The 62,470-nt window shown below is 37.5% G+C and overlaps 5 protein-coding genes, 1 long non-coding RNA gene and 1 pseudogene across 10 annotated transcripts; 5 read left to right on the top strand and 2 right to left on the bottom strand.

Moving 5' to 3' along the window:
- Positions 1–5,340: 5,340 nt before the first annotated feature.
- Positions 5,341–11,418, top strand: LOC122090101. Of its 3 annotated transcripts, none has more exons than XM_042659941.1 (4): positions 5,341–5,686; positions 7,528–7,720; positions 7,848–7,952; positions 10,512–11,418. In XM_042659941.1, exons 2-4 carry the CDS (start codon positions 7,582–7,584, stop codon positions 11,249–11,251), a joined length of 984 nt encoding a protein of 327 aa, XP_042515875.1. In that variant the 5' UTR covers positions 5,341–5,686; positions 7,528–7,581; the 3' UTR covers positions 11,252–11,418. The 3 variants fall into 3 exon arrangements, with proteins under 3 accessions (XP_042515875.1, XP_042515873.1, XP_042515876.1); XM_042659939.1 differs by having other exon boundaries at positions 5,343–5,686; positions 7,528–7,765; XM_042659942.1 differs by lacking the exon at positions 5,341–5,686 and having other exon boundaries at positions 7,582–7,715.
- A 1,937-nt stretch (positions 11,419–13,355) lies between these two features.
- Positions 13,356–14,935, top strand: LOC122090119. The gene is made up of 2 exons (XR_006143414.1): positions 13,356–13,793; positions 14,567–14,935. It is a non-coding gene; the product is annotated as an uncharacterized LOC122090119 (long non-coding RNA).
- Positions 14,936–16,616: 1,681 nt separating this feature from the next.
- LOC122090118 (scarecrow-like protein 23) lies at positions 16,617–18,473 on the bottom strand. Its single transcript, XM_042659961.1, has one exon. The coding sequence runs from the start codon at positions 18,329–18,331 to the stop codon at positions 17,015–17,017; it is 1,317 nt and encodes a 438-aa protein (XP_042515895.1). The 5' UTR covers positions 18,332–18,473; the 3' UTR covers positions 16,617–17,014.
- Positions 18,474–19,572: 1,099 nt separating this feature from the next.
- Positions 19,573–20,234, bottom strand: LOC122089639 (annotated as a pseudogene).
- A 7,216-nt stretch (positions 20,235–27,450) lies between these two features.
- Positions 27,451–41,501, top strand: LOC122089289 (lecithin-cholesterol acyltransferase-like 4). Its single transcript, XM_042658890.1, has 11 exons — positions 27,451–27,978; positions 28,890–28,981; positions 29,264–29,382; positions 32,897–33,032; positions 33,187–33,238; positions 34,704–34,804; positions 37,274–37,456; positions 37,847–38,004; positions 38,582–38,636; positions 39,541–39,594; positions 40,748–41,501. The coding sequence occupies exons 1-11, from the start codon at positions 27,741–27,743 to the stop codon at positions 41,159–41,161; spliced, it is 1,602 nt and encodes a 533-aa protein (XP_042514824.1). The 5' UTR covers positions 27,451–27,740; the 3' UTR covers positions 41,162–41,501.
- An 873-nt stretch (positions 41,502–42,374) lies between these two features.
- Positions 42,375–52,267, top strand: LOC122088068 (ATP synthase mitochondrial F1 complex assembly factor 1). Of its 3 annotated transcripts, none has more exons than XM_042657207.1 (5): positions 42,375–42,572; positions 46,828–47,142; positions 49,655–49,734; positions 49,820–49,878; positions 51,743–52,267. In XM_042657207.1, the coding sequence occupies exons 2-5, from the start codon at positions 46,837–46,839 to the stop codon at positions 52,045–52,047; spliced, it is 750 nt and encodes a 249-aa protein (XP_042513141.1). In that variant the 5' UTR covers positions 42,375–42,572; positions 46,828–46,836; the 3' UTR covers positions 52,048–52,267. The 3 variants fall into 3 exon arrangements, with proteins under 3 accessions (XP_042513141.1, XP_042513140.1, XP_042513139.1); XM_042657206.1 differs by having other exon boundaries at positions 42,376–42,584; XM_042657205.1 differs by lacking the exon at positions 42,375–42,572 and adding an exon at positions 46,674–46,735.
- A 2,094-nt stretch (positions 52,268–54,361) lies between these two features.
- Positions 54,362–55,022, top strand: LOC122088298 (60S ribosomal protein L27-3-like). Its single transcript, XM_042657507.1, has one exon. It carries the CDS (start codon positions 54,437–54,439, stop codon positions 54,842–54,844), a length of 408 nt encoding a protein of 135 aa, XP_042513441.1. The 5' UTR covers positions 54,362–54,436; the 3' UTR covers positions 54,845–55,022.
- The last annotated feature ends 7,448 nt before the right edge of the window (positions 55,023–62,470 follow it).

The following is a 62,470-nucleotide window of genomic DNA, read 5'->3' as shown; positions in this document are numbered from 1 at the left end:
AAAAAAAAAAAAAAAAAAAAAAAAATTGATAATTATTGCATCAGACATGATAGGATTGTTCCTAAGACACCTCAGCACAATGGTGTAGCGAAAATGATGAATCACACTATTGTAGACAGAATTAGATGTATACTCTTAACTTGTTTGATTTACAGGCACACTGTCCGTCTAGAGTATTAGTTTGGTTGTTGGCCAACCCTTGGTTATTACTCTTATTGGGCCCTGTTCTCTCTATTCCACCATGATTGTTAATGTTCTATTCATAATCTTTATCACTGACCGGTCTGTATCCGTCTAGTGTTGTTGATGTCGGGCTCCGTGGATCGTCCGTAGCCTCTCAAGTGCTCATGTTTTTCATGGATTTCTCCATGAAACTGTTGATCCCTTTCACTTTGCTCATCCTGAGTGACGAGTAAAATTTGAGCTTACAACATTCCTTGGTAATCGCTTGGGGACATAAGGGGCCTGTCAGGGCCACTTAAAATCACCTGTCATGGGATGAAAGCCATTGCACAGTATAACGTTAGTTTTCTTGCTTTATGCAATACAAATTGTTAAGAGACCTCTCAATACAAATTGCCCTAAATGAGTTTTCCCATTTTGTAAAACTATCATTAGTTAATTATCTATTTCTCTCTTATAGTATATTAGTTTTCTTAGATTAGGAACGTCTTCCTTTTTCTCTCAGAATTCCTTTTTAATTTCATTTATTTATTTATTTTAAACCTAACTTTCGCTTCTCCCACATAAGATCTCTCTTGCGATTCTTTTATATTTTATATTTGAGAAAAAGAATCCAACTAGTTTGATGTAGCAAAAGGCCGCACTGCCACCCCTTAACGTGCACGGAATATTCTTCTGCACACTCTGCCATTGGTCCATTGACTTGGTGTTTTCTATGCTATACCAGTAGGGTCCTCTCGCTCTTTATATTTTATATAAATTGATTGTGGGTAATTGTCAACAGAACAACAGAATGTGAAGTTTTTTAAATATCACAAAGATAAAATATGAGTCGACCATTTTTATGATTGTTTTGATCTAAACCGTCTATTCTTATACAACATGGGGAGAATGCATATATAATAATTTTTAGAGTATTTATACATACAAATGGATATACACATAATGCATGCCAATACAATGAGAGTTATTTGATTGATTTAGATTTTGAAATTTGATGTGACTAATTTAGATTGTGTCCTTTCTATCCAACGGTTGAGATGAATACATGGTCAATCCACAAAACTAAATGCCTTGGGTTGTTGGAAAAATAACAAACCCTTGAGACACTAATAATTCAACATCTATTAATCATAAAATCAACAACTCTTTTTTAAGGGCAAGTGTTCACTAGGAGAAGTGTGGTTTCTACAGTGTTATAAGAGAACATAAGGAAGTAGGGGTGTGAATTTCAGGCTCGCACCGTTCAACCCGATTGAGCCTGACCGATTAAAGCCCGGCTCAGCCCAATTAATAAACATGCCGGGCTTGAGCTCGGCCCATTTATTGAACGTGTGTTCACGGTGCAACCCTCAAGCCCGTTGGGTGCCAAACTTGAACCGACTCCCTTAAGCCCAACCTAGCCCGACCCCCTTTATTACTAATTGAAAGCCCCCATTTTGCTCATACTATGTCACTACCCATAAACTATAGTTACTAAACTACTAACAGTAAAAAGGTAAAATGTACAAATCTAAACTATTTTGAGTTATGACAAAAATAGTGGCTCATCATAATTTTAGAGGTGGATTATTGAACGTGTGTTCACGGTGCAACCCTCAAGCCCGTTGGGTGCCAAACTTGAACCGACTCCCTTAAGCCCAACCTAGCCCGACCCCCTTTATTACTAATTGAAATCCCCCATTTTGCTCATACTATGTCACTACCCATAAACTATAGTTACTAAACTACTAACAGTAAAAAAGTAAAATCTACAAATCTAAACTATTTTGAGTTATGACAAAAATAGTGGCTCATCATAATTTTAGAGGTGGAGAACGGATATATTATGTGGATATCCACAACTTTGAGACTCTATACCGTAATTTCAAGTTGTCCAGAAGATGATTTTAGAATATCAAATCATCTTAATAGAATTACAGAAAAACCAAACAATCTTTTATCTCAATTTTGAGATTTATGGCATCATTTTTATTGTATTCCCTTTTAAGCCCATTTAAGAGTCCAATTTTAAAGAGAATCATTTAAAGCCTATTTACCTGTTTAAATTAAACATGCTTGTAGCCCTATTAAGACCTGTTTATGACAGTTTGATTAGAGTCCGAGGTCGATTGATTCTATTATCAACCATACCATGCCCGTTTACAATGTAATCTAAAAATTGGTCAAGCACTATTAAGCTCGACCCCTTGACAACCCTACGAGGAAGCATCTACAGAGACATCATTTTTAGTTTCATGAGAGATAGGCCGGTCATTTTACCTCCCCATCTATTAGGATGTAGGGGTCACATTCTTCTCATAAAAACCATTTTCCCTTTTTAAAATGATCGTTTCCTTCTCTTTCTTCTTCTCCTTCTTCTTCTTCTTTTTTTTTTTCCAATTTAAAATTTATGTTCCCATACATTGCATGTGTTAAGCTAATAAAAAAATTAAAAAGAAAAAATGGTTCCAACTTCCAAGTTCCAACTGGTGGGTGCAGATTCTAATATATAATCAGAAACAGGTCATAACGGCTAAGGGCCATCAAATGCCAATAATAACCGTCAACGTCCAGCATTACTAGATATATATTATATTTAAGGACTTAAGAATTGTTCAATTTATAATTTTATGCTCTAATGATATATTAATTATATGTTAATATTTAGTATACTCACAAGTTAAAACCAGAGTGGTTAGATATATAATATTATAAAAATTGATTATTGGCTGGTTTAGGTCAACATTCCATGTGATTGCCTATGTGTGGCCATGTAGGAATGCCCATTTTGGTTTTAATATCCATCTTTGGTTGCTTACAAAGAGAGGAAAAACAAACAAAAAATAAAAAATCCATATTTGTGTGGTAGTGATTGGGGAATGTTTGGTGGTTAGGGTGCACATCCTCTACAATGAACGGTGAAGTGCGATGAACATCGAAAGATTAAGAACATTTGGTTACACGTCCCAAAGGGCTCGCAATCACCCGATACTCACTACACTGATGCAGCGGCTGGAGACTATTTTCACACGTGGCGGTTATGGCCAACTGGCAAATGACAATGGAAATGGTTAGGTTTGGACTTGGGCTGAGCTTATCATTGTTAGTAGGCCTACCAGAAGCCATATTGGTAGAAGAGGGGCCCAGGTTCTCACTCCTAAGATTGACCATATCCAGCTTTGAGGCTGGCAATTTTCATGCAGAAGGCCCACCAAAGTTTCGAAAGGAAAAAGTAGTTAAAAGTCACTTATACTTTCAATCCAATATGGAAACTCATTAAACATTAGACTGAAACTCATTCATATACCAAGCGGGTCCCACATTAGCCATTGGGCAGTGGACTATACTACAAGATTTCGCTTTGGAGCATTAGCCCATTTATCTGACGGGCCCATGGTTTTAGATATTGGTATCGGTCTTTATTGGCCGTATCAGACGGTTTTGCCCTCATAGATACCAATATTGTATCATTTTTACATTTTACTCTCTATTTGCACTGTATCAGTGGATTGTATCGGTATTAGTATCTGTGGATACTGATACATATCAGCCGATATGGCCAATACCAAAAACCCAGTGGGTCCTCTCGGATGAATAGTTCTTTTATAAAAAAAGGAAAATTGGTAAAATGACCATATAACCCATATACGGGATGCAAAGTGAAAAGGGAAAGCTCTTCCATCTTTCACAATGGTCCATCCCATCGCATTCCCTATTTTGGTTAGTTGGTCCCACTCACAATGCCCTTTTAAAGTTCCAAAAGCCACAAATCTGATTTAGAAAGTAATCTTCCAATGTACGTTTCTATAATTAGGATTTACATTGTTAAACCATGTACCTTTTGACACCAATGGTCAAATTAACGGTTCTAAAGCTTTGAGAGCCCCTTGATGATTTTATTAATTGGGAGAGTGTTTCCACGAGTGCAGTGCGCGTGCAGAAGGGCTAATAGGATTGCATGAGAAAGTACCAATGGAGATTTTTATTTTATGGGGACAGGTTAGTCATTTCTTCTCTATGTTTTTAGGTGTAGGGGTCACACTCCCTTACTAAAACTTTTTTTTAATTTTAGGACAAAAGAACATGTCCCCCTTGTGTGGCTCTACTCTCAGACATAGTTGAAAGCACAAAAGACCACCCTATCCCTCACCTAAATGTCTACACGACCTCCAATTGGCCTGTTCACTGATATAGTGGCGGCCGCGCAAGTGGGCAGGCTTCCCTTGCCTTTTTTTTATTTAGTGGGCACACACTCAGACTGTGTTTGGGAGTCATTCGAAAAAAATTTTCTATATTATTTTCATTTTACAGGAATAAGAAAATAGAATCTTCCGTTTGTTGTCCACGATCTGTTTTTCCCTTCTTTTTTTTTTTTTTTTCCCTTTACGAATCGGGTAAAAAAAAGTCAGAAATGAGAGATGTTGGAACATGGTAACTATGTTCCAACATTTGAGTTTCGTTCCAAAATTGAATTTTGACACATAAACAAAAAATTCTGATTTTGGCACGAAAAGTCATTTCTAGAACAAAATGACTACCAAAAGCAGCCTCAATCAATTCAAACTTCAAAATAAATAAATGGATTTTCTATAAAAAAAAAAAATTACATGATTATCACTTTTGAGTTTTCTTTTACAAAATTACCCACTTAAAGTTTAAGATAAAAATAATACCCAAAATTGAGTTTGGGTTTACAAAACTATCTATGACCACTCTTTCCCAGTGGTCGAGGTGATTTACAATCAATCTGATTTACAACCAACCTGCGGTAGAGCTGATCTATAACCATCATTGCGTTAACACTCGTTATATAGGGTGGTCGTAGATCTTTTTTTTTTTTTACTGGGCACATTGGCACACCCGTTGATATACAACCTAAAATAGTGATTCTTCATCTTCCACATATAATAATCATGTATTTTTTTATAACTAAAATTTTGGGTTGGTAGTTTTGTAAATCCAAACTTAATTTTAGGTATTTTTGTTACCTTAAACTTTAAGTAGGTAGTTTGTAAAGAAAAATTTAATTTTGGATATTTTTATTACCTGGAATTTTTTATGACTGAAACCAGGAGTGAGTAATTATGTAATTTTTTCAAAAAAAAATTGGTGAAGAAAAGAGAAATTTAGTGAGAGAAAGAGAGGAGACACAGAACAAAACCAACAGAGAGAGAACGGGAAACGGAAACAGATTCACAGGAGCAACGAGAGAAAATCAAAGCAGACTCGTTTTTCCTTTAGGGGGTTGGGGTGGGGAGAGATTCACACGTGGAATGCTTACGTGGCTTACGGGTACTGAACGAGCCTTTGATGCCGCCAAATCAATTGGACCTCTTCAAGGATTTTGGTTTTTCTTCAACCAAAGCGAACGAGAGGGAAGCAAACAAGTCCGTCCCTCTTAAGGGCTCAGAAACCTACTTTCTCCTTTCCCTTTGCCTGCCCTTCTCTCTTTTTGGTTTCAGAGAAAGATAGAAGAGTGAGTGAGAATCGAAGCCCTAGAGCAGGACATCAGTTGAATGAGGTCTGTTGAACATTTTCTTTTCATTGTTTCTACCTTTTTTTTATGATCTATGGTTGTTCTTTATATTGATATTGTTTTCCATTCATAGATTTGACTGATATTTGGGTTCAGTACCTTTTTTTTTTTTGGATGAATGGGTTCAGTACTTTGTTTGATGTTCTGTGGAGTTTTCTTTTGACCCACTTGTTTTACTAATTGATTGATGCATAACTTTTGGCCCTTCGCTTAATTTTTTTTCTTGTTAAGTTTTTCTTCCTTCTGATGGCAAATGAATGGATGATCAATATGCGTTGTGTTATTGGTTGATGGAATATCACTGGTTGCAGTTATTAGGACTGATGATGAGGCTGACTGGTGGAAAATGGAATTTTTTTCCCCCTTGCGTTTCAAAGCTTTTGTGAAAGTACCAGGGTAGAGAATGACGGAAACTGCAGAAAATTATTGTTGGGGGGGGGGGGGGTTGTTGGAATGTTTAACTATTGAAAATTTGACATTATCAAATGACTTCACTGAATAGATATTTGAGTGATGGAACCTTCAATTTTTCATGCTCATATGACTTGTTTCCTGGGTTTTGCGGATCTGTCCATTGACGCGTGTGTCAACTAATCCAAAGTACTTAGGATAGTGAAGAACCCACCAATTAGGTTAGTTACTTTGTTTATGATTCGGGAGATGTTGAAGAGACATGCCTGGATTTGGAGAGTGCAGGGTTTTGGATCTAAGAAATGAGGTATGAGACTGATGGGCTGTTATGCACTAGACTTTTTTGGTTGTAGTGTTTGCAGAGATTTTTGAGGTGAGGAGTTGGAATGAGATATTCAGAGATGGAGTTTGGGGAGATGCTGGTATGGAGTAGTTAAAGCATCAGAAGTCAGTCATTAGGAATATCTCGAGGAAATAGTTGTCGCTAGACTTGCCATGGCCTCTCTTGGTGATCGTACCTAAAAGCTTGAGCAGAAAAGGAATTGAGGGAGTTGTAGTTGTCCATCAACCAGAATTAGAGAAACCCTTTTGATTTTACCATGTACCATAAATCATAACCATTTGCTTTTTGGCTACAGGAAATTTCACACCTTAATCAGGCTATAGATGTGCATCCCAAGGTCCTACCTTAGGCCTGGTCTGTGCTAGAAAAATTTAAGCCCTAGATCGGCCGCAAGATTTTTCTGCTGTACGCTGCACTCCTAGCTGAAATATCATTTTCTTCTTTCCGGTCTCTTTCAAACTAGCAGTGTCGGATACATGACAAAAATATGAGGCTTGTTCTGAACCATTGTTTTTATTGCCTTCAATCATGCTTCTAAATGTCGACAATTTGGGCCAAGATACCAAATATTTCTGTTGCTGGAGGAGAAAAATTGAAAGATTTTTTTTCTTTTGGTTGAAATCCACCTTAGTCTAAAATTGAAGGAAATTGAGATATGGCCAATTTTGAAACCAAAGTCACTGATACGCTGATTCCTATTCTGACAAAATCTGGTCTGAGATCAAAGTTAAGTCATTTTCTAAAGTAAAAAAAATGCATTCATGGTTTATATGGTTGAATCCTTTCCTGTTAGCTTAATAATTTCTCACTAACTTTAAATTTGTTTTGCTGTTTTGTTTTAATGCAAAATTGTTTCTTGATTCCTTATTCTTGTTCACATACGATGATTCTTAAGGTAGAGAAATGAAGTTACTCATACTTTCTACTTAGGAAGTCTTTAATTTCAAAAATATTATAACCTAAATTGCTTTTAATAAAGGAAAAAAGTATAATATACTGTCTTTTAGTTTTCTTCAATATCACTGTGCTGTTCTGCAGTTAGCAATGAATTTTTCCTGCATTGTTGATGCAGGCCATACTGAGATGCTTCAAAGTTATACCTTCCAACATCTTGCACAGGCTTAAAATGAAACCAAGAACCAAGGAGATTCCCAGAGGTCAACAGTTGACGAATCTCCAGGGAGGAGGAACAAATTGGGTCCTTATTGTTGGTGGGGCCTTGTTGAGTACATTGTCCATTCGGCTTGGGTACAAGCTTAGGCAAGGTCCCGATACAAAACAACCGGACAATTCTTGCAATGGATTGAAAGGTCTAATATGTATTGTAGATTGATATCAAATTTTGTCCTAGACCGATAACCATTAATAATGTTCAAACTTATGGCATTTCAGGAAATGTAAAACCTACTGACAAGAGAAGGTCCAGGGCTTGCAAAATGCATTCAAGTGTATATTCTTTCACACAAGATGAGGATGGCTGTTACAATTGCATTTCAGGTGCACCACTTTGTAATTCAAATTAGCCTTAAAGGGATCACTGATGATTTGTATTTTTAATTTTCACTAAATTTATGTGGTGCTTGGTTACATTATACATTACAGATGGTTGCATCAGAAATAAATAACCGTGACTAATCTGAATGTACCTCTGTTAAGTTATAATGTCTACTGTGGTTATGTATCACGAATTTTTCACTCTCTACTGTAAAGTTTGAGGAAACAATTTGTCATTTGCACATGAATAAGGGGATTAGGGCCACACTGTGAGGTATAAACCTATCAAGCTTATATGCAAGTAAAGATTCTATCTTTTTAATTGGATTCCATGGCATTAGAAGCTAGAATATTTTGGATCATTGGTTATGCCTTCACAGTTCACATACCTATACCTATACGTATATCTATATCTATATCTGTATCTGTATCTATACCCTACAATTTAGCAAAAGGGATGATCTAACCTCCTTTATGTTTCTTCCACATTCCTCCCCCCCCCCCTCCCCAACTGTTTTCTCCTTACAAGTAGCACCTATTTCATCCTTACAAACATGATAAATGGAGGAATTCATCCTCTTTTGTCACCTGTTGTCTCCCACATTTTTTCAACCAGCATGATAAATGAGGGATCCATTCCACGATTCTCATTTTTGTTATCAATACAATTTATTTGTTGGCAGAAAGTTTTTACTTTTGATTCTGGTTTAGCATTTTTCGGGAGTAAGAAAAGAACCATTTTTAATGTTTGAAAAGTTGTGCTTAGTTTACCAAATAGAAAGGATATATTGGGCTAAAATTTGTTAATCCAATCTAGTTAACCTAAAGTAGGTTCAGATGCAAACCACAGGTAAGGATCGCAGGACAATCAAGGAAGGAGTCCTGCTGTATCAGAACATAGAAAAAGCGGCAGTGAACTGTCAATAGAACTTGAGATCAATGGAATGAATCTACTGCTAATCCAGTAATAGGGGGATATGAACTTGGCCTGTGAGAATGGCTTCACCACCAATCCCAACCTATTGCTTCACCAGAATAGGGATGAAGCTGCAGCACCACAGTCCAAGGATATATTGATCCAAAGAGGGGAAAACCGAATTTCGCAATAACTTAATAAGTAGGGGAGGTTTATAGACCCTTTCCTTTATTTATAACTTGCATAATAATCACAAAAATGGAAACCCCTATGTATGGTGGGAGGAATCCCTTACAACTGAAGTCTTTCTGAAATCCTTTTCTCAGATCTCAATTCTTTTGGTCGATAATTCAATTCTGGAACTGCTACTTACTAGTAGCTGCAGATTCTGCTGGATCTCCATATTCTGTTATCAGATTTGGCCCAAATTCTGCAGGTTATTCTGTTAGTACAGTAGGCGATTTGCCTCCTAGAAGCTGGCTTCTAAAATCCCATAAGCAGAAGCCCTATGAGCTCCCCCTAAGCCTGCACTTGGGCACCATGTGGACAGGAATCCAGTCATAACTGTTGGGTTCTTTTTCGTAGTTCTCTACTAATATTGACTGAAAGAAGTGTCCTTATGTTAGTATGTCTTTTTTTGAGTCATCCTTCTGAATGCCTTTGTTAGTATGTTGTATTTAGATGGCTAGGAATCTAGGATCATGGCTATACATGATGATGCATATAAACTTTAGCCTGAGGTGTGAGTGCTGTTTGATTTGATACATACCCTGTAATGGATGATATCATTGTATTGGTCTAATCCTTAAAAGTAGGAAGATATTGTTCATCAGCAATTTTGGACATATAAATCCGTGGACATCAAATGACAAGACTATGGTGTCAGTGTAAGTTATAAAACTATCGGACCTAATGCTTTCAACCATAGGGTTACATATCTTTCATAGTTTAACATCTCAAGATAGGAAGTTGCGAAGTTCATTGTATTTGATTCTTACAGTCCAGGGGGTTTAAAAATACGAAAGGCTTTTCAGTGGATGTTTTATATCTGGAACAAAAGATGTTAAATGGGAATGTTTCATCTGGTGTGCTGTGCTTTCCCTGTGGAGCCCCAATCTATTCTATCGATGCCTGTGATTTTGTACTAATCCAATACATGCAAAAGGTACCACCAGGTCTATTTCATCAAACCTCTAATCAGAGTTCCACATGTACATTTAGTCAATTGAAATTATGAAGTCTATGATAGACATTTAAGGTTTGAAATTTCGATGAAACAAAACCTGAAAAATGTACACGACCTACTACAGAGATCCACACAATTAGTGCATCATCTGTTTCTGGTGATACAGATGATACAAGGAGTACTTGGCCATTTAGAATTTGGGGAGCTATATTCCAAATTGGGTTCCTCCCAGAAAAACTAATATCTGTAAAGCCTCTCTCCTAGAAAACTATATTTGGTCTTGTGGCAAATAGGTTTTTAGATGATGAAAAAGTGATCTTTACCACCTGAGGATGTGAAAGACTTCCTTTCTTTTTCTTTTTTTTTTTCATATTTGTTTACAATCATGCATTGTTTTTATTAGTCCTATGCTGCTGCTGGTTGTTGAAGTAATGATTTGTCTTTGTTTGTGTTGAAATAGGAAGTTCAGAAGGCACAGCTGAAGTTAAGCATCCAGCCACTGGTCCGAGTCTCAAGGAGGCTAATTTATCGCTCCCTTTAGTCACGATTACAGCTCCAGGGTCAAACAGAGAAAATGGTGTGATTTGGACACCTTCTCCTGATCGTCTTGAGCCACCTCGAAAGCCATTCCACCACTCAAATTGCTCAGACTCTCCCTGTGGGTCAGAATCCAGCTCCGACATCTTTGGCAAGCGGGAAGTGATTCACAAGTTGTGGCAGCAGTTGAAGAGAAGGGATGAGATGATATTGGAGATGCAGGATCAGATCACAGCATTGCAGAATTCGCTCAATGTTCAGCGGACTCATTCTGCTAATTTGCAGTCACAGCTGGATGCTGCAAATCAGGACCTATTTGATTCTGAGAGGGAAGTCCAGAGGCTGAGGAAGGTCGTAGCAGATTACTGTGTAGAAGTGGGGCCCTCCAAGAAGCCCACAGTAACCGGGGACTGGTCAGCAGGAGGAAGAAATGGCCATAGTAATGGGTTTCCAAATGGGGAGAGTGACTTGGACATGATGAGCAATGGGAGAGGAGATGGGGAGAGGATTGAGATGCTGAAGAGGGAAGTGGGAGAGTTAAAGGAAGTAATTGAAGGAAAGGAGTACCTGCTGCAGAACTATAAGGAACAGAAGGCAGAGCTATCTGGTAAGGTCAAGGAACTGCAGCATAGATTGGCCTCTCAGGTACCCAGTATTTTGTAGGGAACTCAGTTTTTGTGTTTTGTTAGGTTTTTCATATGTTTTTTTGAAATTGTGAGTAGCTGGGCTTCCTTGATTTCCTTATTTGGTAAAATTTTCATGCTTGTATACCTTGTGTTTGTGTGTGTGTGTGTGTGAATGAGAAGAGAAACAGCATAGTTGGTTTGCCACTTAATAGAGTTGATGCAGTTGCACTTCCATGGCTGAACAGGCTTGACCCAGTGTGGAGGGTTCAGACCGAGAAGAACCAGGTCCGAACCTGGCTTATGGTCCAGTAGGGGTAGATAGGAGTTATTTTTGTGAACTTTTTAACAACTTTTTTTTAGTTTTATGCCTGTTGTTAGCTTAGGAATTCCTTTGTTTGAATCTATTTTATGATTGAAGAGTCTATATATGGAAATACATGTAATCATCGAGCAGTTAGTTGAATGAATGAAAATTTTAATTGAGTTATATGTTCATTGTTGTGGAGTTGACAAAATGGTCCAACTGCTGATTTCTTCCTCTCCTTCCCATAGATTCTGATCCTCCCCACTCAGGTGTGCTCTCTCTCTTTTCTTTTTTTCTTTTCTTCTTCTTTGCTTAGTTCTTCTTTTCCTTCCTATGCCTTCTTGATCACATTCAAGGAGTGGTCGGTAGTTTCCATACATCATTTAAAAGTTGATCTGAGCCTTCTTGAGAGAATCAAATCTGGTTTTCATGCGTTCTTGAAAGAGGTTGAAGATGAACTAAATATTGGGATTATCCAAATAAGGACAGATTTTGTTTCTTGCCCAAAGAGGTCCGAAACTGTTTAGAAATTTACGAAATTACCATTGCTTCCTATTTGGACTTGAATCACTTTGCTGGGAAACGGAGACTCATCTTGATTGATAGACTGGTAATGTAACCTAGTAGCCATACCCTTGGTTGAATCAAATGTCACTAAACCCTTTAAAATTTAGCATAGGGATTGGCAATGCATCGGGTCACTGTATCACACTCATTTCATTGATCAAACTTGGATCTAGTGAGTTCATTATATAATTTAAAATTTAATCTAATTTGTAATTTTTCTTTTTAAAAAGACAATTACTTTATATTACTGCAGGTGTTGTTGAATACTCGGTTTAATGGGAAATTTGTAATTTGAACCATGCAGAAACTTGATTGGTGAGATGGGTGTATTGTCTTCCATCACATTGACGTGTTAGAGATTAACCATTAATCTCTGGTTGGTTAGTGGAAAAAAATTGCAAATTGCAATTGCATGTGCATGAAACTAACCGTGATTCACTCATGGCCGTGTTACTTTTGTTTAAGGGTGTTAATAGGTTTGGTTTTGGTTTAAATGGTTTGGTTCACATATATTTGGGATGAAACTAAAATTGCACCATTTACTAAACGGTTGCACTTTTTGAAATCGCAACCATTTAGTAAATGGTTTCAGTTTCCATGGTTTTTAAACGGTTTCGGTTTCATGGTTTTACGATTTCGATTTATTCCATACGATTGTTAGCAATAGGTTTACTAGTTTATTCACTTGTTTACTAAAATTTACTTTTGGTGATAAACGATTCAATCTTGAGAATGTGAAATGCAAACCATTATGTTTTGTTAAAATAACTAAGCAAAAATAAATATTTTGATAGAAAATAATCTCAAACACATCTAACAAGTCAGTAAGTAAAGCATACAACAAGGATTTTCTTCTCCTTCTCCCCCCTAAAAAAATAGTATTATAATATTAAAAATATATATATTTAATATGCCATGGTATAAGTAAAAATTATATTTTTATCAGTATACATTTTACTCAGTGCATTGGATTAATTTAATCGGTATTTCAAACAATGAGCAAGCTACTTCTAGAATTACATGTAGTCTTGTAGTACTCAATCTTTGAATCAAATGAGATACTAATGAACATGAGGTTTCAGTGTAAACAGCTCAATTCGGTTTCAATTTCAAATTCACATCCTTACTTTTGTTCACCGTTTTGGGCATTATGTTTCCAGTGTCTACGGTTCAACATTAACCTATGGTTAAATTACACTAATGGTGCCTAACATTTTGAAAAACTATATTTTGAAATATTATGTTGGGATAACCTTTTTGACATTTTCATCTTCAAAAACACCACATCACCACCTCCTTCAATGGAATAAACATGATCTTCAGCCGGAGAGGGTTACGTTCAGCTGTCTATATCTCCCTCTCCATCCCCATCCCGCCTCTGCATTTCTCTCCCTGCCCTCTCAACCCTCGTCCCCACCTCCACCCCTGCCCCCGGTATCTTCCGTCTCCAATTCTCAAAGTTTCCTAGTAAGGACACCCATGAAAAAAGGTTGTACAGACCTATAGTACTCAGAGACCTCTTTCCAGTCGTAGCTTCTTCAGTGAAGCAGCTTATGGATAAACTAAAGAGATGATAGCCATGGAAACTGATTGGATGGTTTTCTGGGATCTGCAAGAGTGGGATTGCGGATCTCGCTGCAATTATAAGTTTGGTCTATTGTGATCTAGAGTCGCGGGTTCAAGGAAACAGCCTATTTGTAAAGTGGGGGTAAGACTGCATGCATTATGACCCTCTTCAAACTCCGTTCAGCTCCGTTTGTTTCGGTCTAGAAAATTTTCCATGTAAACTTTTACAGTAAAATTAGATTTTCCACTCTATGTTTTTTAATTTGGAAAATCTCCTTGAAGTAAAATTTTACCAAAACCTTGCCATTTTCCGGAAAATAACCTCACAAATTTTACCTGTAAAATGGGCATAAAACAGTCCTGGAAAACAATTATTTTCATCCTCGACGAAATTGACTCGCTCAATCTGTTTCATCGATCTGATTGTCTGCGTTAGAAGAAGCTCAATCTGTTTCATCGATCTGCAAGAGAAGAAGTTCGATCTGCAGCTCAATCTGCTTGATCTGCTGGATTTGAAACGAAAGTTTTTTTTTTTTTTTTTTTTTTTTTTTTTTTTTTTTTTTTTTTTAAACAGTTTTAGAGCTCTGCTCGATATATTCGATCTACAGCTCAATTTGCTTGATCTGAAACAATTTTTCTTTTTACTGTTTTAGAGCTCTACTTGATCTGTTCAACCTACAACTCAATCACCGTTTTTAGTGATTTCAACACTTTTCTACCAAAAAAAAAAAGATTTCAACACTTATAATAGCCTAATTGCTCGAGAATTTTGAACACATTTGCCTCTGCATATAGCATGACCAATTTTTCTACCTCAAAATTTTGAGATTTGTTTTTGGACTTAAATAACCTAGAGTCAATTGGGTTCCTGTTCTCATTTCTTTTTCTTGTGATTTCATTGTTCTTTTTTTCTAGTTCAAAATTTTGTAGTTACATGAAGCTCAATAGTAGTTGACATGCTCAGCAGCTGCTTGACGAAATGGGTGAGAGAGATCTTGAATGGGTTTATAAATGAATTATGTGCTTTTATAAAGTAGTTTAAAGACAAAGAAGGATATATTGATTTGGTCAGCAATAACTCATGGTATTGCTAGCCAGTGGATTCAGAAACTCATCTCGATGAGGCTCTTTCTCTCTCCCCCTTGTGGGAGTGTGCGTGCGTCTATGTATGTTTGTTATTACTGACTGTGAAGTACCTTTATACTTATGGGCTTGTGTCTTTGACTCTTTCTGTGTTGCCTTGACTCTTAACTTCTTAAGTATAGTGAGCCCATCTTCATTTTACTTTCTTTTACATAGTATTTTTCCTCTTGCAAACAAACGCTAGAAAATATTACGATACCATATTTTCCCTCATGCAAGCAAACGTTGAAATGTATTTTAGGAAGTAAAATTTTTCACATATAAAATTTTATGTCAAAACAAACAGGGCCTGTAGTGACAAAAGCCTCATACATTGTATATGCACTCTCTAGACCCTGCACTGACAAGAGCCTGGCAGATCTCGGTGTAATTTTAAGATTGTTCTATTGTGACATAGAGTTGCGGGTTCAAGAAAATAACCTAATTGCAAAATAGGGGTAAGACTGCATGCAATATGACCTCCCTACAATGACAAAAACCTCAGACACGTAGTGAAAAGAACCTTTGATTGAAAGAGGATCCAATGCAAGTACTGCAGTCCCCAACTATACTTCTGGTGCTAGATTCACTTCGAGCATACAAGACAACAAGAAAAGAAACTTTTAATTTTTTTTTTCTTAAACTTATAAATTATGGGCCACAGGTATTATCGTGAGGAACTTGCCTAGAGTTGGCGAAATGACAAGAACCAACAACCATCGCCACTGATTAGTCAATTAGATGTTTAGCCAAGAAAACAGAAAGATTAGTCAATTAGGTTGCTTTTGGCTGTCTACTATCGTCGTTACGCATGCGGCTGTAATAAAAAGTAGTAATCCTGTAGCCCTTTTGTTATGTTTCACGTGTCTCTCATAATGACTTGAATACCCTTCAGCAGACTTGTGACCTTTTGATATTTATTATTAAAATGGTCCAGTCCATTGATGGAGGAGGACCTCATTTGTATATTGCACATGTGGAGTATTAGAATATATAAAAATATTGTTTTTTTATCCATGATTGATTTAGATACTTAAAATAATTATTATACAGAACCTCCTCTCATAAATTTTTATTATCTCATTATCTGTCCTCCTTATATTAAAATCTTTTGATTCTAAAACTAATTTCTATAACTTCAATTTGATGTGCCTTTAAAAAATACACGCAACAATTCAAAATCAATTGATAAAACTGAAGAAAACAATAACCTCTTGAAAAAATCAAATCACCATAAACAAAAGTTACATTTATGTTTATATTTGTATGTGTTTTCCATCTGAGAACTGTTGAGCTCATCCACACGGTTTAAGGGTTAAGATTTCTTATATTCACACCTTTTGATTTGAATCCCTTGCTACTCAAATGATAGAATGGTCCTAAACCCCCCCCCCATAAGAAAAAAATGCATGAACTAGATCAAGAACTATAAAATTCTGACGGTTCTCATATAGGGTATGGCTTCTCTCCTTCTCTCCTTCTCTCCAATTAGTTGAAACTATTGACAAAACAAACGAGTTGAGATCACCCATATGTGGATTGCTCAAATGATTAGGACAAATTACGAATTGTGTGGATAGACAACTGGGATCCGAATCGATCCCAATCCCAACCAATTGGTGTGTAGAACCAGAACTGAGATCCGTGGCCCCTCCTATGCACCCTATTATAAATATCTGATTATAGAACCTGTTAATCAGGATTATAAGCCCTTAATCCAACCAATCAGCGGTCAGCAGCATCCACGTATTTATTTTTATTTTTTTTCTCTTGTCTTTTCCGCGTTAAATCGAATGGCCAGGACCTATTGCCACGATGTACAAAATCTAGAGGTGAGACCGTCAGACAAGGAGACAGCGAGAATATTTTCAATTGTCTATGCATCAATCAAATCAATCAAATCAAAATTGAAAAAATTGCTACCTTCTGTCATCCATCTCCACCGCCCAATCCCGGTTACCAATACGTGGCCCCCATGCAACGATAGATCCCACCACCCCATGATCCCGATGGTACGTACGATGGAAAGATTTCCACCCCTCCAATGGTGATACAACTTCTTGATCCTCCTACCCCGTTTATCAACAAAAGTGGGACCCACTATCCATGTGCTCCACGTTGCACTGCTGCAAGAGCACAGTTGAATCGTGATCTGAATGGGTCCCTTTGATCCACTGCATTTCATTCCACAAACCAAAGTCTACCACTTCAGCTTTATCACCGTTCAAACAGGATCTCTTTTCAATCGGACGGTTGCCAAGCGGAGGCAGTGAGCAAAGGTAGATCTTTCCAACCCAACTTCAAACACCCACTCTCTTCCACTAGAGTGTACCCCTTCCAAGGGAACATACCAAGTAACATACTCGCCTGAGCAGCTGGGTTCCCACTGAGTGAAATCGGTCTGAACCCGATTCTACTCAACTCGCCCCCCCACCTCTTCACCTTCACCTCACCCGTCCTCTTCGGCCCATCAACCGCTATAATATTCCTGATCTCACACCCGAACCACTGCTGCTCCACCTGGTGCCTGTCCGAGTTATCGAAACTCAGACCATCACCCAGCGCGTCAAACAACGCCGAGTAGTAATGCAGAGCCTCCACAAACCTCTCCAAGAAGCTCCCTCCATGGCTCAGATCTTGCTCAACAATCGTAATCAATTTCGGGTTCAACATCCTAAGAAGCCTCAGCATCCCCAGATCCGACCCGGTTACGTCGTAGAGGCAATGGTGCATCCAGTGCACAACTGTCGCTTCGTGTTGCCTCGGAACGAGTCGACTCAGATCGGTGACGTTCCCAACCTTGCCTTCCAACGGTTGAAACTCGAATGGTAGACCAAGGGAGTTAGCAAAATCAGAGAGTCGTCGACCGGTGGCCTCGAGAAGCTCGATCGATGATCCAACACCAGTGATTCGCATGGAACGGATCTTCCTCGATCTCGAAGCGAGGATGTGGAACAGTCCCGGCCATTGGAGGCCCTGCATTATATCCAGATCGATAACATGGACACGATCTTCAGCTTCTAGGGCTTGGAATATAGCTTGATTCGCAGTGAAATGGGAGAATTTGATCAAAGGACTGATCAAATTGTAAGACTGAAGAGCACTACAGATCCTCTGGTTCTGAGCTAAGGTTAGGGTTTTGTGATTGAGTGGAGTGTACGTACCGAGACACGAGCTTATGATCCGAGCTTGCAGAGCTTGAGCGAAGTACGCCGCGACGCGTTCAGGTGAAGAACCGAACGGGGATGAGAGTTCAGATATCTCTGGCATAAGTTCAGTGGCTTCGTCGAGGTTATCCATGGCCACAGCCTCCGCACACTGAAGGAGTAGTCTTAGAAGCCTGAGACCATGAGATTCACCTCCAACGACGACAATTTCTTCCTCTACGGCAAGATTTTTACCTGAATTCTGTCTTTTCCGAGCTCGATCATCTTCGTTTTCACCGGATGATTCGCCGACACGAGATTCACGATCTATACGCTTGTTTCTCATCGTGGAATCGCAGGCAGAGTTGTGATTCGCATTAATGGAGGATTGAGGAAGTAAACTCTGAAGCATGATCGCAGAGAGAGAGAGAGAGAGAAAGAAGAGAAGAGAAGAGAAAAGATTAATGGCGGAGAAAAGGATTTCGTAGTATAAGGCACTTTTTGAATAAAATCTACAAATCTCCGCAAGAGAGGACAAAAAGTGCCACAGACCTGCAAACCGACTGGCCGAAGAGAGAGAGAGAGAGAGAGAGAGAGAGAGAGAGAGGTGGTTTTGCTTGGCTGTTATTACCGTTAAGTTCTCCGTTAGATCACCGTCAAGCCCGTCGTTTGGTGGCCGTCCGTTGCTGAGGCCTTATCAGCTAATAATTTAACGGCTAGCTGCGTCATTGTTGATTCTCATTGGCGTTTATCTTGGGAATATCGTTTGCCTGATTTGTCTTATTATGTTCGTTTGAGATATAAATAGACAATCGAGGTTTCTTTAATCATCGGGGACTATGGTAAAACGATGTCCCAATTGATCTGGAGCGTCTATTAAGAATTGGCTATTGTGTACCTTACGTCGTTCTCATAATTAAGACCCATTTTTGTTTGGAAGGTCCAAAGCCATATTCCACTTTCCACGTATCATAATAAATTGATTTCTTGGTGGGGCCCTTTTAAAATTAGCCAATTATTGGTGGCCCACATCACATGACAAGTGGGGACAGAAATCAGTTGTAGTGGATTCATGGATGTCCCATTCCGCGGCAGTTGGCCATAGGTCCAGCGGGGCTAGATGGCTAAATGAAAAGAGAAGGTGAACCAGTTACCGATTAAGTAGGTTTTCATCCGGTTCATGGCAAATATAATGAACCGGATGGTTCAAGCGGTTGACTTAGGTAAATATAGGTGGCCAAACCAGTTCTCTCAATTTCTTGGAAAAAATATCTCTTAAGCTGTGTTTGGTAGTCATCCAAAAAAAAAAAAAAACGTTTCTGGCATTTTTTTTTTTTTTATAGGAATAAGAAAACGGAATATTCCATTTGGTGTCCATGATTCATTTTTCCATTTTCTTTTTTAAATGAACCAGGTAAAAAAAAAAAAAAGGCTTGAAACAATAAATGTTGGATGTTTTGTTCCAAAATGAAATTTTGACACAGAAATAGAAAGTTTGGTTTTGACATGAAACATCATTTTTATAACATAATTATTACCAAACGCAATCTTAGTGCTTATAAAAAAAAGAAAAAAAAAAAGGTAATTTACAGGGTCACTTCTTAAAGAATGTCATTATTAGAGAAACACCCTTTGCATAATACCAAATTATACTCATACCCTGCCATCAGTCACTATTAAGTGAGGAGTTGAAATGACTATTGTACCCTTTTGACTAAAACACATGCCCCATAATAGCGCATGCTCCACCAGTACCTACCTCAGCTTCTGCATGAGTGGGTACATGGCATTACATGGGTTGTCAATGTAGGCAAACAACTACTCCCGATCCACCACCTTGAGAATATCCTTCTCGAAGAATCTTGATGGGTGAAGCTCCTCGTTCACTCCCATGGTTAGAACCTTTTTTGCCACTTGACTCACTATGTTCTTCACCTTTTGTTTCAAGTCCTCCAAGTCTCAAGTCTATGGCTTGGCATAGAGCAACTAGAATGTGGACAACACGAGCTTCAAGATGTCACTGCTTCGGCTGTCTTCCAGGAAGAGATAAGACCCGAGGAGTTCACATCTTGGTTGTGCTGTTCTGCTATGCTCTGGATGTGGTTGGTCACAGGGTTAGCCAAGAACTGGAGCTCTGAGCAGTAAGAGACCATGGTGATTTCAACGCCCTTGAAGCCATAATCCAAGCTAGGGTTCCGCCCACTGAACAGATTAGAGGAGAGATAATTGTTGTAGAAATCGTTGACTAGTTCGGAGAATTGCATGAACATGAGTTTTTCGATGGAAGAGATGGCCAAGGGCGTATTGTCCATGGAAAGTGAAGGATTTAGGAATGAAAATCAGGGAATCGATCTGGGGGATAGGGTCTTTTTCGATTTATGGCTGGGGAATTATTAGAGGGTTTATTAGGTAGTTCCCATTTTACAAGGGTTTTTTTATATTTAAAAAAAAAATATATATATATATATATATACCAGCTGACATCAGCATATAAGGTATATTTCATAATAACAACTACTAACAGGAGGTTTGAGCATAATTGTTACTATGCTAGGTGTATTTCTCTAATAATGGCATTCTCTATAGGGGGTGACATTGTAAATTACCTGAAAAAATAGATGTCAAACGACAAATGGGTTTTTCAGTTTACACTGATGATTGAACCGTTAAATTTTAATTAAATTTTTTGAACCATTAATTTTTAATTAAATAAGAAAGAATCCAATTGAAAACTAAGAATCAGATAGGTGAGACTTTAATTTGAGAACAAAGCTATGAGGACCACAGAGTAAGTTACCTAATCTTTCCTTGCGATTGGCCAACCTTCTTTTAATAAGTGAAAAAACAATAGAAAGATCAAATATAACAAATCAATTCACTGGTCAGCTACCAAAAGGAACCTCGAATTCTTTATCCTTTTATTTGGCTTTATTCCATGTCAGTCAAATCTGATTTTTAAACTATGGTCCAACCTTGACAAACCACACCAACCCATTTTTCTAAAGTACTTAGCAACCACAAGTGAGGTGTGGTTGGATTTTCAACCACTGACCTAAAGAACCATCCTTTTTTCTTTTTTTTTGGGTAAAAGACCTAAAGAATCATTCAAATCCATCATTTATGACAGTACATGAGGGCGTCAAATTTCAATCCAAATTGGTCAGACCGGCCATAATTACCAGTTCAACCCCAATCAAATCGAATGCTTTTCAATTCGATTCACTTTGGTCCTTTAAAAAGGAAGAAACCAAAACAAACCAAACTAATAGAAAAAAGAAAAAAAAAACAAATATTAAATTAATTTTCTAATATGTATATAAATCTAAATCATACCAAAACCAATATCAGACGAATATGAACATATTAAACACATTCAAACACATTCAATGAAAATCGAATTAAACCAAATTAGAACCAAGATTTACCTTATTGGTTTGGCTTGGCCTAGTTCAAGATAAATTCCGATACCAATATGGATTATCAAACTTTATTTTTTTTATATAAGAAGAAATAAAATATATAAATATTTATTGTCAAAATGTGTTTGAAATCTGAATCATGATTTGTGATCCACGATCAAAGTTTTCCTATTCATTGCCTTGGAGGCTATATTCTTGACTAAACTAACTAAATTGATGTTAGAATTTATACAAACTAGAGGTTTAAAAGAAAACTAAGCGGTTTCTTAAAATATAGGTATAATGATCCATGGCCATAAAGAAGCCTTATTGGTTGCCAAGTATCCGAGTTCTTCCATGTCGCTCCATATCTCGTGTACATCCCACCCTTCTATCTTAGCTTTCTTCATTCAACAGTGAAGGCCCTTGGTGTTGCTTCAATACCTTTTCCGATCATTAAATAGTTAGCATAGAGTAAGGCATAAAAATTGAAAACCTTTTTGCTTCTCAAAATACTTATGCCTTGGACCATTTAACCCTCTCTATACCAATACCACATTGGTTTCATTGATACTTTGAACCATGGGTTGAACCGATTAATTGACACCCCTATCAGTACACCTCCATAAAAGTTTCAATTAACCCAAATTGAAACAGACCGGATTAGTTGGACCGTAATTTCATCAGTGGCTACCGGGGCATAGACGGTGTGAGCGTGGTGGTGTTAATGTCTTGCCAGAGCACTTGTTACTAGAACCTTTTAGGTGTGGGATCCTATCGTAAAGGTGAGATGACTTTTCAAGGATGCATCAGTCTCAAACAAGAAGCAAGACCCCACAATAACCCAAAAAAAGTCCTAAACACCGTAATGTCCAAAAGTTTCTGCAATCAAAGCTTAGCCTTTTAACAGCCAAGTGTTCTCTTGAATGGGTCCCACCATTTGCCTTTTTTTGTCGCTGCATATTCCACCATTCACAAGTGGCCCCACATGCTCTACAAAGCTGGGATCACATATTGACATCTCCATCCAAAAATCCTAATCACAGCTGACGTGACAAGATCATATCCAAGCAAACCTTACAATTTAAGGGTGTAAATCGGTCTCAAACTAGGTAATCGGTCTGATTTTATTTTCGTTTCAAGGAGTTTAGTGTAATATTGAATCGGATTAAGTTATGTTTTGGTTTTGAAAATTAGTATTTTTATTGAACTTATTTGGTTCTGGTATGGTTTTGATTCTTATTCGGATTTTGTAATCAATTCTTATTTGGTTCTAATATCCAGCTTTAAATTTAATTTTACTATACAGAAAACAAAATACAAATGCTTATTCACTAGGTTATTCGTCTTTCCCTATAACTATAATTCTATAAGACAATTTAAGTGATTAATTATGTCATTTTTTTTTTCTTTTGTTAACCAAGGTGTCCCACAATTCTAGTGTTCGTATTAATTATGTCAAGTTTTTATTTAAGTTACATTAAGTGTTTAGTTTTTAAAAAAAATAAAAAATTATATCAAGTTATTCGGTTCGATTTCGGTTAGAATTGTCGATTCTCGACATAGATCTAGATTTGGACCGAACTAAATTATAAACACTCATTTTAGATCTAGGATGTAACCATATTGTATTCAGTTTGATTTGGTTTAGGGTATTCGGTCCGTAATTGGATTTGATTTTCAGTTTCAATTTCAATTTGACACCCTTATACAACTAATGATTTCAATTTTGGATTCTGAACTCGGATCACCCAAGTTCGACCCACTATGGCCCCGATCCTTATCGATATCAATGATATCAATGGTGACTGATACAACCACCATATCAATATCGATAACCTTGCATGATATCAGCTTTTGAAAAAATATATATATATATATATATATATATTAAATAAAAAGGAGAGTTTTTGACCAAGTGGCATATGAACTAAAAAGTGCATCAATAATGAATGATAAAACATTTTCATACAAAGTGAATCAAGACGTTATTTCATATGAAAAAGAAACTAATAGATATAGAAAGTGAAGCTACTATACCTCGACGGTCAACTCAGAAATATTTTTTTTCCAAAAAAGAAATAATCTATGTTTCATGTGGATTGATTGCATGAATGTGATGGATCCAAAGATTAGAGAAGAACAGACTAGAGAATTTATACGTGTTGGGCGAGTTAAGAGTTTTAATAGAAATTTAAACATGTTGAGCGTAGTACGGCTATTAGAAAATCGATTATGATCGGGTGATTGTTAGGCTAAACCCTTGCACCGATAACAAATGACTGCTATTTAGTCTAGGTTCAAAATTGATATATTTAATAAAGATGCCATACGATCTCACATTATTTCAATGTGGACGTGGAATTGACACCCCTAACTGTTATAATTTACCCTCCTTTTATTATATAGATAGATTTGTTTATGGAATTAAATTTTGCTGTTATGACATATCATGATGTTCTAGACAGATTCTCAAAGGGTTTAAAGGATGTTGCTAGATGATGGTGGCATAGCCCTGGTCTTCATTCACTACTTATTGGATATTTCAATACGGATCGAAATCCACCAAATGCTCTTTATTATACAGATTGAAATCCGCCCAATGCTCTTTATTTTTCAGTTTCTGGGAAATTACACCTTTTCAACATTAATTTTAGGATGATAGTTTTTATTTATTTGGTCAGGAGCATAGTTATCTATTCGGCCGAACCGAATTTTTCCGAATTTTATCAAAAATTCGGACCGAATCCGAATTAAAAATAAAATTCTTTAAAATTCGCGACTTTTTCCAAAATGAATATAAATCGGCAATAATTCGGACCGAATCCGAATTAAACCGAATTATTCGGTCCATTTAAACATTATTTAAAAAAAAAAACCAAAAAAAAAAAAACCCCAATAAGATTTTTTGACCGCTTTTTTGACCGAATCTTTAAATTAATCGTCCGAATTATTCTGAATAATTCTCCGTCCGAATAATTCTCGAATCCGAATTTGCTAACTATGGTCAGGAGTGTGAGAGCCCTTAATTTTTTATGGAAACATTTTTCACATTGAAAAGAGTGAACCATTATTTTTTCACAAGTGGGGAAGAAAAACATGAGGAACGTGTTTGTACAAGAACGACTTGACCGAACGATAAGGTTTAATATTCATAACCTCGAAGCACGGAATCTGAATACCTCTTGTGGACTCTATCTCTCATCAAGATATGAACGAGAGGCCATGAGAAGTTTGCACGAACTACTATGTATCTTGGATTCATATATCAAGACAAATCTAAAGTCCTGTGTGTCATAGTACTGTGCTATTTCTTATGAAAAATACGTGAGAAGCCGAGAGCAAGATCGGAGTTTCAGAGCCTCCACTTGCCATATCAGAGTGGCTCTGCCTCAAACTCCCTTCGCTTCCCTTTCCTTTCCTTTTTGTCTTGTGTGTCATAGATCGAATTCATGCCATATATAATTAAATTTAGATATTTTTTGATTGGATATAAATAATTTTAAATAAATATGAAATTAGATTTTCAATTATATGCTTATTTTTTGACTTGTGTGATTTTTCTCCCTCAAGGAATACAATTTACTCTTAACCTATCTTTTTAGGTTGTCTTCACTTTTTTCCTAGTTCATTCTCTAGAATCTGTCTAAACATCATGAACCCTCAAAATTATTTATTAATTATCTATTAAATCGAATAATTATTTTTCAGATGATTCGGAATTTTGGATTTGAATTTAGATATCCTTTGATTGGGTATAGATACCCCTAAAGGGATACATATGTAGATTCAAATTCAAGTTTCGACTATCCATTTACATTCCTAATTTTAAGTGGATATCTTAAAAATAGCTTTAATCTCATGTTTTCTGCTTCCACCTCTCATGGGAACTAAAGCACAGAAACCTTATTTGCTTTTATGCCTATAAAATCTAGGTGGTCTTGGGTTAAAAGTCACAAAATCCACATTTACAACAAAACCAAAATTTGAAATTCAACTGACCTTATCTTTTTATATAATCTGGTAGCTTTCCATCAAATTCTATCATTTATTTTGGATCACAAGCAATAGTTGTTATTAGTCACAGCTTCTTAATTAATCATCTACATGGGTGGAAATATTTGGGACAATAATTTTAAGTTGTGTTGAGAGAAACTAGAACACAAAAAACGGTTTCATCCAAAAGTAATCCAGAAATTAAATGGAAAAAGGACATCAACCCTAATATGATCTTAAAAAAATACCATCTGAACACGATATAATATATATTTTTTTGTGGGAACACGATATACAAATGACGATTAATAAATGAATTAATCGTGTTCAGATCAATATACAAGATGATGCAAAATGACATGAAATAACTTTAAAAATATTAATATAAGGAGAAAATTCATAAAAATATGTGCTGTTTTTTGAGTTTTTTGGATTGGTGGCTCTAATATGAAATTGATCTCTCTCTCTCTCTCTCTCTCTCTCTCTTCATTCTCGATCGATTTGTATCAATATCGGCAATAGTTGACACTAATCCAATATTGATTTTTATGATTTTTTTAATATTTTATTCTTTTTTATAGAATATTTTAATAGTTTATTACATGTCATTATTGTATTGATTGTACACCAATTCTGATCGACATCAACTAAGACCAATACTGATTACTAGATCCATGGATAATTTTCTACCTCAAGGATTGAAGGTACAGGGGTGTCAATTCGTGGCCCGATCAGACTAAATCGATCGGGACCGACCGTTTATAGACCGGATCGATCCGGACCGTTTATTAAATGTGTCGGGCTTGAACCCGGCTCGTTTATAAATGGTCGGTCTCGGTTTTGCTACTTGAACTGTTGGGCGCCCGATCGAAACCGATTGAATAACGCCCGACCAAGATCGGCCTGTTGTACACCGACTTGACCCGACCCTTTAATGATTGTAGAATACCTATTTTACCCCCCAAATTAAAGAATAAAAACTAAAAAGTAAAGACATGTTCGCATTTTAACTAATGGTTATATTTGGTATCATTTATTGATTTATTTTCATTTTTTTGGGCTTGCATGAATGGGCTAGAATATAAGTGCACATTTTAAAGAGGGCCCGTTTAAAAACTGGTTAAAACCCGTTTAACATTAAATATGTCTGTAGCCTGATTAAGGTCCGACTAAAGCCCAATTAAAGTAACCCGATTATAGCTCGAGGTCGACCGACCGAATATAAAGTGTACCATGCCCTCAATAACTAAGCCCGATTAGTTAAATGGGCGGACACGGTGTAGCTTTTGAAAGTCTTCAAGCCCGATTAAGCCTGATCGAAACCAGATCGGCCTGACCGGTTGACACCCCTACGAAGGTATAATCTTTAAAAGTCAAAGAGGGAGTTAACAAATTATAAAATTGTTGCTTGATTTTTCTTTCAATTTTATTTTTTAAAATTCACTTGTTTCTTTTGTAAAACTCATGTAAAGGCAAAATTATTAAGTAAAATTAAAGAAAAAATGTTTTCTATGGGAAAATGTGGGGATTGCGCATAAGGCCTGATGGGAGAAAAATGACCGCCTCGGCCCTACGAAAAGCAATAATATCTAGTACAACATTGCACTTGCACACACTCATAATGAGAGATGAATTGACATTATTGAATCAGGTTTTGTTTCACTTAATTAAATCAATGAAATTAAACCAAAATCAATCTAAACCAACCGATTGACAACCTTAACCGTAACAATGGAAGGAAGAGGTTGCTTGGCAGAATTCTTTCAAGTTGAAACCCATTTCAAGCTAGCAATTCTAAGTCCTAATGGGCGTGGGCGTGAAGAAGAGGCGATAAAACATAACAAAGCGCGTCATTATCTTCAGACTTCTGTCACCGACAGATCCCAATTTAATTGTTTTGAGGATCTGATGTAAATCTCCACAGAAAAAGGTTTTGATCCAATAAATCTAAGCTCTATGCCCCTGATTTGAACCACTTGTGAGAGCCATCAATATAAAATCATTTCAAAATACGAACAGGATCTACATTGTGTAAGTCAAAGATTCTAATCTGACGGTTATTCACACAGGTTTACCAGAATTCCATCATCCCCCAGTTGTCGATTTATTAGTCTTAATGTTAGTAGTCTTTTCCTTCTCAGTTTCTGTTGTCGCCATTACAATCTTCGTTCTTTCTTCTACTTCACGGTTTTTACTCCAAACCGCAAACCACAGATTTGAGCCCTAAATTTCCTCAAACTTCTCTTGTTCATATGCAACTTTTGATTCAATTACACCTTAAACTCTCCAAAATCTAGTAGAAATATTTTTTTTTTTTTTTTGTAGAAATTTATTTTGGGGGAATCGGAACCATAGTTTCAAGTTTCAGCAGCTGAAGAACCTATCGGTTTCGATTCACCCTGTCTTCTTGAGGAATTTAGGGTTGATATGTCTGTTCTATTGGAAGACATAATTCGGTCAGTGGAGATGTGGTTGAGGATAAAGAAGCAACCACAGCCTTACGTAAATCCTGATCTTGATCCTGTTTTGCTGGTACCTGGTATTGCTGGTTCGATTCTGAATGCCGTTGATGATAATGGGAAAGAAGAACGTGTCTGGGTTCGACTTCTTGGTGCTGATTACACGTTTCGGACGAAGTTATGGTCCCGTTTTAATCCTTCTACTGGTATGATTTTATTTCAGAGCATCGGAATTCGTTCAAATTTAAATGATGATATTATTCAATGACCATTGACAAATTTTTTCATTAAAAACGTCAATTTGTTTTGTTGCCTCTAAATTCTTACTCTGAACATATTTTACAATTTGTAATCATTACTCGCTATGATTGCTTAAATAATCAAATGAGAGCATACTCTTTCTGTCGTGGGAATTATTTGTTAGATTAGTTAACAATCCTTGGAGAAATGAGGACAAAGTTAGCAAAGGAACAAAGCTGACCGTTACCCACTAAAAGCAATTGAATCGAAGGATTGATCCTTAAAAATGTCAAAATATGGTCAATATGATTCATAGACAAACCCATCCTCTAAATAAAGGCCTGAAATAAAGTATCATGTTGAACATGGCATCGAGCAGTCCAAGGATTCAATGTCAAAACTAATTCATGACCTGATAAGCAACAAAATGGTACCGCTGAAATCCAGGGTCGACCCAATTGTGATCTGAAAATGGCATTATCATTCACAAACTAATTTAGGGCATCTCACATCCATGAAACCAGTACTTTTGGGAGAAGCATTGTTGGGCACCAACCCAGCAGAGAATTACCCGACATACATGTAGTATTCTGCTTTGGGCTCTCTCTTTTTCCTATTTCTAATGATGGAACTCCTGAACCTCGTAATTAACTTTTGGAAGAGACTGTGATATGTCTTCTTCTTTATGGATATCAAAAGATTGATTTGATCTTGAATATGGATGCCGATTCTTATTGAATTGTGTGATTTGGTTACTGGATTTTCCCTCTTTTACATGCCAAGAGTCCAGAAGAGCTTACCTTGTATTCTTTGTTGGCTTCTTCTTTGGGAATATTTATCTCATAGGCTAAAAGTACTTATTAATTCTATGGAACAGGTCAAACAGTGTCATTGGATCCAAAAACAAGAATTGTGGTGCCTGAAGGCAGATACGGATTGGATGCAATCGATGTCTTGGACCCTGACATGGTACATATGCGTTCTATGTGAATAACTTCACTGAAACTTCGTACAGAGAAGAAGAGATACTTCTATTTCTCTCATCTGATATTTGCACTTTTATTGAATTCCAGAAATTTTGTCATCAATATTATAGTATTTATCCTTTTTCAGTTCAAATCCTGAGCTCAGAGAGTGAAATAAGCATTTTCTGGGATTAAAATTATGTCTCCTACATTCTATCTAAGCATGAATTTTGTTGATAGATTATTTTTAAGGGGATGTTTTGAATAATATAAGTCCTTCCTGCAGGTCATTGGACGTGATTGTTTATGTTATTACCATGACATGATAGGAGAAATGATCAAGTGGGGTTTTCAGGAAGGAAAAACTCTTTTTGGGTTTGGTTATGATTTCCGCCAGAGCAATAGGTATGTACTCCTTCCTTCTTTTGGGTGAATAATAAATTCATTACCTATGTACTGCTTCTTTGGTGGTGTGGAATTATGTATAATTATTGATCACTTGCGAAAAGGAAGTTACTCCTCTGGTACTGTTAGGGTTTTGTCCAGATATTCGGGCTGCTGTACCCAGGTCTTTGTACTAGTCCGATAGTCAGTTTTCTCTCAAGGTAGCTGCCTCATCAAACTCTGGCATATTGCAGTCAAGTTGTTCAAACTGTCATGATTTCCACAACACCTACTTCCTGCTAATGAGGTGCTACCTCCGGAAATTATGGCTGATTAAGATTTGGGCTTTGCCCATCATTCCCTAATCAGATTTCTATCATCATATTTAATTTCCCAGCACATGCAGTATCTTTGATTTTGGCAATCCCTGTAATGCTAAACTGCCTGGTGGTGATGACACAACCCAGAAGCACAGGGTCACAATATCACGACAATAAAAAAAAAAAAACAGGGTCACGATATAACCCATTCCTGTTAATACCAAAGTTTTAGATGACAACAATATCATGTTCTGCTTCTTCACTTCCAGGTATTAGACCAAATTGAGATTCCTTGGGTCCCCAAATGCCTCTGTCAAAAATATTGGTTTTCTCCAGTAATTAAACAGAACATATTTTGAAAAGGGATTAAAAGTTCCGTTAGATAATTGAAAACCACAATAGCTTAATTGATTAAGGCTCTCTTTGGCATCATTTTTATTTTCTTATTTTTTTTTTCTGACAGAAAAAAAGCATTTTTGTGTGTGTTTGGTATCATTTATGGACCCTATTTCTATTTTTAAAAATAAGAAAAAATACAAAATCCATTATGAGGTCAAGACCTTTTTTTCTATCAAAGCCAAAAGCTGTTTTTCCTTCATTGTGCACTCAACTCTAATGGACATGTGTTCAACAACATCCAAAACCTTATCCCAACTTAATGGGGTCTGTTACATGGGGTTTCCAAGCAAGGACGAGTGCAAAGATCCACGCAAAGTTGACGGATAATGGCTAATTATAATAAGTGCCGGCTGTCAACTTGACCCACCACTACAAATCAACCACATGCTTATAACGACAGACTAATGGACATGTGTTCTAATATCTAAAATACAAGGGACAAAAGGTAAAAATACATTCGAACACATAAAACCCCACCTGCCCTTTTTCCTCTTCTTCCCGCTGCCCCACCCGTGGGCACAGAAGTCTGATCGTGCTGTCATAGACTGTCTTTTCACGGCTTCTTAAGCTTATTTACCGGCAGAGCTCTCTGCTTTTGTCTTCTTCCCATTCTCTCCATTCTGCAAAAATCGTGCTCAATCTCCTTCACGGAACCCCATAAGATACTTTCTAGCAATCGGAGATCTGAATTCATACATGGAGCCATGACTATGAGCAGCTGCTTACTGTCCACTTCTGGAATATTAACTTAAGCTTGGAGTCGTGTGGTTTCTGGATCGTTGTTGAATCATATTATGATACTTCTGTTGTGCAAAGAGACCAATATAAACGCAGTAATCTTTATTGCAGAAAGCGCCAAATAATCCCTTCCTACTTTTCAATCTTCCCCAACTACGATACCGATATTGCTACTTTGCAGTCTTGCACGGACTGAGAACTGGATAAAAGGTGAATTGTGCATGAAGTGTCAATGTGTTGGAGAGGAGAGACGTTGTGAGAGTGCAGAGAGGAGATGGTGATGACATTGTTTGATTTTTGCCAGAGCTGCAGAGTAGCAGAGCTGAGGAAAAGCTTTCCATTCTTCCTGCAGAGTAAATTGCTGGAATAAAGTATTTTCTCATTACTGGTTTTTGGATCCCACGTTATGGTCTGGATCAGCAATTCAGAATTATGACACTATTCCTCTCAACTCCCAAATGGATTGTTGAGCATGGATCTCTTGAGAATTCTTTGTTTCGTGAAGGGGTTTTTGAAGGAGGGTTGCAGGAGGGAGAGTTAGAGCAGGGAGCATGGGAGATGATGTCAGGGACTGTGCGGGGAAGAGGGGTAGCAAAGAGCGGGTGCTGGGTTAAGGTTTTGATTTTACGGAGGAGCAATTGGAAGAATTGGGAAGGAAGATGGGCGAAGGGGCCATCTCTTCACCCACCACTTAAACAATATATGGGCTTTGGGCCCAAATATATATATATATATATAAGAACTGCTAATTTTCCCTGGTTTGGGCCCATTTCATAATAAAATTTTGTAAAGATTATTTATACATAGGTAGTTACCAAATGGTTTCTCATTCCATACTCTATTATGTCTAATATTTACCAAACGGTTTTCATTTTTTGATTAAATGATTTTCATTAATGATTTTTATTTTCCAAATAGGTCATAAACAAAAATAAAAGTGATACCAAAGAGAGCCTTAGCGGCTTAGCCTTTAAGTCCATATTTGTCACGGCGCCTAGGTGATCCAAGGCATTAGAGAGGGTCCGAAAAACAAGGCGATGCCAACAAGTCGACCAAGGCACTTGGATGCCTAGTAGCCCAGATGACACCTTGACAACTATGTTTAGGTCAAAGAATTTAACCTGAGAATATTAAGTTATAATAAGAAAGTTATACCCTTTTGAGTACTAGTCATCATTCCAATTTTTCAAAGTGGTAATTCTCTCCCTTGGACATCAATAACTTCTGATAGGTTAGAAAATCAAGAGTGCGTTGCTGAGGCTAAACAATGGATTGGTGGAGTTTTTGAAGTCTTACCTATATCCTGTCGTCCATAAAGAGTAAAATGTATCAAGATTTATTTGTAAAGTCAAGCACAAAGTCCAATTACAGTAAAAAACAGCACCAAATCATCAACTGGGAGCAAGAGATAGCACCTTATCAGAATATTTGCGGAGGTGATCTGAAAGAGAGAAGGGTTTGAGATCACAAAACCCTATGTTGAATGAGAACTTATACTATTGAATTCAAAATAACAAGACGTCAACACGTAAACCTAATATCTGTACTACGTTAGGCTTGTTTGTATTGCCAGTTACGCACTCGGAATTCAAAACTGATGACTTCCATTGACCTCCTTAGCATTAATTGAAAAGCAAAAACTCACTTTCCAATTGTTCATTACACACCAAAAAAAAAAAAAAAAAAAAAAAAAAAAAATCCAATAACAGCCTGATTCAGATACTTGCTACACCCATTATGGTGTTTTTTTACTTTGTTTTATGGACCATTCTACCCAGATAAGTTGGCTAATACATCAATACTTAATGGAAAATTTCTTAGTTAAGTTTGTTCTTTTTTGATAAACGCCGGAGAGCTGTTTATAGGATGGAATGATTTCATCTATACTAAAATATAACATGATTATATAATGTTAATGCTTCTCATCTATCTGGGTTGGGCCTTATTTCATTAGCGTCTATCAGTTTGTCAATGTTTCTGTGTATGGTGCATGCATGTATGTGTGTGTTGACTTTCCCATCTCATATTTGGCATATACCACTTGATATTGTTGTTATTTACTCTTTATCTTCTTTCAGGTTTCAGGGAACCATGGAACGCTTTGCTGCTAAACTAGAGTCGGCGTACACCGCTTCGGGAGGGAAAAAACTTAACATTATAACTCATTCCATGGGGGGTTTATTAGTGAAATGTTTCATGTGCCTGCATGGTGATGTAAGTAGTTATTTTCTCTGGCATCTTACAAGTTGATCTGTTTCAATATTATTCTTGCTTTTTATTGTGGCATTTGTAATTTGTGATCTTTAGTCTTTTCGTTTATGCATTATATCCAAAAATTTTGATTCATTACTTTAAAAAAATTTCTCAGGCTTTTGAGAAGTATGTGAAGAATTGGATTGCGATTGCTGCACCATTCCAGGGTAAATAACCTTTGTAATTTGTTACATGATGCTGTTGATAGTATTGGATATCTGACATGCTATCTTCAAGTTATTGAAATGCTGATTGAACTGTTAGTTCACTGTAAAAGGTTTCCGTGCTGTTCAAGTCTTCAAGATACATTAGGGGCAACATCCATCCATGAAAAAGAAAAAGAAAATATACATTAGGGGCATAACTTGATATGGAACTTTGTTGTAGCTCTTTGATGTGTTTACTTTGCTGGTTTGTAATTTTGCATCATGATGTGGATTCTGCTGTTACAGGGGTTTCTGCCAAATGAACTTAACGTGGGTGATCTAGATAGTGCCCTGTCCATGCCATCCACATATTTCTATGTTTAGTGTGCATTTTTCCCCTTTGAATTGTGCTTGAATTTTTTCAGTGCAGGAGGCTCCTGCCACTACGGGGTTTGGGGAGGGTCATAAAGTATTCAGCCTTACCTTCGGTTTATAGAGAGGCTGTTTCCTGACTCGAGCCTGCAACCACTAGGTCACTTGATTTTTTCTTCATTTTTTTTTTTTAAATTTTATTTGTGAAATAGAAACGGGTGAAAATATGACTTATTTGCCATGTGGCAGAGGGTATGGGGCTGAACTTGCCATGTGGTCCATGTGGAAAGATAATAGCATAGAAAAACATGTGGCTGATCATCAACCATTTATAGGGATTCCTGCCAATTAAATGTCCCTCTAGATTGGCGTGCTTAAAGTATAGATCCCATTGTGTACTGAACTTTTCCCTTGTTATTGCCAGCAGTTGAGGTTTCAAAGTTTTAATAAAAGAAAACAAACTTTTTCCACTATGCACCTGTTGGGGACCTTATTCACCAAGCCCTGTAGTTTTCTGTATCTCGAAGTGATAATTTTGTTGACCATCGGATAGATGGGCTGCTCTCTGGATATGCCACTTATCTAATTTGGTTGCCAGTTTCAGCCTTATGGCCTACCATTTATGGGGTTTTCCTTGTTATTCTATAATTGCAGCTGTCCAAGCAGTCCAAAGCAGAATTGATTTTTTCAAACAATTTTGGAAGCATTATTGTAACATGGAGGGAAGTCAGATTAGTCTGAAAATTGGACACATCTAGATGACCATGTGGACGACGTGTCCATCAAAGTTGAGTCAAAGCCAAACTTTCATAAGACATTTATAAGGGGCATAATGAAAGGGGTTTCGGGTGATGAGGGCATGGTGGAACCCCATTCCCCAAGTCAAGAGAGATGCTAAGAAAAGATTTATGTAGTTCTAATAAGACAGTTATATAAAAATTTACTCTGACAGATATGATGCATCTCCACCTTTGTATTTCTTCAGATAGGAATATGGATTTTCATTTCCATGTCATGTTCTCAAATGTCTCTGCAGTCTTGACTCTTAATTTTAAGCAATCTGTATATTTTTGAAGCAAGAATTTTTTAGTCTAATATGATTGTTCATGAGCAGGTGCACCTGGTTATGTCACATCCACCCTCTTGAATGGGATGTCATTTGTTGAAGGGTGGGAAGAGAATTTTTTCATATCAAAATGGAGCATGCACCAGCTGGTATAACAGTCTTGCTAGCATTTTGAAAGATATCTTGTATTTGATTGGGCTGTCTTTGATTTTATTTTCCTTGGATATATAAATAGAAAAAAACTGCTGTTATTCATCTGCTGCGAGTTTCTTGTCTTATAGTTTTTAAATAAATGTATTTTATCTTGTTTTAAACTTTTTGAGTACATGCATGGATACATACATGTACATATTAATCGTTTATTGCACTTTGCTTTAGTCTCATATGTGATAAATAAAGTATCAATTCCAATTTGATTTCAAATATGATGTTGTATTCTTAATAAATTGAATATCAACGTGACTGTAATTTCCTTGTTGACAATAAACTGCATTGGTTGTTAGTTGTTTCAAGACAGTCTTTGGATTCAAAGTTGTGGACAAGTATGTTTCACTTTGATGGATTCAAACTGGCCCTTGGAATTCAAAGGATGTTTACAAAGTGAACTGTAGAACTGTAGAGTTCTCTCATGTAAGGTTTTAAGGATAAAGTGGTCTGTTCTATCATGAACATGGTCCCTGAAGACATGTAGATCTTCAAATCTAACTATAATTTTTTTGTTTGCCCATTTTTATAGTTCTGAAATTTATTCCAATCTGCATTGATGTGTCCAAGCAATGGTACTTTTGCAGTTTTTTTTTTTTTTTTGGGTGAAAAAAAAAAGAAAAAGAAAAAAAAAAAGACACTCAAAGTCTAGGGTTGAACACCAGTCCAGGTTGAGTTTAGCAGAGATAGGTACTAGGCCTTAGCCAGCCAAGCTGCTGGCTGCAAACATACCCCAGCTGAGAGAATCTTTGGTGGGGGCATGATCCCTGCTAGCGCAAAGTTGACCCCGAAGGCTGATCCATAGAGTTCAAAATGTGCCCTATGTAATCATTAAGGTTGACAAGGTGTTAAGATGCAGTTAATGCGTCTCTGAAGAGCCATGTGGACCTTGGAAACAATAGGATCTTAAAAATGTTCACATGATCCTGTGTTATGACAATTTTCATTTTTCCATATACTTAGTCTAATATGCATCAATTGATCTTGATACATCCACTTCTATTATAATAATTTATGTTGACAAGGTGTTAACGATACAATTAAGTGGTGTATGAAGAGGTACATGGACCTTGGGACATGAATATCTTTAAAAAAATTTGGGTGATCCTGTGTAGCCACAATTTCTGTTGTTCCAAACCCCCGTTAAACATCCATCAAATCCACTCTTGCAGATCTACTATTCTTGCGACACTATATAAATTTGGGGTCCGCCAACATTTCTTTCCAGACTTGCTAGTCATGGCAAATTTTATAGAAGCTAAAAGTGGCTGATAGAAGCACTGTGTTTGGTGCTATGGATCCCAAAATTCAGAAGATACCATAGTTCTTAGAAAATTATTTTGGAAAGGGTTGGGGAAAATGCTTCCTTGACAAGCTCTCAGAAATGTGTGGCAATATTTTCATGAATACCTTTAGGAGTTGGAACTTGGAAAAACAAGGATTGCTCTCTGTTTAAGTCGAGGGTGGCAATGGGCAGCCTAGCCTGTCCAGGCCCATGTTTAGGTGGGTGTGGGGCTGAGAAATTTAGTTTAGGACTAGCCGGGTCTGATCCCAAGCCTGGTGATGTTAGGGCCAGGCTTGGGCTACACATATGAAGTCAGGGCTCAGTCTGATATTTTGTATATTTGATGTAGAGGGGATGGGAGCCAGTTATGTGGATAACAGGAAAGATCCCAGCTTTCCAAAGCCCAGTGCGAGCATAATTGTCAAGGCAACCGAAGGAAGGGGGTGCCTTTCTGGCTCCTAAGAGTTTCAAGGAAGTAAAATACAGTGACTTGAAGCATATATTAGATGAACTTATAGACTGACGTGCTTTATTTTGAGTTTTGGTGATATCTCTGATATTGTACACCTTTGGAGTTCCTCAATACTATTAGAACGCACACGCATGCACGCACGGACAGTCTCAAATGGATGTACACATTCAAGACTGCTATTATCAGCAACGAAAAGAACTCTATAGTCCGAGATATTTATTTTGCAGTAATAACTTTCACTCAATGCTTGTTCAATCCTGACGCCACACTGATCTGGCTTCTGAACAAGCTCTGGTGCAGTTCTAACTTAAGCATTCCCTGAACAGCTTCTTGTTGGTTTATCCTCCACTGTTTTCTGTCTGCTTTTTCTTTCACATACCTTGCAGCTCTTCCCATATTTTTGGTTTGTTCTAATTTTCCCCTTTCAATTTGAGTTGTCCCCTGCGGAAGCATATTTGATATTTCAACATTATAGTGCTTTAACATGTTTAAATGGGCTGTGCTGATGCTATGCCCTGCACTTCATCCATTCATGCAGAAACTTTAGATTCTATTTCTAAGCTTAGCTACATTATTCATAGTTTGTTGTCTGTAGATCATGTTAATATTTTCCCAATAATGTCATGATTTCATCACAAACCATCTTTTCTTTTTCAGCTGATTGAATGTCCCTCAATGTATGAATTGATGGGTTGCCCAAATTTCAATTGGAAAAACGTTCCACTATTAGAAATAGTGAGAGAAAAGCATGATGAAGATGGAAAATCAACTATTATGCGTGAAACATCTGAACCTACAGAAGCTCTATCGATATTGAAGGAAGCTCTTTCAAGTAACACGGTATGCTATGGTCCCTTTTCATGTCTAAAACAACCTCACTTGAGGATCAGATGCTTTTCCCAAGCTACGGTGGTAGAGACATCCTGGTCTGGATAAGAACAATGACAATGAAGCTATGAAGACCATGCACCCCCTTGGACTGGACAGTACCAGTCTGCATTTGTAATGAGGACTGTACTAGGAATTTTCTAGGATGCTCATGATTTTGAGTGGAGGATGATACTGCCTGAAATCTACGCAATGGTGGTCCCCATGTTATTATTGTGGATGACACCAGTGAACATTTTTTCGTGTCCAACATTGGGGTTGGACAAACAATATCTAGCTGATATATATATATCTGTAGCTTTTTTATATTAGTAATCTAAACTGCTGCTTCTATATGTCCAGGTTCATTATGATGGAGTGGATATTCCTCTGCCATTCAACGTCGAGATCTTGAAATGGGCTAATGAGACTCTAAATATGCTCTCATGTGCCAAGGTTCCCCAAGGAATTAAGTTCTACAATATATATGGTACTGGTTATGATACACCTCACAGTGTTAGGTAATGCTGCCTCTGCTTTCTTCTGTGATGTGGATACCTGTCATATTTTTGCTTAGTGTTTAAGAGAGTTACATATGTGGTTATGCTTGTGAAGGGAAGTTTCATGACAGAGAAAAGAATTGAACTAATGTATAGACTTGAAATCTAGGTCTGAAACTCAGGTCAAACTCAGGTCAGGCTTATATCCAGATTAAATACTATTGCTCACTGCTGTGCCTTAGCCCAAGGAACTGGCGCAAGCCAAACTAATTTAAGGATCTTTTGGCTTGGCCCCGGTCCGGGCTGGCTCAAAGTTAACAGGGTAATTCCTTGGCTTTGAAGCTCAAATTTTGACAGCGGCTCAACTTCAATATTCCTATGCTTTAAGTTTAACCATTGTAACTCTATTTAATAAACTGTGAGTCTGGGTCTGATCTGAGCCTGATGCAGAGTAGTCCAGGAAGATACTTTGTCCTGTGATCTGCGCTGACAGGACATAACATGCCACCATGGAACATGATTTTCACACTTTCAATTGAAATTCTCTTAGCTGGTAGGTTAGAAGCTGTCATGACTAACTGATGTTTCTGCACTGAAGCTACGGGAGTGAGGAAAAACCTGTTAGGGACCTTCAACAACTACCATTTTTCAAGGTAATGACAAGCACCTTCTGATTTCAATGTGCTCTCAATTAATAATCTGTGCAACTAATATACGTTGGCAGTAACAATAAAAGGAAACTTTCACAAACAACTATTTCTTATGGATATTCCTGGTTTATTGTTTGTTATTCTCTCACTTTTGTGCAGAACTGAATGGCACTTTTTAAATCAGCTTATCACGAGTGCAAAAAATTTGTAACCCCAAGGATGTTGTGTTTTATCACAATGCAGCAGACTTGGATGGGTTAGGGTGGGTCAGTGTTACGGTGGACCCCACGCTCATTTCTTAGTGATCAAATTTCAGCCTGAAACAAGCATGCAAAGTGGAAATTAAAAAGGAGTTTAAAGTTTTGATGTATTAAAATGCCATACACTGTTAAGGAATCTAGCATAGTTGTCGAGGCGTCACCTAGGCGTCCAAGCGCCCTTTTTTGGAAGGGCAACTTGGTCGCATATTGATGCCTTGGCCTTTTCCCCCCTCCAATGCCTAGGTTGGCCTAGATGCCATGACAATTATGGAATCCTGTGGCATTGCTGTAACTTTTTCATCACTTTGAACTCACTTTTAGGATACCTTCCACTTGTTTGGGCTGAAACTTGATCATTAAGACAGGTGTGGGGTCCTCTACAACATGGACCACAGTTGATTGCTGATGTTGAAGTCATGATGGATAACACAAACATCATGGGGAGTCATTGCCCATTTATAGACCCTTTCAAATGTTTGATTTTTGTGTCTCCAGCTTGTGCACATGCTCTCACAGCAAGGATCCGTTTTGGATAAATTGCTTGCTTCAAAAATTATTTAATGCTATTAGCAAGAAGCAACACATCTAATATTTTTCATGGTGGGATTGTTTTGGTGATGTGGTTTGTGTATTTGTGTGTTTTTCAGGCTAAATACGTATGTGTTGATGGTGATGGAACAGTTCCTGTGGAGTCTTCTAAGGTGTGTTATTTGCCCTCTTGTTGATTCTGTTTGGTTTAATGACTTCGTGACTTGTCGTGTCAGGTGATTAAGAGCAATGTCTGAGATGGAAAGTTAAATAATTGTGTTTTGATTAATTTTCTGGAACAGCCAAGGATAATTTATCCTCCTCCCCCCCCCCCCCCCTCTTCTTTTTTGTGGCTGATAAGACTGCTCATCCATTGGTTTGCATGGACCATAGACTTATACTGTTCTTTAATGGCTAAGTCCTTATTTTTGTCTGTATGATCTTGGAGAAGGGAGCTGCATATCGTCTGTGCTCCACAATTTTATTTTTTTCCTAGGAACAGTTGAATCACCTAAATGTCTGTGAATCAGCCTCTTTTAAGTAGTTATAACCTTTATCACTACTTGTATAACAGCATTAACAGGGTTGGTGATTATGATGATGATAGAAACTTCGACCGTTGTCTCTTCCTCCTCCCTATTGCAAATCTACCTTTTTCTATGATAGAATATTGGGACTAATCAAGTGAACAAGTGTAACAATATCCAGCTTTTATTCTTGACCACCTAATGTGTGGCTGTCCTCCATATTCTCCATCAGCTTTGTTCCCTTTTTTTGTTCCCGTTTTTATTTTTTTTTGGGGGGGGGGGGGTGGTGTGGAGGGGGTTGTGTGGTTAGTTTTTCTAGTCTGGCAGGTCTAGAGACATTCTCTAGACTGGCGAAAGTATCTGCTACATGGAAAATTAGATAGAGCTAAAATTATATGGACAAGTAGATGCCAAGGTCTTCTGGTCACGTGTCAAGTTTCGTCAAAACAGAGTTGGCCAAGTGGCAAATAAAGCTTTGAAAATCGAGTAAAAAAAAAATGAAACTTTTCTAGAAAGAAATGGTTGGCTAAAGATACAAGAGAGTTCGGCAATACATATGACGGTTTAAGGATGAATCCGAGTCTGGGATTTGACATGTGGTCAACTAGGTCATTTTCTAGATATCGACATGGTCAAAATTTCTCATCATCCTATCATGTGGCAAAACTTGATGCTGGATCAGAGATACCCTCTAGTCTTTCTAGACTAAGAACTATTGCCCTAACGAAACCAAAATTGGTCTTCATAACTATATGGTTCCAATTTCTAATGTGACATCATCTTTTGTTCCTATTTTCAGGCAGATGGACTTGATGCAGAGGCAAGGGTTGGAGTCCCTGGTGATCACCGGGGGATAGTCTATGATCGCCATGTCTTTCGGATACTTAAGCATTGGCTAAAGGCAGGTGAACCAGACCCATTCTACAACCCAATAAACGACTATGTGATCTTACCGACAGCCTTCGAAATGGAAGAGCACAGAGAGGAAGGCTTGCAGCTAGCTTCAGTCAGAGAAGAGTGGGACATCATTTCAGAAGACCAGGTTGTCCAAGGGGATTCGGTCAATAAGAAGCCTATGGTGGGCTCAATATCTGTTTCTCAGGTGGGAAAGGATCAATCTTCACGTGCGGAGGCCCAAGTTACCGTTCACCCACAAAGCGAGGGAAAACGGCATGTTGAACTTAGAGCCGTAAGTGTGTCTGTGGGTAGCTAAGATTACGCCGATGGGAATATGGCAGCAAACCCTGGAAACGGGAACTCTGCTTCTACAAGATTATCTAAAAGTTGGGTGTACAGATGGAAGTAGTTTCTCGTGTATTGTATCTCTCGTGTCATCAGGAGCGATGTTCAAATTGTGTGTTAAACTGCTACTCATTCCCTAAAGGCAATGCTTCATATTCATTACCTGTTGGAGTGTTGCATGTAGTTGTACAGAAGACTTATATCAGGTATATATTGTAGGATCATTGACGACCAATAAGTTTAAACTGGTGTGTTTTAATGTGTAGAATATTGTGGTGTTCTGTCCTTCAAATACAAGACTGCATTAACCATGACTCATTCACACACCTTGAACTTGTTTGGCCACTTTGGTGACTGGAAGAGACAAACTCCGTAATTTAGATGCCAACAACTGTGAACATTGAACACTGCCTACTTGCATCTCCAGCAAGATGGCATACATACAATACTGCTCGCCTCCATGCAGGAAATACGCCCAGAATCAGGTCCATGCATGGGTTAAATAGTGAAATACAGTATGACTGGTCAGAATGAAGATTGGTCTTCAGTCGATTTTGATTCAAATAAGGGTTCGACTGGTTTGATTCCGATTCCTCAAACACTGGCATGGGCTTTTGATGCTCAAAGCTAAGCTCCTGCAGTGATAATAGAGTTAGTTTTCCGATTCAGATTGTAATTGTGGGACATGGATCCTGCTTCTTGACGATTTGATACGGCTGATTCCTGAAAAGAAACACAGGAATCATTGAAATGTTCCTGAGATTGGCCAATTCTAGAGTTTTTTCAGACCAATTCAGGCTGAATCAGCACTGACGGATTCCATCCCCGACTCCGAAGTGAAATTGATTTTTCTAATAAGAATACTACCCAATTATGTGCTCTTATTCCTAGACATGATGGCCAAATGACCACTTGTCCCTTATTAGATGTCTGGACGTACACTCTCATTGGCCCACACTGGTATGGGGACCAGACCTTCTTTCTCCCATATTTAAATACCATTTAAAGTTACACATGGAAGATATGAGCAACCTTTTCAATGGACTGTGAGGAAACATCAGCTTTTTGAATAGGAGTGTTTGGGCCACCGGATCGGACAATTGAACCATAAGAGAATCAACCATCAACCCAGAATGGTCCGACCTCTGGCCCGCTTTAGAACCATCATCAAGAACCGTTCAGTGAGAGCTCTCGTCAAACCCATTTTCATTCTCGCTCGGAAAATCCCTCTTAAGGTTGTTACAGATAACTGCCATGCATCTAATTTCAAAGGTCTCAGGAAGATTAAAGAATATTTGAAATCTCAAGAACTTGGGATGTTGGCCATTGAAGCGTGAGACAGCCAAAGCAATCTGAGCTTCGAAGTAGCTGCGTAGCACAAGGTTGTAAACCAGGTACTTTCTGAATCATCTTCGTTCAAATGTTTCATTTTTCCCTCCTGAGGATTGGTTTTGTTTCGATTTTTGGCTTGCTTGATCGATGAAATCATGTTTACCCATTTGCTTGTGACGAGAAGTCAACAATCGTTTTAGAGTTTGTTTTGAATCTGTAGAGAATCCGTGTGAACGATCATAGGTAGTTTCGATGAGTTTTAGAGAGAGATAGGTTGAGTTCTTTATTGCCTGTCAAGTGTCTCCTGTTCGGAGAAAGGACTGAGAAATTCGAATTTGCATATGACATGTTCTTATTTCAGGTTCTGGGGAATTCCCATTGGGCTCAACGACCCTTTGGTAAGCCATAAGTTCGTTGGCTGCCCATTGTTACCACCACTGCCTGTGTTAGATGTGACTAAATATCAAGCATTGATGATTGGAATCTCTGCACTCCAGTTTAGAAAGGGTAAAAGGGGTAGGGTAGAGTTTCATCTTTTCCCAGTTACAGTTTTTACATAACACTCTTCGTCTTCAAGGGGAAGCGAGAGTCTTCTATGCGGTCTGAAGAAATCTATATAACATCTCTCTCTCTCTCTTTCTCTCTATATATATATACATATCTATATATATATATATATACATTTGAAAGGAGAAGGAGATATTCAGGCTTGGATGTTCACTCAAGAGCAAGAGCAAAAGCAATCTTAATCGATTCATCTGCTGCAGCCAGCAGTGTTCTCTAGTATGTGCGATCTCTCTCTTTCTATCTTGATTCATTTGCTAGAGTTTTTTCACTTTTTTTAACCTATTTCCCTTTTTATTCTGATCTCTCCTTTCACTATCCATGTTTATTTACCTCTAATTTTATAGCAGAGGGGGCGTCCTTCGTAGTTACAATGGAAAATAAAATAATTTTGTCTAATTAAAATCGACCCAGGCTCTATATGGCAACGATCTGTGCCAAAATATTGATTCTGAGTCAAATAAGTGTTTCTGTATTTTTGGATTAATTCTGAGCCTTAAATGTTGTATGGTAAAACCTAGAAAAAAAATGTTTTTGTCACTAGAAAAAATCAGAAACATGTATGGAACGCACTTAACAGAATCATTTCTACTGGTTATGTAATTTTGCAAGATTCGCCTCTGTCACTATCTCCATCCCACTGCAGCACCACCGTACCCTTCTCTGACCACCAAGCTTTGCTGGGTCCCTTTCTCCATCTTCATCATGCATGCCTCCAGGCTAATTGGAATGCTTTGACAAAGAAATCATCACTTATTATGTCAAAAATTCTGACTTCTTAGGAACAAGGAGAGGAGACCGATCTCCCACCTCTACTTCACAACATTCTGCTCAGAACCCATCTCTATCTTCCATTGTGGTAAACATATATGCCTTGAATCTATTAATGAAGCCCCGATGAATCTATCATAGAGGTAAGACATGCTGGCCGTCATCCCATGAAAGGCCTAGGATGGAATCCCAATTTCTCCCCACCATGATTTAGAGATCAGAATTGTGTTGTGTCCATCACCTGAGTCAACTTGATCTTCCCCCAAAAAAACTCGTTTGACATGGCCTGTTTACTCTCTGTTATGCCCAAACTCAGCTCATCCTAGTGAAACTTATGCTAGGATTGGCGGTGACCGATTGGATCCATAAGTGGCAGTACACTGCTGACCCAGCCCGCAACCAAGCATCAACCAGCTCGCTGCGACATTTATTGCTGTCACAACCCTCATCGCTGCCACTATTCCCATCACACTGCCCATCGCACCATTCAGCGTCACCCAGCCCCCATCGCTGCAACCCCTGCCCATCAACCATCGCTAAAGCCGCTGCAACCCTTGCTCAGCGCTGCCATCAGTCCTCGTCAGCCCCGTCGCTTCCCATCAATCGCTGCAACCACATACTACTTATGACTGAAATATGTGAAATAGAGGGGCTCTTTACGAATTAATTAGCGGACACATCAGATCCTTTGCTGTTGTGCTTGATCTCAGTTTGTTTCCATGGCTTTGACGAGATACCTGTGAGAAACATAACATTCCATGATACATCAATTGGGATGATATACAAGAAGTATATCAGAGGCACAGGTGTTTCGAATCGGGAAAAATCAAAATAGAAAGGGGAGGTTTTGTCGCTGGTGCTTCAAGTCGCAGACTCCTACTATCGCTTATGTTGCAAGGTCACAAGGTCTCAGAGGTCTTGGAGATCACAGGTCATAGATGTATGGAGTTTCAATCACAAGTTCTCAGTGGTTGTAGAGTTACAGGGTTTAGAAATGCGAAGAGATTACCTCTTCATGGCGAGTGGTTATCTTTAAGTGGAAAATTCCATTTATGCCCCTAGTCACTTGAAAGCACCTATTTTATTCTCTGCATTTTGCTCAGAATTGATTCTTTATTTTAAAAATAGCAATTTTATGTGCCACAAATGGGACTCAAAACTGTGCCGAGTGCCTGATTCAGTTAAAAAAAAAAAGACATAGCATACAGTTTTGGCACCATTTCTGTTCCGAAAAACAGAAAAACACCAGAATCAGTTTCTTAGAATGTTACTGTGTAGAGCCTCAATCTCTAGAAATGACTGACCAAATCAGCCCAATTTAATAAAAATACCAACTTCCCCCATTTTCTGTGGGAATCAGCACCCAATTGGATGTGAATTTTTTATCTCTACCATGTAAATTAATCAAAAGGTTCTGAATGCTCCATTATTTGATCCATGCAGGCTTGGTACAACTACACTTGTTCCATTGGAGAAGAAATGGGTCTAGTATTAGAATCATGTGTCTCTGTTATATTTGGCTTTTTTGGGTGATGTTACAGAATACCAAGCACAATGGTGTTTCAGTGGGTGTTTCAAATCTGATTTTTATATTTGGTAGAGGGTTGGGCATGCCGTCAGCTTTCCTGGAGCTCCCTTTATATTTATACTTCTAGCATTCTTGAAGAAGAAAAGCATTCTGTCTTCTCATGTTTTTCTGCATGGATGATTGGATGTCATGATTTTGAATTTTTATTATGCTTGTGATTAAAATATTACTGATTTTTTTTTTTTTTTAGGGTAAATGAATAATTCATGAATCCGAATCCAAGCACAAATTTTATTTTACCCAATTTTTTGACTGAATCCTAAAATTAACCAAATGGATTATTCCGAATAATTTCCGAATCCGAATTTGTAAACTAGATCTGAATCGAATCATCTTTCGGTGCTGGATCATTCAGAGGCTTTCATGGCATATGTCCATGCCAACTCGAACAATCATGTATCGGAGAAACTCCTAAATTAGCTTTGATTTGTTCAATCTTTATTTATCTTTTCCATTTTTACCACAAATCCATCTCAACATCCTTATTCAACCATACTAAGTTTGTTTATATGTTTTTTACTGCTCCACTTTCAACTCCATACAATATTTTCGCAGCCATAAGATCTCTTCTAACAGCACTATCCACCAAAGTAGGGCCAATGCATGCTGAGAAATAAGGCTGGTTGACATCCAGCGCTGTTGTCCAGACGAAACCAGAACCAACGGGGTTAGTTGGCCTGGTTCTTCCCCTTCTTCCTACACTGGTACTATTTGAGCTCTGCATTTGATGTTCTTATATGTCATGTGGGCTGGTTCAAACATTGCCTTCAATGCAGCCTGCATATGAGCCACATCATCCATCTTAGTGACGACCCCATGGAAATGTTCCTGGCTTCCAGCTTAGCCAACTGTGGCTCTCTGGTGGAACCTGTATCTTCCTATTTTTCTAGGATTCTTGGGGTTTGTAGTAATTTCTTTTTGATACATGACTATCTTTGTTAATAGAGAATCTGAAAACCCAATGGGTGAACACAACCAAGTAAAAGAAAAAAGAAGATGCATAAAATTACATGTCATTGTATGGCCCAATTTTATACTAAATTGCTCTACATGTCCCTTCCTTCTTCTTAAGAAGAAGAATCATGCAGCTTTTTGACATTGATTGAAAGTTGAAACCAATTACAGTGTTCAGTAAAATTCTTTAACAAGATTATGTCTATCTGCTGAGCCTGCTAAGGATATTCTTGATAAAGCCAAACCAAGTCTGAGCGCACTTGAAATTCACTAGGTACACCACCTGGTCCCAGATAGTTTACAACCAGCCAATCATTACAAATCAAAATTCAGATGGTATGATGCCTATTTATAGATAGCCTGAAAACTGGTATCAAAATGAAAATTTATTGCAATAATATGTGCTCCTTCTTGCCCAAATTGTACAGATTTTTACAATGCAACGTTTATCAACAAGAAGATTGGGGTCTATAGCATCTTCAGTGGCTACTCTGTTAAATTGTAGCACTTCTTCAATTCATAAAATTCCTTTTAGCAGCTTCACTCAGCAGACGAATCTACAGCAATTGAAGAAATTGGTGATTCCAGGTGATTTCCTGAAGTGGGGTTCACTTGGTTTCTGTAGAAACTCGAGATTTGCTACTGGGTTTACACCTCTGCAAGACAAACCACTGGACTCAATCATGGACATTGAGAGGGCGAAGAACTGGTCACCTGAGGATCTCACTTCAATCTGGGATGATGTAAGACTTCAAAACCTCATTCATTGCTAGGGCTCATCGACTCATGAAAACCAATCCAATATTTGATCTTCTGAAATCCTTGTTAAAATTTTAGTCTTATGGTGTGTTTAGTATATATGGTGACATTTAACTATTCTTAAATATTCATGGTGTTATTTAGTATTTTTGGTGAAGTTTAAGGGTAAAGGAGAGTTCTAGAAATCTGATATGACTAGAAGTCCTCTACACAAACTGTGAGATAGGGACTTTCTTCTCTACTTCTCTCTCCTTTCTCTCTCTTCTACCCTTCTACCTCTCTTCTCTTCATTTTTCTTTCTGTACAGGTACCGATTTAACCTAGTTTGGTATTCTCACCCTTGTGTTCTATGGTTTCCAACTTCCCATTTTGTTCTTAGTCATCAATTAAATTTGTGATGGATATAGACAATTTGTTGATAAAAATAAATTAAATAATTAAAATCGTGAAGTAGTAAATAAATACATCAAATGGAACGCTTCAGACCTCTTTTCCTTTTAAGAACAAGGGGGTAGTGTTTTGATGTTTCCACATAATGTTGAACTGAGCAGTTGGACCAATGCGACCATTGACTGCTGGTACACTCAGTCAAATCCTATGTGTTGAGCTCATGAACTTTTGACTGGCTAGCAGACTGTCCCATTCAAGCAGTTGGATTGTTTGGACTTTAACAATTTGATCAATTAATGACAGGAAGGACTGTTAATAGTGTGTGGGATTTAAAAACAGTGAAATAGTGCATGATTGATAATGTAAACCAATTGCCCACCCATCTGTTCAAAGGCATGAGCACTGATAATGTGTAAGCATGTCCTATGCCAGGCTATATGTTCTTTTTAAAATATAATTGATTTTGTATCTGTGGGTGAATCATGTATGTATGATACAAGTGGTCAGTAATTTTCTCATTTACGATTTTTGGTGTTGTTATTATTATTATTTTTTTAATGTAGTATTTTTGGCAAATCTCCAGTTTATTATTGTAAGGCTAATTTATTTATTTATTTATTAAATGGTCATTTATTTCCTTGTTAAAGTATTGCTGTGAAGTTTTTATTTCATTTAAAGGGCTGTTTGTTGATTGGAGCCTCGGATTATTCAAGAGTTTGAGTTGTAATAGGAGTTTAAATTAAACATACTTTTGGACAGGGTTATCAGCCAAAACATGGGCATTGGTTTGTGGTAATGTAATTCTGAATCTGGGACTGGGTTCAATATTCTGGTCTTCTGCTTCGTGTCAAAGACAACAGCCGTTGGTTGATGCTGTGGCTTATTCTTCCTTGCACTTTTCACTTACTTCTGTTGCAATTTGGTTGATTATGTTTGCTTTAATTATGTGTTTCCTAAAATGGATCAGATCTATTGCTAGCTAATTTGATTATTAGAAACTAACTATTATTTTCTTTAAATACCAAGCTTTCTTTCTCGTGCTTTTGGAGTTTTGCAATCAGTTGCAGTCGACTGGTATATTTGATGTCATTGAGATATGATTTTGAAGATTCTGATATAAGCAATGGTTTCCTGAGCCCCACCAAGGAAGGGCTTCATACACACAGGAGGATATTCGATTGAAATAAACTCTGAAATTAAAATATGTTTAGTACAGATAATCTCTCTATTTAGTGGTCGGGATTGCCACATCATTCAACTATGTGGGACAATATGGTGGGTCACCTGTGAAGGATTCCTGGTTGGACCATACAAAAAGGCCTGTTTGCCTTCTGATATCAGTAGGTTCCTTTTCTATTCTTCTCCTATAATGAGAAATTTCGTTGGATTCAGAAATCATTCGGTGAGCATGACAGAGGCCCCCCAAGTGGAGAAAGTTTAAAGAGGGTTTCATGAAATTGATCGTAAATCAATGGTGTTTGGATTTTATGTTTTAACACAAACCTTACTCCCTTAAAAATTTGTGGATCCATTAGCTGGAAAAGGTACAATCTTCTCCTACATCCATTAGCGAAATCTCCAGATGAAACTGATGGCTATGCTAGGAAGTCTGGCCTCCTGTCCATTTTTTGGTGCAGTTCAGGATTGGCAGTGTTGACTTTCTCAACCTTCTACATAATTAGGTGTCCCATTTTTTTTGTGATATGCTTAAAGCTGCAATGTGAGTTAGATAGGTAGTATTGCTGAGGTTATGTCTTACCTCCCTATGCATCTTTCTCCACTTTGAGTCTGACACCTGTGAGTGCTTGATTTGACATTCAACTTATTGAGAGATCATTCTATTTGCCCCGTTTCTGTGAAACCTGAGTCTCAATTTTAATGCCCCGGAATTTTATTTATTTATTTTACTTATCTGATCAAAATTTGAAGACATTCAAGTTGGGCCAGTAACATTTCACTTGATATACTTCTATTCTGCATGGATTAGTTTTTTATTTTTATTTTTATGTTTGTTTGGGATATTAGCAGTCAGAGAATTCATTTGAAAGACTTGAACTGATTTAAAGTGTGGTTCTTTACTTTTTCTTGCTCTAATAATTATATCAGTACCACTTGGGGAGAGGCCATATTGGTACAGCCATGAAAGCAAAATTGTATCATTTGATGGAGCAAAGAGCAAATCCTTGGTAAACTACTTTTACTTATGTGCTTTCTGTTTTGATTATTCTTTCATTGTTCTCATTGCTGTCCATGTCTGTTGAATTGTTGCAGGCGGCATTTTGTCATTCCTCTGTGGAAAGGAAGTGGTTTTACAACTATGTTTGTTCAAGGTTTAGTCCCTAACCACCAACTTTAATCAACCAGATATAAATGTTGAAGCTTGTTTCTGGAAAGGATTTCACTGAATGATAACCTTGAATTTGATCTGGATTATTTTGGCGTGAAACTAAATTCATTCTGAAGTATCATAGATCTTTCCAATAACACATACTTGTTGAAATAATAATATCTATTTAAAAGTTGATTCTGTTCATTTATTTATGGCCTAACAAAGTTTTTCTTATTTTAGAGAAGAAAAAAAAAAGTGTTTATTACATAATTATAACTATTTTTTTGGGTGAATAACATAATTATAACATGATCATATGTAACCAGCATTTCTCTCCTGCATCATAAATTTTGTACAAGTGATCTTCTTATCATCGGTTTTGACATGCATTTTGTTGGTTTGATCCTTGGTTGATAGCAGTAATGTGCCCTTGCAAAATCGATGTCTACCAAGTCTGCTTCTTCCAACTTTTCTACTTATTTTCTGCCTTTTCAGAATCTCAAAAGCTTTCTGGAATTCAAACTGCATATCATTTCTAGAATCATGATACTGTTAAAGGAATTTCAAATTATCAACTGTGCGTTAAGTCATCTGAGTCTCTTTGAGAGTCTGATAAGTTTCTGAAATTGTTGCTGAAGATTTTGATATTCTGATATTAACTTGTGCTCAAAATGGTGACGTCCTTCATATCTATCTTTTTTTTGTTGATGTCTTAACCATATATTTACTTCTTCTAACTAGTTTACTACCAACTAATAATCTCCTGCCATCAACTACCAAGGAGCATTATCTCATGTCAACCAGTGACCTGTTTGGTTCCTGGCTAGTCTTTTGGCTCCATTGGTTTTTTTAAATATTTGTCCTCCAACCTGTGACCTGTTGATATTGAGAATTTCACAGAAAACTAAAATATGATGGATGAAGTAGAGGGGTGCGTCCGGCTGTAGTGTGACCAATGTATTCTTTTAGAACTTATGAAAAATTCTATAGGACAGTCGGTTATAATGTATGGTGTGGAATGTTAGGCAGTTATGAATCATCGTATAGATTAATTCAGTGTAGTTGAGAATTGAGATGTATGTGTGGCGAAACTAGGAAGGGTATAGTAAGGAATGATTATATTAGAGCTGATTTGGGTGTAGTTCCAATACATGATTAGCTACAAGAAAGTGATTTGAGGGGGCATGGCCATGTTCAACAGAGGCCTTTGGAATCTCCAGTACTGAGGAGTGATTTGATGCACAAATTGAATTACTAAAAGAACCAGGGGCAGACCTAAAAGGACTCTAGGAGAAGTGGTGAGGAAAGACATCCATAGCTTAGGCCTTGTATCAAATATGACCTTGAACAGAGCTGATTGAAAGGTAAAGATTCATGTAGCCAACACCATTTAGTTGGGGATAAGGCTGAGTTGTTGTTGTTGTTGTTGTCATAAAACTTCATGAATAAAGAATAAGTATCCAACTGCACTAGTGTGCTTCATCTTTATCATTAAATGCTTACACCAGAGTCTCCTGGTAAGCATCCAACTGCACTAGTATGCTTCTTCTTTGTTGTTGAATGCTAACACCACTCAGTTTTCTATTCTCACCCAAAGAGTTGATAAGCTGCCTGAATTATATTATTGTAGACTTGCGAAAGATTTATCCCTAGAAGGAAAAAACAATCTCCTTTACCATTACATCTTGAATTTGGCTTCTTGCTCAAATTTATAGAATTGTAGAGGAAGTTAAGTTTCGAATCTTGAAGAATTATGATCCATGAAAGAAAAGAAAAAAAATAAGAATCAAACTGAGGTTTCTTCAATGAAGAAATGTTCAAAGTTACCTTCCAGAGTTTTTATAGGATGCAAATTTTTCTTGCAGTGCAGTTGCCCCACATACTTTTCACTGGCCTTGAGGATTACAAGGCAAGAGGAACTCAAGCAGCTCCCTACTTCACAGCGACTCATTACACTGAATTTGCTGACAGCAAAGATTTGGTGCTTATCCATGGGGATGTAGTGTTCACCAGCAAGCTCAGTGATTCAGAAGCAAAGTGGCTTTTGGAGACCACACAATCTTTCTATCTGAATGATGTTAGGTACAAACTGGTTGAAAGGTTCAACAGAGACACTCATGAATTTGAGTTCAATGATGTGCTACGAGCATTGGAGATGCCCCTCGTGTGACGGCAAGTTAAGCTGCGTTTTTTTTTTTCTGAAGCATATGGATCATTTCTTTGCACCAGTAAATCTTTGGGATGAAATTTTGTACAGACAAAGGTATTTGCCCTTGACTTCATGTTTTATCTAGACCTGACATTGGAACTTCGGCAATTGTGAATTGACTGCATAATGATCCAAGTGAGGTATCAGTTTATAATGAGCACTAATGGGTTTGTTCAGTAAATACAGGCCTGACCTTGCAAATGTTTGTGAAGAAGAAAGTTAAGATGGCAAGATGAAACCAAGGACCTGAGCAAGGGCTGATCCCAAGTCAATGGTCCTAGAGCTGTTTCAACCAAGTTTTGACCTGAGATCAGGGAGTCAACTGGGATCAGTCCTGACGAACCCTGAGTCAACTTATCTAATAGTAGAACGGTTCCAAAACTAAATTCCTTGGTGAAACATCTATCCTCTGATAATTGCATTTGGATTAACTTTGGGCACAGCTGTAGTCTGTAGGTGATTTAGTGAAAATGAAGAATGAAATGGGTGGAGAAGTACAGGCACATCGCCCGTGTGCGATAAGCTAGCGGTGGTACCAATGGGGGTGCTGGATGGAGCATCATGTAGGTGGGGTAGGGGTCATTTCAAAGTGGGGAAAGAGAGAATGCTTGTTGGCTAGCCTTTTCCATATATAAATCTCTCAACCCTCTTATGAAATGATATATCTAGACGTATTGTGAAAGGAGAGAGAAACACTTATAAACACACACAAGGAGATATTAGTGTATGCTACGGAGCTGACTAAGGAACTCAATCTATATATAGAGGAGGTTAAACCCATTTTTAACAGTGTTTTTAGAGATAGATCTAGTAATCGAACGGTAATTTAATTAGGTCAAGAGAGAATTGTTTTTTCTATCACACTAGGTGAATTTAAATGGTTTTATTAGCCTTTCAAGTTTAGTTAATCCACCTCCACTCTTTGTGGATTGGGCTTGATAGAACCTTACTTTTAAAATCTAACCATTAAGGAGTGGGTGGTCCAAGTTTTTATAAGCCTTCAAACCAAGCTATTCTCATTCCACATGGAATCATTGCTTTTTTGGTGGATCACAAGAAGTTCAGACCGAGTTTTTCTTCATCCATGGTATGGAGAAAAGCTTTTAAGCCATGAGAGGTAGTTTCGAATTGGATCACATAGAACGGAGGTGAGAGTTTAATAATATAACTTAATGCTTGATAGTCTAATCATATGGATACACCATGGTGGATGAAGAAATTCTCTGTACAAACAAAAAAATCTTCTCCATATACTTATTAGCAAGAAATACAACATAACCAAAAGGTTTTTTCTCATTCTTCATTGAATGATGGTAGCATAACAACCCATGAAATGCTAATAGACGAATGTAATTCAATCCACTACCAACGGGTTGAAATCGTCTGCAATTCCGATCTCGTACAATTCCGTGCAATACCACCTTCAGGCGATGACACGTGTATTGATACCAATACAATGGCCCAGATCTGGTACAACTAATAAAACATTAAATCAGTGAAAAGACATTTAAATCAGATCTGGGTCATTGTATTGGTATCAATACACGTGTCACCGCTTGAAGGTGGTATTGCACGGAATTGTACGAGATCAGAATTGCAGACGATTTTTTTCCACTACCAACTGGAGATGAAACATTTAATTCAATCCAAAATAGATGTTTCGTGACATTTTAAAAATAACAAACCATTGTATTAATAATAATTCACCATAGAAAACATAAAAAAGGTAAAAAGTTTTGTAGCATTGCCCTGCCCAGCCCAGCCCAGTCCAGCCCAACCCATTTCTCTTTAACTTACAGGTCGCGGAGCAAATGTCACAAACATTTAGCAGCCTATAACGGCATAATATAGTGTATAAATTAAGGGTGTCAACTGATTTGGTTCAAGATATAAAATTTATAAACCAAAATTGAATCGAGAATAGAAACACATTTCAAGATAAAACATCAAACTAGATTGGCTTGATTTGGTTTTGGTTTTGGTTTTTGTTTGGATCTTTATTTGGTCTCATATTTAGTTTAGGTCTTATTTTACACCAAAAACTATCTTTTTATCACCTTTAACAAAAAAAAAAGAAAGAAAAAGAAACATATTTGTTAGTAAAAAATGAATATATGAAGATGAGTAATTCGATTTGGTTCAACGATTTTAATCATAAATTCAAAACCAACTAAATCGAAAAAAGATTCCAATTTTTGAAACCGGTACCAAACCGATTTAGTTTGGTTCGATTTAGCTTTTGGGGTTCTGATTCTATAATATAAATGACCGTATGGTGATCAATTCAGAAACCCTAGCTCAAAGGAGAAAATCTTCCTGCCACTGTCTGAGAGAGTATAGAGAGGCGAAGATGGTGAAGTTCTTGAAACCCAACAAGGCGGTGGTTCTTCTTCAAGGTCGTTACGCTGGAAGAAAAGCTGTGATCATTAGATCCTTCGACGATGGAACTCGTGACCGCCCTTACGGCCACTGCTTGGTTGCTGGAATCGCCAAGTACCCCAAGAAGGTGATTCGCAAGGATTCAGCGAAGAAGACTGCGAAGAAGTCCCGTGTGAAGGCTTTCATCAAGCTCGTGAACTACAACCACATCATGCCCACTCGTTACACCCTCGATGTGGATCTCAAGGACGTCGTCTCAGTCGATTCTCTCCAGTCTCGGGACAAGAAGATCACGGCCGCTAAGGAGACCAAAGCTCGTCTTGAGGAGCGATTCAAGACTGGGAAGAACAGGTGGTTCTTCACCAAGCTAAGGTTCTGAGGTGATTTTGGTTTTTCTTGGGTTTTAAAAGTGTAGCGATTCCTGAGATGGGATTGGATCCCTAGATTTAATCTTATAACTTTTTGAGGTGCATTTTTGTTGTTAACTTGAATATTTCAGCTTGTGTTCTGCTTTGGATCATTTATATTTGTTGAGAGTTAGTTTTGTGTTCTCTTTATATTGGTTATCTTCTAGGGTTTTAATTGGTTTTTTTTTTTGGAATCGAAGTTAGTCGACTACTTTTCGTTAAGAGTTGGTATGCCTCATTCCATTAAAATACCACTTCTGGTAGTGTTTCGACTATGGAAGCGTATTGTTTTTCATTGCTTATTGAAAGTGTTTTGTCATGGGGAAATAGGGTTGGAATGAGTCTTTGAAATGGATATTTTTGAGTTGATGAATGGTGCAAGTGGTGTCGAAGGCTATTCTAGTTGGGGGGATTGGATTGAGCTAAAGGTGGACATTACCTGTGGAACCAAGTGGTTTGGTTATATGTCTTCAGTATGATCATGCATATCTGGAGTAGGGGAACAGAATTTTAGATTTGTATTCTTCTACCTAATGTGAAACTTCTGCCTTTCAATTCTCAGTTTAATTATTTAGTTGGAGGGATTGGATTGAGCTAAAGGTGACCATTACCTGTGGAAACGAGCGGTTTGGATATGTCTTCAGCATGATCATGCATCTCTGGAGTAGGGGAACATAATTTTAGATTTGTATTCTTCTACCAAATGTGAAACGTCAGCCTTCCAATTCTCAGTTTAATTATCTCTCCATCTGCCCTGCTTCACTAGCATTATAACATCATTTCTAGGTTGTGTAGTGGGTTGTGTAGTACTTTGTAATTTTGTCGCTGAAATATCTTGATTAAAGTAAGATAAATCAAAATCATATCTAAGCATGGTTTATCTTAATGTTATCAATAACTTCATTGTATATACTTGTTTTTCCCTCATTTTTTGCTCATGTATAGACAATCTGGAATGTGTTTTATCTAGATGGTTCTAATGCTCTAATTCCCTCTGCCTTCCCCCACCCCAACAATGGTGGATGGAATCTTGGGATTATGTAGATGCAAGGCAAGTCTCATTCTCAACAAGAGTTTACAATTATTGATTATTCTATAATGAGGAATTTGAAGGACCAGGTGTATTCAGATCCTTGCTCTTTTCCACCTCAGCTCCTTGATCTCAAGAACTTAATATTAGTAAGAGTTATGGAAATATGGGTCCAGCTTGCTGGCATTGTGAGTACATTTGGGTACAATGGTGTCAGTATTGTATGGGTGTACTTGTAATCAACAAGAACAACAACATTCAGGTGTAGTGGAGTTGATCTCGGTCGTACTTTTGAACTCTGGCTAAAATCCGTCTGGTTCTGTTCATCAGTCGATTGTTGAATGTTTGGTAGATTTCCTAATTGAATGGCTCAATTGGACATTGAAGCACATGCATCTGATTAGGCATGCTAGAGTGCTCGAGTCATTTGGGTATAATATTTGGTTCTATTGGAATCACTGTTCAAATTTGGAGCATGAAATCGCCCACGGACTACGACCTGGGCTTGATGCGCCCTGGCTTCGGCTATTGTCAATGCCTGTCCATTTTCTTTTGTGGGTGGGTTGTCAAGAAGTGATCCCAAAAGGGGCGTCCAAGCACGGGCTGAGTATGAATGCTTCCTTTATTCAAACAAGCTTTATTATTCCTCTTCCACCGACCGCTATTTGAGCCGCGGGTTTTGAGTGAGCCGGTTCTATAAGTCTTTCCCATCTGATCTCAGGATCAAATCTTCATTTTTGAGATGGTTAATGCATCCGTTCCAGTTTCATTTGCTGATTGTCTACTATTTATCTTCCCCCCCCCCCCCCTTTTTTAATAATATTGGTTGTGAAGGAATTATAAAAGTGGAGAATTGATTATTCCAATTGAGATGCTCAGACATTGATTCATTAGTCAGGGTACCATAATTGCTAGTTCTAGGGGTATCTGTTAGTATTGTTGTCTTGGGAAGTTGTATGATCTTTTGCATGTCATAGTTGTGTTAAAACGCTAAGTTGATGCTTTTATGAGTTTATCCAGTAGGAGTTTCACCTAATATGCATCACGTTTTGTGGGAGATAAAAAATAGCATTTTCCTGGTATGTTAAAAGGTTCCTGGTTGAGGTTAGAATATTGGATTAGTATTCAGTATGTATATTTCTTGTGATGAAGCTATGGGGTTCTTTTGTGGGTTGTAACATTATATAGAGGAGCAGCTCAACATTGGGAAGAACAAGTGGTTCTTCACCAAGCTCAGGTTTTGAGGCGTTTTTGGGTTTTCTATGGTTTAAAAGGCGTAGGGATTCCTGAGCTTGGGTTTTAGATCCTTGGACTCAGTTTTAGAACTTTTTGTGGTGTTTTTTCATTATTAATTGAATATTTTGGCTTGTATTCTGCTTTGGATCATTTATATTTGTTGGGAGTTAGTTTTGTGTTCTCTTTCTATTGGTTATGTGGGATTTTCATTTATAGAAGCGTATAGTTTTTCATTGGTTATTGGAAGTGTTTTTGTCATGAGGAAATGAGTCGGTACGTTTTTGAATGGGATTTCTTTGAGTAGATGAATGGATCATATGGCGTTGAAGGCTATTCTAGTTGGAGGGATTGAATTTGGCTGAAGCTGACTATTACCTGTGGAACCAAGTGGTTTTTTTTTATAGGATTATATATGTTTGATCATGCATCACTGGAGTAGACAGGATATTATATTTAGTCTCCCACCAAATGTGGAACTTCTGCCTTTCATGTCTCAAGTCGAGTTATCTAAGTCGCATAATGGGTTGTGTAGTACTTCGAAATTTTGGGCTGAGAAATTCAATCACTGAAATATCTTGATTAAAGTAAGATAAATCTAAATCATTTCTGAGCATGGTCATCTTAATTTTATCTATAATTTTGGTGTCTACGTTGTTTTTACCTTTTTTTGCTCATGTATGGACACAATCTGGAATGCGTTATATTTAGATGGTTCCAATGTTCTACTCTCCTCTGCCTGCCTTCTCCCACCCCAACAATGGTGGATGGAATCTTGGGGTTACGGAGATGCGAGGCAAGTCTCTTTCTCGGGTTCAACAAGAGTTTACAATTCTTGATTCAATAATGAGGAATTTAATGGCTAGGTGAATTCAATTCCTTGCTCTTTTCCTTGTCAGCTTCTTGATCCCAAAAACTTAATATTTATGGGTGGTAGTATGGGCATTGGTAGGGCATTTGGGAACTATGATGGATGTATTATATGGTTGTACTTGTTTGTAATCAACACGCCCAGTTCCATTCAGTTGGAGTGAAGCTGAAATCTATCATCTGAACTTGAAATTTGGCTAATATCACTCTTTGCTACTCATGAGTTGATTGTTGAATGTTTGATAGCTTTCTTATTTGGATGGCTCAACTGGCCATGGAAGCATATGCATCTAATTAGGCACGCTAGCATATGCATCTACGGACAAATTCTATATATGTATAAGAAATATCAATCAAATTATCTAACAAAATGAGCTCTTCTTTAAATTTTTTAATTGCAAATATAATACATGAAATCAAAAGCAAGGAATATAAATTTATAGGAGAGATTTCGATTTACAGACTTTAATACGAATAGTTGTAGATAAAACTAGATAAGACAACACAATGTTTATAGGATATTTGATTATAGGACACTCAGAAAATACTCTTAACAATTTTTACAGAATACTCAGAAAATTTACAAAACACTCTTGACGAAACACTCTATTTCTTCTATATTTCGTGGTGTCCTCTAATGATGAGGAGTCCTCCTTTTATAGATGACAGATATCAAATTGCAACAAACTATGGTTGAGAGATGTTGATGGACTTGGATAGAGATGGCGTCGACAAGGCATCCAACCAACCGAGAATGACAGGTGAACAACCTTAAAATAAGGTGTTTTGGTGCAAGAGGTCTCACTTGCACCATGACTCAATGTCGTGATAATCAGACACGCTATTCTAATTCTTGGCAAGTGTCAAGCATCCACACCTAGTGCCATTCTAGTCAGATTGACGTCTTGGCATGCATCACGCAGCACTATAAACGTATTATAGTGAGTGTCATGGGTGAACACTTTAATAATTCACCTTATTAAGATTTTTCTAGAAAATAGTGGGTCCTCCCACGTGGAATGCCAGAGAATCTTTTGTGGCTTAATTTTAGTCATACACCTGGACTATGAACAAGATAATTTTCGGCTGAAGCTTATCAATTTCTGACATCAACCCCACACCTTATTAGGTGTACCCCTTTTCAGAATAGAACACCTTATCTTGAGGTTGTTTACCTGTCATTCTCGGTTGGTTGGATGCCTTATCGACATTATCTCTATCCAGGTCCATCAGTATCTCTCAACCATAGTTTGTTGCAATTTGGTGTCTACCATCTATCAAAAGAGGACTTCTCATCCTTAGGGGACACCACGAAATATCGAAGAAGTAGAATGTTTAGTCAAGAGTGTTTTGTAAGTTTTTTGATTGTTCTGTAAACATTTGTAAGAGTGTTTTCTGAGTGTCCTGTAATCAAGTATCCTATAAACATTGTGTTGTCTTATCTGATCTCATCTACAACTGTTCGTATTAAAGTCTGTAAATCGAAGTCTCTCATATAAGTTTATCTTCCTTACTTTTGATTTCATGTATTATGTTTGCAATTGAAAAATTATAAGAAGAGCTTGTTTTGTTAGATCATTTGATTGATATTTCTTATGCATATATAGAATTTTATATTCATTTATTTCCTGAAAATCCAAGGGAAGCTATCAGGCTAAGGAGTTGTCTTTTCTTAGAACAAAGCCTGGATAATTCAAGGTTTTCTAACTGATGAAGTACAAAGAAGTGGCTTGGATTTTTAGAAAATAAATGAATATAAAATTCTATATATGCATAAGAAATATCAATCAAATTATCTAACAAAAAAAGTTTTTTTTTTTTTTTGCAAACATAATACATGAAATCAAATGCAAGGAAAATAAATTTACATGAGAGACTTTGATTTACAGACTTTAATACGAACAGTTGTAGATGAGATCAGATAAGACAACACAATGTTTATAGGATACTTGATTACAGGACACTCAAAAAACATTCTTAAAAATGTTTACAGAACACTTGGAAAACTTACAAAACACTCTTGACTAATTAGGCATGCTAGGGTCCTTGGGTCATTTAGGTATATTTCTTTCTAATGGAATTCAGTGTGCAACACTCTCTGCCCGTGGTCTGCTCTCTGTTCTTTTTTTTTTTTGGGTGTTTCTTGATAATATTGGTTACAACGGAAATATAAAGGTGGAGAATTGATTATTCCAATTGAATCGCTGAGTCATTGATTCACTGGTCAGGGTACTATTCCTACCAGGGATATCTGTTAGCATTATTGGCTTGGTCAGCTGTATGATCTTCTGCCCGTCACTGTCGGATCGGGTCCCCTCTTTTTTCTTCTTCTCCCTCCTTCCTGTGCGTCGTTCGCCTTTTGGCCAATTTCTTTGAACCCAAAGTTCCCGCCGACGACAAACCATTCAAAGGGTTCAAAATCTCCAACGTAAACGTCCACGTCACCCAAAGCCTCCGGTTTTGTCGCTTCAAACCAACTGATACCCAGTTAGCCTCCCGTCATCATCTTCTTCCACTGCTGAGCATTCTCTATCCAAAGCGCCGATTCCAAGATCTACGACTTCGTCTGCTGGAGATTCTCCCGTAAATTCCCTGCTGTAATCGTTGCCGTTAACTACCACCTACCGCCTCTTTTGGTGGTGGTAGAGGCAGTGGGCTCATGGTTTCAGCTTCTGCGTTTTCTTTGATGGATTTAGAGGATGGAGGGAGAATATGAGTAGCAGAAAACGAAGAGGATGATGAGTTGCAGTCACGAAGAAGGGAGAAGAAGAAGAGGGGAATTCGATCTGACCGTCCACGTGTCATAGGACACATGTTGGCAGTTGAGGTCACCTCCGCCAACCTCCGCTGGCCGCAGAGGAGCCAGATATTGGATTGGTCAGTATGTGTGGTGGGATTCTTTTTTGGGTTATAAAATCATATAGAGGCAGGGTTATCTTGATAATGGAGCTCTTCCTGAGATGTTTCAAATATATTCCTCCTTGACCTGGAGCGATATGGAGATCTCAATGTTGGTTAAGATCATTATTAGAGAAGAAAAGATATGCACGGCTCTGAAATTTTCAAATTTTTTTGGGAGAAGGATAGGAACACCTTTTGGATAGCACCTATGGAGGCGTAGGAGGCATCATACAGGAAAGTTATGTGGATCATTTTAAAGGGGAAGACAGAGAGAGACACAATGGGTATTATTCCCATCTTTTTCCCATTCTCTATTGTCGTCTTTGCATTTAAAACTTGGAGTTCTCGGCTAGAGGGAAACACCTAGAAATGAACAGCAGAAAGCAATGACCAGCGGCAGGAGTGTTACTATCAGTCTTTGTATAGATCAATGAGGTTATCCTTGTTAATTGCCATGAAATGATGAAGGTGAATATATATATATATATATTAAAAATTATACGTGCAAATGCATGTAGGGTAAAAATTATCAAAAATTAATTTAAGGTATATATGTTTTATGTTTTGAGAGAGAGAGGGAAAGTCGGATGAAAACAATAAAATGGATTGAGAAACTCAATCAATAAGCTCTCCCATCCCATATATACCAACTCTAGTATATGAAAACAAAAAAATGGAAAAAGTAGGATGAAAATATGATTAAAAACTTGAAATACTAGATTGTAAACATAAAAGTTAATGTTTAATTACTTAGAAACTCAATAGATATCAGCATATGGTATCGTAGTAACAAATGATTAAACTAAGGAACTCAAGAACAAATAACCACTCCTAATTATTAGAGTTAGGGAAACATAAAAAAAGATAATAAGAACTTAAGCTAACCTAAACGATTTAAGTAACCATCTAGTTGTGGTAAGTCAATAATGATTTGAACTGGTAAAAAGAGCTCTGCATCTCCAACCACAATCATGTTCTCCCTGGACGGCAGTGTAAGCTTCATAAGTGAGATCACAATGATGTTTGAGCCTTCCTAATTTCAGTTGAAGTGCGTGAGCAGAAGATACCATTGAGTATTTGAACCGAGTGTAGCTGATGCTATAATCAAAAGGATAAAGGGTTTTACCATTGAAGAACTTATAAGGCCTTCCAGGGTAGCCAAATTCTGGAAATGGCCTTAGGGACATGGAATTCATGGGCAACTTGTCTGTGTAGTCATTAGTATACTATGTAAGAGGCAACTTTCCACCTATATATCAAACACTTCAAGTGAAGGGATGCCATCAAAGAATCCAAGTTTCATGAGAACAACATAATTGTTTTCAAAGCCCTATCAATGGCTCCCTCTTTGATTCTCCCAATCATAATTGCATTCTCACCATAATCTTGGAAGTACCATCCGCATTCCAAATCAAACCTAAAATTACCAGGAAAAAAAAAACCAGGTTAACTAATTACACTTAAATATTTTGCAATTTGATTGATTAGACATATTCTTAATAGTACCTGCATCTAGTGATTTTGCAATAACATATTCGTTTAAATCATTAAGCCATTTTTGTCT

This window comes from Macadamia integrifolia, chromosome 9 (genome assembly GCF_013358625.1).
Source record: "Macadamia integrifolia cultivar HAES 741 chromosome 9, SCU_Mint_v3, whole genome shotgun sequence".
Classification (NCBI taxonomy): Eukaryota; Viridiplantae; Streptophyta; class Magnoliopsida; order Proteales; family Proteaceae; genus Macadamia; species Macadamia integrifolia.
The sequence above is the reverse complement of the archived record's forward strand: the minus strand, read 5'-3'. Positions and strand labels throughout refer to the sequence as shown.

Coding starts and splice junctions, on each gene's coding strand:
- LOC122090101 (XM_042659939.1), top strand. CDS start 7,582: ATGAAACCAAGAACCAAGGAGATTCCCAGAGGTCAACAGTTGACGAAT. Junction 7,766..7,847: donor TTCTTGCAATGGATTGAAAG/GTCTAATATGTA, acceptor ATGGCATTTCAG/GAAATGTAAAACCTACTGAC. Junction 7,953..10,511: donor CTGTTACAATTGCATTTCAG/GTGCACCACTTT, acceptor GTGTTGAAATAG/GAAGTTCAGAAGGCACAGCT.
- LOC122089289 (XM_042658890.1), top strand. CDS start 27,741: ATGTCTGTTCTATTGGAAGACATAATTCGGTCAGTGGAGATGTGGTTG. Junction 29,383..32,896: donor GATTTCCGCCAGAGCAATAG/GTATGTACTCCT, acceptor ATCTTCTTTCAG/GTTTCAGGGAACCATGGAAC. Junction 37,457..37,846: donor AAGCTCTTTCAAGTAACACG/GTATGCTATGGT, acceptor CTATATGTCCAG/GTTCATTATGATGGAGTGGA.
- LOC122090118 (XM_042659961.1), bottom strand. CDS start 18,331: ATGCTTCAGAGTTTACTTCCTCAATCCTCCATTAATGCGAATCACAAC.
- LOC122088298 (XM_042657507.1), top strand. CDS start 54,437: ATGGTGAAGTTCTTGAAACCCAACAAGGCGGTGGTTCTTCTTCAAGGT.
- LOC122088068 (XM_042657205.1), top strand. Junction 47,143..49,654: donor TCACTTCAATCTGGGATGAT/GTAAGACTTCAA, acceptor TAATTATATCAG/TACCACTTGGGGAGAGGCCA. Junction 49,735..49,819: donor GAGCAAAGAGCAAATCCTTG/GTAAACTACTTT, acceptor GAATTGTTGCAG/GCGGCATTTTGTCATTCCTC.